The sequence below is a fragment of the Carcharhinus amblyrhynchos genome, chromosome 5 (genome assembly GCF_965287045.1).
Source record: "Carcharhinus amblyrhynchos chromosome 5, sCarAmb.v2.hapA, whole genome shotgun sequence".
Classification (NCBI taxonomy): Eukaryota; Metazoa; Chordata; class Chondrichthyes; order Carcharhiniformes; family Carcharhinidae; genus Carcharhinus; species Carcharhinus amblyrhynchos.
The window spans coordinates 111,161,687-111,233,775 of record NC_137328.1 but is presented as its reverse complement, the minus strand read 5'-3'; positions in this window follow the sequence as shown (position 1 = coordinate 111,233,775).

The window sequence follows — 72,089 nt, the reverse complement described above, 5'->3', positions numbered from 1 at the left end:
GAGCACTTGTAAAAGTTAACTTCATGTCAAGCTGAAGCTCTACCATTATTGACTTGAAGCAATGCGGGGGAAGCTCGGAATGGGGTATCTCCTATTGTACAGCTAGAAAACCCTCAGGCATCTAATCCAGACTCAGATTTGAGCTATGCTGTTACATTTAACAGTACTGTAATGTGGCACCCATAATTTTAAGCATGCAGAGGAACAAAGAAACCTTCAGGCCTTTAAGCATGTTTGCCATTCAATTAAATTAAGGTGAAACTGTATTTTAAACTACACTGACATATATTATATTTATCTATTTCCTTAATCTTCACCTACATATTAATTTCTGCTTAAAAATATAAAATCTTTTTAAAAAATTATTCATTTCCAACGTACGGGTGTTGCTGGCTAGGCCGGTATTTATTGTCCATTCCCAAGTGCCCTTGAGAAGGTGGTGGTGAGCTGCCTTCTTAAACCACTGCAGTCCGTGTGGTGAAGGTACACCCACAGGGCTGTTCGTTTAAAGTTTGTTCATTAATCACAAGTAAGGCTTACATTAACATTGCAATGATGGTACTTTGAAATTCCCCTTAATGGTGAAGGAGTTCCAGGATTTTGACCATAGTGAAGGAATGGCAATATATTTCCAAGTCAGGATGACGAGTGACTTGGAGTGGAACTTCCAGATAGTGGTGTTCCCATGTGTCTCCTGACCTTGTCCTTCTAGTTACTAGCGGTTCTGGGTTTTGCAAGATGCTGCAGAGATAATAGAGGTGGGTACAATTTTGTCTTTTAGAAAGCGTTTAGACAGTTACATGAGTAAGATGGGTGTAGCAGGATATGGGCCAAATGCGGGCAATTGGGACGAGCTTCAGTGTTTAATAAAAGAGCGGCATGGACAAGTTGGGCCAAAGGGCCTGTTTCCATGCTCTAAACCTCTGTGACTCTATGATTAAAAGCTTAGTCAAAGAGGTTGGTTTCAAGAAAAGTCTTAGAGGAAAACAACGTTGGAGAAGTATAAAGACTAAAGATGTGCGGGTTAGGTGGATTGACCATGCTGAATTGCCCTTTAGTGTTGGGGTAATTAGCTTGGGAAATGAATGGGATTATGGGGAATAAGGCCTGGGTGGGATTGTGGTTGGTGCAGACTTAATGGGCTGAATGGCCTCTTCCTGCACTGTAAAATTTTATGATTCTATGATTCTAAAAGGGAATTCTAGAGGTTGGGGCCCAAGCAACTTAAGACATGGCTAACAATAATGGAACAATGATGATTGACAATCATTGGTCATAATTAACAAGCGCAGATATCTCAGAAGGCTGAAGGAAATAACAGAGGTAGATGTGGGGAAGACCAGGGGGAGACTGAAAACAAGGATAAGAACTTTAAAATCAAAATGTTGCTTGATCTTGAGAAGTGGCGGGTGAGTGAGCATTCAAGATTCAAGATGGAATACCAGTTGGAGGATGAGATGCACTCAGGGGACTCCTGCAACACCTGCCTGGTCCTCAAATATCCGAACTCCATTAATCTACTAGGTCAGGGGTCTCCAAACTATGGCCTGGCGGTCACGTCCGGGCCGCATCCGGATCGGAGTTTGGAGACCACTGTACTAGGTGATCGCATTCAGAATTATGCTATCCACGCAGCTCTCAGTCTCACTGATACACCACAGTGATGCCAGCTGCTACTTATGCAGCAAAACCCAAAGCCCATGCTACTCCAGCTGGCACTTATTGAGTCATAGAGTTTTACAGACCCTTTGGCTCAACTTGTCCATGCTGCCCTTTTTCTTGACCACTAAGCTTGTCCCAATTGCCCACCTGTGGCCCATATCCCTCTATACCCATCCTACCCATGTGACTAACTGCTTCTTAAAAGGCAAAATTGTACCCATCTCTACTACTCTACTATACCTCTGGCAGCTTGTTCCAAACACTCACCATCCTCTGGGTGATAAAATTGCCCCTCTGGATCCTTTTGTATCTCTCCCCTCTCATCTTAAACTTAGCTGTTTAGCTTTAGACTCTCCTACCTTTGGGAAAAGATGTTGACTAGCTAGCTGATCTATACACCTCATTATTTTATAGTCTCCTATGCTCCAGGAAAAAAAGTCCCAGTCTATCCAGCCTCTCTTTATAACTCAAACCATCAAGTCCCAATAGTATCCTAGTGAATCTTTTCTACACTCTTTCTCGTTCAATAATATCCTTTCTATAATAGGGTGGCCAGAACTATACACAGAATTCCAGGTGTGGTCTTACCTATGTCTTATACAACTTCAACAAGACGTCCCAACTCCTGCATTCAATATTCTGCCCAATGAAACCAAGCATACCGAATGCCTTCTTCACCACCCTGTCCACCTGGTGACTTCACTTTCAAGAAGCTATGAACCTGTACCCCTAGATCTCTTTGTTCTATAACTCTCCCCTATGCCCTAACATTAACTGAGTAAGTCCTGCCTTGTTCAGTCTACCAAAATGCATCACCTCGCATTTGCCTGAATTAAATTCCATCTGCTGTTCATCTGTCCACTGGCACAATTGACCAAGGTCCTGTTGCAATCCTAGATAACCTTCTTCACTGTCCACTCTGCCACCAATCTTTCTCGATCTGTGTTGAGTTCAGATGTCGCCATGGCAGTTCACACATTTGAATGCAGTTTTTTAAAACAAGTTGACATTGGCAACCTTGAAGCTGTTGGATTGTTTGTAGAAAACAAACTGGCTCAATTATATTCACTGAGGAAGGATAATTTGCCTTTCTTGTCTGGTTTGACTAATGTGTGACTCCAGGCCCAGACCATCATGGTTTCCTCTGAATTCACTTCAAAAGTGGTCTCTCTGGTCAGCCACTCAGTTGCATTGCCACTGCCATGAAGGATGGCAACAATCACCTTCATCACAAACTGGAGCAGTTGAAGGAAGTGGCTGACTGCCATCTTGCCAGCGCAAACAAGCAAGCAAGCCTTGTCAGTGACGACACTGCTGAAACAACAATATTAAAAGAAAGGCAGAGAAGACAAAGTTGGTCCTCATGAATTTTAAAATCTGAATTGATAAACCAGTTAGTGATGCTGGTGCAGCCAATGGAGTGGAACCACTTTCTTCAGGGGAGGTTAACAAAAACCTGTTGGAAGTATCTATATAAAACTGCTTAAATTTGAATGGATGCATTGGCTTTGGCACATTTGTTTTAATAGCAAATGGCAGCATTTCACTGTTGTAGACGTTCGATGAAGCCAGGACTATTAACCTGTTCTTTTGGTTGTATTTTAGGTTCACATTTGCTTTGTTTTTTTATTAATCTCAGGGTAGCTCCGACCACATCGATAATTGACACTCTGTCCCAAAAGAACTGACACTCCATCCCAAAAACGGGGCGGTGTGGTGGCATAGTGGTTGGCACTGCTGCCCCACGGCACCAGGGACCTGGTTTCAATTCTGGCCACTGTCTGTGTAGAGCTTGCACATTCTCCCCGTGTCTGCATGGGTTTCTTCCGGGTGCTCCGGTTTCCTTCCACAGTCCAAAGGTGTGCAGGTTAGTTTGATTGGCCAGGCTAAATTGTCCCTTAGTGTCAGGGGGATTAGCAAGGTAAATATGTGGCGCCACACAAATAGGGCCTGGATGGGATTGTGGTCAGTGCAGGCTTGATGGACCGAATGGTCTCCTTCTGCACTGTAGGGATTCTATAAAATAATACTGATTTTAATGACTTCAACGAGGTCCATGAGTTGGACCAGCTGGAATATAAGCTCCTTCCAGTGGCACAATGATTATACTGCTGCCTCATAGTGCCAGGGACCTGGGTTCGATTCCTGGTTTGGGTGACACTCTGTGTAGAGTCTGCACATTCTTCCCGTGTCTGTATGGGTTTCTTCCAGATGCTTTGGTTTCCTCCCAGTCTGAAAGATGTGCAGGTTAGGTGCATTGGCCGAGCTAAATTCCCCCTCAGTGTACCCAAACAGGCACCGGAAGTATGGCGACTAGGGGATTTTCACAGTAACTTCATTGCAGTGTTAATGTAAGCCTACTTGTGACGCTAATAAATGAACTTTAAACTTTTAAAGGCTGATCAAGGTCTGTTAAGGCTGTCCAATCAAGGAGCTCTACAGAGACTTATGGGGATGAATTTTCCCATTTTGTCCGCCATAGGAGTCAGACAGGCGAGAGGCAGATCATGGAAAGGTCCATTGACCTTGGTCATTATTTTCCAGTTTTGGGGCCAGCACGATCGGAAAATCCCAGAGTGTCCAGGTCACAGGCACTCAGTGTGAATACTCTACGCTGGGCAGTATCTGCCTGAGTATTGAAAACCATTGGAAATTGGAAGGAAATCAGTTTTGGTGAAGGGCCACCAGCCTCCCAGAAGTTATTTCAGTGATGTTTCCTGGACTCCCAATCAGTGGTTCATCATTAAGATTTGTAAAGTTTTAAATTAAATTAGGAAGTAACACATCTCCCGAAGAATTAAGCCCATGCTGTCAGAATCAGTCTAGAGCAATCATACAAAAGTAATTCTGTTGCTTCTTACAGTACAATTTTTAATAGGAATTAAGCTGTTACACGGCACATTGTAAGAGTACGGAAATTGTACCAAACTGCAAATAAAAGGATTAAAATATGCCATTGTGATGCCTTGCTAAGTCCTCAATAATGCTCACTCTGTAAAATCAATCCTAACAATAGTTGGGTTGGCTTCACTTTATTTTAAATGGAAAATGTATGAATGTTCTTGCTTGTATCCCAGGATTAATTGAACAGTGTGCTAACAACAAAGCACTAATGTACCTGAATTAATAGTCGTTCGAAATATCAAGACTTGCCTTAAAAATTTAGCTAGCCCCCCGTGTGTTGGGTAATATTTGTTAAATTTACCCCGACAGTAAGTGTTTAAGATTGCACTGGCAGATTCAGTGTACTGTCAGGTATCATCCAATATTATTCAGTATTTAATGGGGACTGCGGCAGAATTTATGAGTGCTGTGAAAAGCAATAATGTAGTGAACGGTTATTAAATATTTGTGCAGTAAATGAAAATTAGTTCCATTTTTTTCCCGCACTGCAACTTGACTCGCTTAATATTTCTTCAGCTTATTCAGCTGGAGCTGGGAAATTCCTGAAGTTCAACTTCATATCCAGCAGAGGGAAAAATGGGGAAGATCATAAAGTCAGATAAGATTGATGCCCACTGCCAGTTATTCAGAGAGCACAGCTCAAGTTTTAAATGATGGTGATTAGAAGACAAATTCAATTGCTGGTTTATGTTTTCGATTTGTAGTGTTCGAAATCCCGCCAGCAATCTTCATCCGCAAATGCTAAACGTTCACATAGAATTGTAGAATCTCTGCAGTGCAGAAGGAAGCCTTTCAGCCCATCGAGTTTGTACCGACCATAATCCCACCCAGTCCTATGCACATACCCCGCACATTTATCCAGCTAATCTCCCTCACACTAAGGGGCAACTTAGCATGGCTAATCAACCTAACCTGCACATCTTTGGACTATGGGAGGAAACTGGACACCTGGAGGAAACCCAGGCAGATATGGGGAGACTGCGAAAACTCCATAGTGACCCAAGCCTGGAATCAAACACATGTCCCTGGCACTGTCGGGCAGCAATGCAAACCACTGTGCCACCATGCTGCCCACGTTATTCCTTATTAGTACTTTACTACTTATTGTACATTATTACTTTTCACAGCACTCTGTGAGGGGGGAAAGTTCAAAGGAGATGTGAGGGGCAAGTTTTTTACACAGAGAGTGGTAGGTGTCTGAAACATGCTGCCAGGGGTAGTGATGCAGGCAGGCTTGATGGACGTATTTGAGGAGTTTTTAGATAAGCAAATGAATCTGCAAAGGATAGATGGATATGGACCCAGGGCAGGCAGAAGGGATTAGTTTAATTTGGTGTCATGTTCAGCACAATACTGAGGGCGGAAGAGCCTGTTCCTGTGCTGAACTCTTCTATGTTTCATGCTCTAAAAGGTTGCACAACAGGAATGATGGCGCGTGAAGCACACCTCTGACCCACTGGCAGTGCGCCCCCACCGTGATGAATTTCCATTGACAGTGGTGGGGCCAGAGAATCCCGATGCTATCAAACAATGCGTCACCTTTCGCCAGTGGCAAACACACAGCTGGGAGGCTGGAGAATCTCATCCAACATGTTCAAATCTTTGTCCGAAATCCTAATACTGTCAAAATCCTTGTCCAGTGTCCGGGCAGTGTGGTGACATAATGGTCATCACTGCTGCCTCACAGTACCAGGGACCCAGGTTCATTTCCCGGCTTAGATCACTGTCTGTGTGGAGTTTGTTCTTTGTCCCTGTGTCTATGTGGGTTCCTCCGGGTGCTCTGGTTTCAACCCACAGTCTGAAAGACGTGCTGTTTAGGTGCATTCGTCATGCTAAATTCTCCCTCAGTGTACCCGAACAGGCGCTGGACTGTGGCGACTCGGGAATTTTCACAATAACTTCTTTGCAGTGTTGATGTTAACCTGCTTGAGAGAATAATAAATAAACTTGAATTAACTTTAATGAATGGCATGCCGCTTACAATTCAGCTCTCTTAGTTATGGTCAGTGTTTAATGTGTGGTGATCATGCAAAAGCAGAAAGACAAAAATTGACAGAGAACAAAATTTGAGACAGTCGAGTAGCGGATTTGCTGATAATTCCTGTGGTGAGCGGAAACCAAAAATGTATCAACTCATATTCCTCAATATTACATTCTATCTGCAATGGCTATTTCTGTCTGTATCCATGTGTTCAGACACTGGATGCTCCATATCTGTTAAACAGAAATGTTGCCATTATGGGTTTCACTTGCCTGGTTTAAACACCCCTGAGCATGGGGTCAACCATTCAAACCAGAGGTGAAGAGGGATTTCTTCACTCAAATGGTGATGAATCATTGGAATCCTGTGTTACACAGAGCTGCACTGACTATGGACATGATTCTCCAGCTCTGTCTGTCCAGGTGCAAATTGCATTATGGCCGGAGAACGCTATTTTAATATGCATTTCCGGGTATTAGCCAGATTCACCTGGCCCCTGGCATTCACCGACAAATAGAGAACAGGCATGATGGCCACACCAGGGGGCTCAGAGGCCATTAGAGCCTATAGGTGAGCAGGGACATGACTGGGCAGTGCCCCAGGGGATTGGGGTGTGGGGTGGGGTTAAGGTTGATGCTCTGATGCTGGCAAGGATGTTTGAGGTGATGGAGGGTGGGGGGGTTCACCCTAATGCCTGTGTGGTGTGGCAGGGGAAGAAAAGGTGAGGTGGGTGGGAAGAGTTTACCCCCTGGTGTCCAGAGTTGGGTGCTGTTGCCCATGTCTCCGAGGGGGTCGTGATGAATGTTGGGGGGGGAGGGGGAATGTTCAACTTTATTTTGAGATCAGCTTCAGTTCCCGAGGAGCTGGACGTGCCGCCATTTTTAGGTCCCGCACATATTCCCGCTGGTGGGAATCTCTCAACCTCCTCCTTTCCAGTGAAAATAATCCAAGTTTATCCGACCTCTCCTCGTACTTACTTATAAAATTCTAACAGGACTCAACAGGTTCGATGCAGGGAGGATGTTCCCTGTGGTGGGGGAATCCAGAACCAAGGGTCACAGTGTGAGGACTCGGGGTGGACCAATTAGGAGACATTTCTTCACCCAAAGAGTGCCGAGCCTGTGGAATTCATTTCCTCAGGAAGTAATTGATGCCAAAACATTGAATGTATTCAAGAGGAAGCCACGTATAGCTCTTGGGGCGAATGGCATCAAAGGTTATGGGGAGAAAGCAGGATTAGGTTATTGAGTTGGACGATCAGCCATGATCATGATGAATGGCGGAGCAGGCTCGAAGGGCCAAATGGCCTTCTCCTGCTCCTATCTTCTATGTTTCTACGTTAAATCCTCCAGACAAGGCAATATCCTGATAAACCTTCTTTATCCCCTCCTGAGATGTGGTTGACAATTAGCTTCCTCCTGAAATGATCTCTCTATTGTAACAGCTGCTACAGAATTCCCCTATGGATGGCTGTGGTTGTAGGCGACAGCTCACCACCAGCTTCTCAATGGCAATTAGCAATGGCAAATGTTGGCCTTGCCTGTTGTGCCCACATTCCATGAAAGAATAAAGAAAAGGAGGAGGTTGATGAGAAGCCAGAAAGCTCAAAAAAATCCCCGACTGCAACTTTGTGAAGCAAGGAGCGAGATGGTATAGCACCCTCAAGAAATGAGGGCTTAAAGTAGAATGACAAGTGAGATAATTCAAAGTCAGTGCACCTGGAACTTTCAAGTGAAACAGAAGATAAGTTCATGCATATACAACGAAGCACAACACTATATTATTGTCGATATGATTGTTGCTGTACTGCAGTATTAAATTTTGAATGAATTTTTGGAGTGCCACAATCTTTCATAACACATCAGTGGCCTCGAGGTGCATATTTCATTGGCAGTGCAGTGCTCTGTGTCTAAATTAGGTCACCAGCAGGATTTTAAATTGCCACAAAAAGCATGTATTATTAATGATTGGAACTGGGGTCGCGAGGATTAGAGTAATCCTTTCACCATTGACAGGATTTCAAAAGCTAAATCAAAAATATAACAAGAGCATTGTAATGTCGGGTTATTCCAAGAATGCCAGTTGTCATTCCAGCTGTTCATCCACATTATTATTTAGCCATTATTTTTGCAATTGAGATCTCTGGCCACTGATTAAGGTACACAGGGATTGCATTAAAATCAGCGTTGAAATTGTTTTACTAGAACAGGCAAGGATGGGTGGTTCCCTAATAATTACATTCCCCCGGCAATGAAGGCGCCACAGGAATAACTAAATGGAAGTTTTTCCGCCAAATAGCTCAATTTTCCACACAAGGCAGATGAAGTAGAAAAAGTCAGTTTGCTCACAAAAAGCAACCCAATTCTCCATTCATCAGCTTCAGACTTGCATTATGCAGCGACAGGAGATCATCTGATATTCCCAGCACATCAGTCTAATCTCACGGTAAATCTCCGAAAGTCTAAATGCAAAAGCGTCCTGCATCTCGCATGCACCTGACGTGCTTGAGACCTTGCACTTCAAAGCATCAAAATATTTATTTTTGAAAAAGGCTGTCGTTTCATGTTTTGTTCTTTTTATTTCCCTTGAACTATATGGACATTGTTTTCAATCTATCCCTATTCCCCATGAACTTTATGCACTAACAGGTCAGCTACTGTGAGTGTCTTTCGGAAGGGAGGGAACATGAGAACATAGGAGTTATGAGTAGGGGGTAGGCTACTTAGCCCATCAAGCCTGCTCTGCCATTCAACTCAATCATGGCTGACCCTCTACCTCTTGCGCTATTTTCTTCACCATCCCCATGTCCTTTGTTGTTGTTAATATCCAGAAATCTATTCATTTCTGCCTTGATCATGCCCAGTGGTTGAGCTACCCCTCTGGGATAAAGAATTCCAAAGATTCACCACTTTGGTGAGTGAAGAAATTTCTCCTTATCTCAGTCATAGAGCAATACAGCACGGAAACAGGCCCTTCGGCCTAACCGGTCCATGGTGCCCTCTCAGCTAGTCCCAAAGGCCTGCCCCTCATCCTGAGACTGTGTCCCTTTGTTCTGGAATCAGCAGCTAGAGGAAACATCCAATGCACATGATTGGAATGGTGGGAAAAGCGTGCAAAAAGCATTGTGAAAAATAATAAATTAGGTGGCACAGAGGTTAGCACTGCTGCCTCACAGTGCCAGGGACCCGGGTTCAATTCCTGGCTCGGGTCAGTGGCTGTGTGGAGTCTGCACATTGTTCCCGTGTCTGCGCGGGTTTCCTCCAGTTGTTCCGGTATCCTTCCACAGTCTGAAAGACATGCTGGTTCGGTGCATTGGCCATGCTAAATTCTCCCTCAGTGTACCCGAACAGTGTGGCAACTAGGGGATTTTCACAGTCACTTAATTGCAGAGTTAATGTAAGGCTACTTGTGACACTAATTAGTAAACTTTAAAAACTATTTAGCCTGAAATGTTGTAAAAATTTTCCTCAAGTAAAGTTGTTCCCGTATTTCAGATTCAGGTAGTTCACACGAAGAAATGTGTAACTTATGATGTGGAGATGCCGGTGTTGGACTGGGATGGGCACAGTAAGAAGTCTCTCAGCACCAGGTTAAAGTCCATCAGGTTTATTTGGAATCACGAGCTTTCAGAGCGCTGCTCCTTCATCAGGTGAGCCACTCAGGTGGGATGGGAGTGGCTCAACTGATGGAGGAGCAGCACTCCGAAATCTCGTGATTTCAAATAAACCTGTTGGACGTTAACCTAACGTTGTGAGACTTCTCCTGTAATTTATTTAAGAGATTTGGATAGAGAATCTTTCAGCTGTGTTTTGTTGACCCTTGCATTTCATCTTGGTTCTTTGCAACTGTTGTGGTATGAGTTTCAGAACTGGGTCTCAAGGACCCCAAATTCTGATAGCACACTTCCCTCTGAATCACAAGGCTCTGAATTCAAATCCCATGCCTTGCTGTAGAAGGAGTACAGTGAAGGTTTACCAGCCCTGGAATGGCAGGCCTGTCATATGAGGAGAGACTTAGTTAGATAGGATTATAGTCACTGGAATTTAGAAGAATGAGAGGGGATCTCATAGAAACTTATAACATTCTGACAGGGTTAGACAGGATAGATTCAAAAAGAATGTCCCTGATGGTGGGGGAGTCCACAACGAAGGGTCATAGTTTGGGGATAAGGGGTAAGCCTTTTACAACTGAGGTAAGGAGAAATTTCTTCACAGAGGGTGGTGAACGTGTGAAATTCACTACCACAGAAAGTAGTTGAGGCCAAAATTTTGTCTGATTTCAGGAAGAAATTAGATCAAGCTCTTGGGGCTAAAGGGATACAAAGAACAAAGAACAACCCAGAACAGGAAACAGGCCCTTCGGCCCAACGAGCCCGCGCCGCCGCATCACCCTACACCTATTCTACCCTGCGTGTCTACGAATGGAACTCCCAACTTAGCCAGATTCAGGGGAGAATAGTGTCAATTTGGTAAACCAATCAGCCTAAGAGCACATCTTTGGGGGTGTGGGAGGAAACCGGAGCGCCCGGAGGAAACCCACGCAACCACAGGGAGAATGCACAAACTCCCACAGACACAGGCCCAAATCCATGTATCTGCACAGCCAGCAGTGCTAGTCACTGAGCTGTTGCGGCGCCCGTCTACCGGTCCAGGATCAAGCACACACACCGACACAAAGTACTAGGCCACTCCCAGAACCTCCAAGAGCAGCCCACGCACGACCCACCGTGTGCATGCCCCTCGTTTGACAACGATGTGGACCTCCAACTGCAGAATAAAAAGACAAAAACGTTAACTTACAAGTCTACATTTCCGGTGTCTCCCGAGGTTCTGACCTTATTTAATAGCCCCTACTATAACCCTCCATCCTCGTTTCACTCATGTGTCTGTCTAACTGAACCTTAAACGAGTCCAACGTTCCTGCCTCCACCACCCTACTCGGTAGCGCGTTCCATACCCCCACAACTCTCTGCGTAAAGAACCTTCCTCTCACATCCAAATTATACCTCTCCCCCCTCACCCTTAAATCATGACCTCTCGTATTTGTACCCAGTCTAGGGAGCAGTCTCTCACTATCGACTCTACCTATTCCCTTCAGTATCTTATATACCTCTATCATGTCCCCTCTTAACCTCCGTCTTTCCAAGGAGAAAAGTCCCAGTTTCTCCAACCTCAGCCCCTCCATACCAGGCAACATCCTGGTAAACCTCCTCTGAACCCTCTCCAGAGCCTCCACATCCTTCCAGTCGTAAGGTGACCAGAACTGGACGCAGTACTCCAAATGCGGTCTAACCAACGTTCTATACAACTGAAGCATTAGACGGCAGCTTTTATACTCTATACCCCTTCCTATAAAGGCTAGCATTCCATAAGCCTTCCTAACAACCTTCTCCACTTGTGTCGCAACCTTCATGGATTTGTGAACCTGCACTCCCAGGTCCCTCTGTGTCTCTATACTCCTAATCAGTCTACCTTTTATCACATAGCTCCTCTCTGCATTATTCCTTCCAAAATGCATCACCTCGCATTTGTCAGGATTAAATTCCATCTGCCACCTATCTGCCCAATGCACCAACCTATCTATATCCTGTTGTATCACCTGACATTCCACCTCAGTACCCGCCAACCCTGCCATCTTGGTGTCATCAGCAAACTTGCTGATCACACCACCTACGCTCTCTTCCAAGTCGTTTATGTATACTACAAAGAGGAGACGTCCCAGTACTGAGCCCTGCGGCACACCACTGGTCACTGGCCTCCAGCCCGAAAAGGTCCCCTCCACAACTACCCTCTGTCTCCTATTACCCAGTCAGTTCTCAATCCACCTAGCTACCTGACCTCGTATCCCATGCGCCTTAACCTTTTCTACCAGCCTACCATGAGGGACTTTGTCAAACGCCTTACTGAAATCCATATAGATGACATCAACAGCTCTCCCATCGTCAACCGTTCTTGTCACCTCCTCAAAGAATTCCACCAGGATCAAGGGACATGGGAGGAGGGTGGAATCAGGATAATGAATTTGATGATCGGCATGATCATAATGAATGAAGGAGCTGGTTCGAAGAGCCGAATAACCGCCTCCTGCTTCTAGTTTCTACACTTCCATGCCAAACTTGAGCACAAAAATCAAGATTGACACTCGAGGGCTGTATTGAGGGGAGCACCAAACTATTTGAGTTGCCCACTTTGAGATTAGATGTTAAACTGAGGCCCCTTCAGTTTGCGAGTGTAGAAAATCCCTCAGTATTGTTTTAAAGAAGAGCCAGGAGGATATCCCTGGTATAGTGACGAATATTTATTCCTCAATCCACGCTGTGAGAAAAAGCAAGGATTACTTATCTGACCATTATCACATCGCTGTTTGTGGGGGTTTGCTATGTGCAAATTAGCTGCCAAACTTCCCACATTCTAAAAATGTTCACAGTTTAAAAGTGCTTAATTGACTGTAAAGCACTCTGAAGGCAAACAGTGGAGTGAAAAGCAGCATTAAATTCCAAAATTGAAACATTCGCCGGAATTCTACCATCTCACCCACCACGGAATTAAGGTAAAGTTTATTTATTAGTCATAAGTAGGCTTACATTCATACTGCAATGAAGTTAGTGTGAAAATCCCCTCATTGCCATAGTCCGGCGCCTGTTCGGGTACACTGAGGGAGAATTTATCGTGACCAATTCACCTAATCTGCACATCTTTGGACTGTGGGAGGAAACTGGAACACCCAGAAGAAACCCGTGCAGCCACGGTGAGAATGTGCAAACCCCACATATTCAGTCACCCAAGCCGAGAATCGAACCCGGGTCCCTGGCACTGTGCAGCAGCAGTGCTAACCACTGTGCCAAAATGCCGCCCCGAATTGCAGCAGGCAAGGTGTGGGACAATGGAAATGGCCATTAACCTCAGGCAGCATTTTCCATCTTGGATGAAACGAGTCCGTAAAATCCTACCCATTGAATCTAGATGTCTTCAGCATTTCTCACAAGTAAAAAAAAGGGTCTCTCCATTCTCTGATGATTTTATTTCAGGGTTGGAATATGAGGTGCATCTCGATATTTCTGATTTTTTAAAAAAATATCTAATCAGTAACATGTGCATGATGCTGAGTCCCCAGACAGAAATAGTTGAACAATAAAATCATTCCCATTCAAAGAGAAATCAATTCAGAACAACCCAATGTGAAACCGAAGGAGAAATGCTTCAAGCAGTTTGCACTTAATTCAAAGAATGCCAGCTATACTTAAGAATGCCAATTCTTTTTAATTTGCTCACATACTGTGCAGTTCTTCACAATTACATTGTTCGGCTTTATCCCTACCCCTCTCTACTCTTGGCAAAACCTTTGTCATCTCGAAAGTTGTGACATTATAATGCTTCCCTTGCTGGCCTCCCTTTGCAAGCTGCAATTAATACCTGAGCTCTGTCATCATAATCCTTTTCCACACATAGCTCAGTATTCACATCAGCTCTGCCACTGCTGGGCCCTGACAAATTAATAGCAGGATCCTCATCCATTACCTTGGCATTATTTAAGGATGTTTTTCCAATAATGCACTCTGGCCTGTGTTGTATTATCTCTTTCAAGACGAACACAAACGAAACTGAAGACAGGCGCAGAGGTTGAGCACAGATCTTCAACAGAGGCTTCTTCTAACTGCTGAAGCATAACCTCCCTACTTTTGTCTTCAATTCCCCATGCAATAACCAGTAACATGCTATTAGTGTTACAGACAGGAAGAAGATTAACTTAAGCAACCCTGATTTCTCCTTTCACTACCTGTCCATAAGCAGAAGGTGTTTTTGATTTCTAATATCTCTCTTTGTAAAACTGTGGTGTATTTTTTCCTAACCCTTTAGTTTAGAGTGTTCCAATCCTCTATTAATGATCTCACAGAAAATGAAATAAAAGGGTTGGTTTGTTTCGTACACACAAAACGCAGCCAAGCGGTTCCGCAACTTCCGCCCCTTTTGCATTCATACAAGACGGATAAGGAAAAGAAAGAGATACAAGGTACATTACAATATAAAAATAGAGTTATGGCTTTAAGTGAGTCCAGACCCCGGAATCAAAAGACCAATGGCAGATACCTTCAGAGTATGGTAGGTTGCCTGTTGCAGGCAAATCCATCTTTCCATAAACAAGGACTTCCATGGTGGGAGAAGCCACGTAGAGATGAATTAATCTTAATGGCATAAAGACAGCAAGTAAAAAGTTTTAGTAGACTACAGTATAGATGAAAGTCAGGCAATTTACCTATATGGTGTTCTTTCTACTGTTACCTGCTTAGTGGCAAAATTATAGACAAAGATAGGCTACTGGCCTGGAACCCTGCTTCTCTTCTGAGGTCAAACAGTGAGTGAAGATAAAAGTCAAAAATTGTATAATTAAAGTTCAGACAGTCTCGGTCATGTGAAGGGTGCTTTTGGGTTGAGCTATTCAGCCAGTGAGACCCCTGGTTGAAATCCAGTGAGTTTGGAGCAGATAGCGATAGCACTACATTGGAGATTACCTTTGACTACATAACCTGCTAAACCATTATGCTGAAAAGGCTGCAATGTTCATGTGATGTAAGAGGTGTATCATTTCAGAGCATCTGAAGTGTTAGTTTTTACTCTGGGGGTGTCCAGAACCAGGTCTCACAGTCTGAGAATACAGGGTAGACCACTTAGGACGGAGATGAGAAGACATTTCTTCACTCAAAGAATGGTGAGCTTGTGGAATTCAATACCACAGGAAGTCGTTGATGCCAAAACATTGAATGTATTCAAGAGGCGGCTGGATATAACACTTGGGTTAAATGGGATCAAAGGTTATGGGGAGAAAGCAGGATTAGGCTGTTAAATTGGATGATCAGCCATGGTTGTGATGAATGACAGAGCAGGCTCAAAGGACCAAATGAGCTCCTTCTGCTTTTATCTTCTATGTTTCTTTGTTTCTACTCACCTTTAAACTGCTCAGAAACTTCCAGGATGTGATCAATTGAGCTGATTTATTAGTCCAATAATTGCCCATATCGAAAAACAGGAAAAAAAATGTCATTAAGCAGCCACTCTGACTGAAATATATATATATATATATATATATTTATATAACTTTTTTTTTGTCCCCTGGCCAGGGCATTGTCCTTCCTAATTACTTGCTGTACTTGCTTACTAATCTTTTGTGATTCATGCACGAGGTCATTCAGACCCCTGTACATCACAATGCACTGCATTCTCTGACCATTTAGATAATATGCATATTTTTTAGTTCTTCCTGCCAAACTAGACAATTTTGCATTTCCCCACATTATGCTCCATTTGCCAGATCTTGACTTGGTAATATTTCAGGAAAAATATGAAATAATTTCCAGAATCCATGTTGCAGAAGAGGTAATTGTAAACCTGAGAGGTATGAGAACATGAGTGGATGCCATATTCAATATGTCCAATCACTGTAGAGCAGTAACCAATGATGCACAAAGTTAACCTCATTATATAGCCAAAATGAGCATCATGTATTCGGGTTAGGATTAACTCGCAAGGACTCATTTCAACAAATCAGGGGTACTGAACTCCAGAACTACATTGTGTCCTGAATAAGTCAGGGAATAATGAACTCATGATACAGAGAGTATCATGAAATCCAGTGAGATTTGGAGCAGATAATGATAACACTACATTGGAGTTACAAACAGCTACCTGTGCAACTCCACTAATATTTGTCCATGCTGGAAAACTCTAGATTTGAAGATCTAGAACAGCTCAGTGTCTGCCATTTACCAATGGCATACCATCTGGGGACCAGCTACCCCTACAAATTACAAACACATGAAATAGGAAAAAGGTTAGATCAATTAGCTTCTCCAGCCTATTCCACCATTCAATCAGGTCATGACTGATTTTACCATGGCCTCAAGTCCATTTCCCACCTGTCCCCTTAAATTTCTCATAGATCAATAATTTGTCTAACTCAGCTTCAAATATATTATATACCTCTCTGGGATAGAGAATTTCAAAGCGTATGTTTTCAATGTAAATATTGTGTCCTGAGACTTCTATAAAGCTTAATATTTTCTTTAACACCTACGGAACAACACGTTCTGTGAGGTCAGGGGGAAACTCTGGATTCTGCCATTTGGATTTGTGAGCGCAAAACATTTCCAAGGCTTTCATTCCTGAGCATTTATCATAGAATCCCTACAGTGCATAAGATGGCCATTCAGCCCATCAAGTCTGCATTGACCACAATCCCACCCAGGCCTTACGCCTAGAAACTCTCATATTTATGCTCCTAATCCCCATGACACTAGGGTTAATTTAGAACATAGAAAAACTACAGCACAAACAGTCCCTTCGGCTCACAAGTTGCGCCGATCATATCCCTACCTACTAGGCTTACCTATAACCCTCAATCCTATTAAGTCACATGTACTCATCCAGAAGTCTCTCAAAAAAAAATTATCAAATTTGCCTCCACCACAACCGATGGCTGCCGATTCCACTCACCCACCACCCTCTGAGTGAAAAACTTACCCCTGACATCTCCTCTGTACCTACTCCCCAGCACCTTAAACCTGTGTCCTCTTGTGGCAGCCATTTCAGCCCTGGGAAAAAGCCTCTGAGAATCCACCCTCTCAACATCTTATACACCTCTATCAGGTCGCCTCTCATCCTTCATCTCTCCAAGGAGAAAAGACCGAGCTCCATGAACTTATCCTCATAGGCCACCCAATCCAGACAACATCCTTGTAAATCTCCTCTGCACCCTTTCAATATCTTCCACATCCCTCCTGTAATGAGGCGACCAGAACTGAGCACAGTACTCCAAGTGGGGTCTGACTAGGGTCTTATGAAGCAGCAGCATTGTCTCCTGACTCCTAAACTCAATCCCTCGCATGGATGGCCATGCTAAATGGCCATCCATTTAGCATGGCCGTTCAACCTAACCCACACATCTTTGGATTGTGGGAGGAAATCCACACAGACTCGGGGAGAATGTGCAAACTCCACATAGTGGAGGCCTTGGTGCTGTGAGGCAGCAGGGCTAACCACAGTGCCACCATGCCGCCCTTATGAAGTTAAAGATGCATGTGGACGTGAATAGAGCTGTATTCAATTGCCCTAGATACCTGAGCTCACTTACCTATGCTCAATGTCCGGGCTTGCATGAGAAGAATAACCATCCCAATAAGGCATCAGAGGACTGTGAGCATCTATGAAACCGTACTTCCGCATATGGTTACCAGCAGGAGTTGAGTAAGGGGAAGATTTTGAGGAAAACAGGAATTCAGAGTGTAAGCTGACCTACTCTCCTTGAACCCTGCACCCCCTCCCTGCACCCACTCCCACAATCTCTCATATCTTTACTTTGAAGTCATGTCAGGCTGCATAGTTTTTAATTGCCCTCAGCTCACTAATGTTTTGTAGTCAAGAAATGCCATTTCATGATGAGAAAAAAAGTGTTGACTCTATAGAACACCTCACCAATTCATTTAATCATAATTCATGTTGGCGCTGTGAATGTGTACCAATGAACGAACGATGTCTCCATTGGCCATTAGCAGCCTTTGTTATTGGTATTTCATGTATTCCATTCAAGTTGATGATATGTGGTGACCCATTGTGAAGAGAAATTGTGTATTGAACATTTCAGTTCCTTATTTTTTAACCTTGAGGCTCAAATTGATTTTTTTTTCCCTTCTCGATACTTGTGTGGCCTTCTTGCGCAAAACCTTGTTCAATTCTAGTCTAACCTACTCATAAGTGAGGTCTTGCAAAGAAAGAAGTTGTCAAGTGTGATAGAGTGGGGAGGTGGGAAGGAGTAGTTCGAAACATAATGGATAACACGGCCACTGATAAAGCAATATATATCAAATCATAGAATCCCTACAATGCAGGAGATCGTCATTCAGCCCATCAGGCCTGCACTGACAACAATCCCACCCAGGCCCTATCCCATGTATTTATCCTACTAATCCTCCTGGTAATAAGGGGCAACTCAACATGGCCAATCAGCCTAACTTGTACATCTTATAACTGTGTAAGAAAACCAGAGGACCCGAAGGAAACCCATGCAGACAAGGAGAGAATGTGCAAAATTCCACACAGACAGTGACCCAAGGCTGGAATCGATCCCAGATCTCTGATGTTGTGAGGCAGCAGTGTTAACTATTGTGCCACTGTATGGATGACTTTCTTTTATAATATATTATGCTCCTGATTGCTTGAATATCTTGACTTTCTCTCAACAGGCACTCAAGTCAGTAACAGCTTGATGAACCTTGGATTGATGCCAAGCATCAACTGTGAGTCTATTCCTTTGTTCTCATTTGCTGAGCAAATTAAGTGCAAAGTTTAAGCGCTTTGTTCTCCATTACCACTTTCATTGTGTTTACAGATAAACAAGTGTTCATTCTGTTGGAAGGTTTATTAATATTCATTACATAACTAAATTGTTAATTTTATAATCCACTTTCTTGTCCTCACGAGGCAGCAGAAAAATAGATTTACACTGAAGTGAAAAACATTTTGGGATTGCTGATAAAATATTGAGCGATATATTTAATAACTAAAGATTTGAAAAATGCTTGCAGAGTTCTGCCAGTGTGCCATGTGTTGCACTGCCTAGTCCTACCAATGACGAATACAGAAGTACCTATCCCTGGTCTGGTTTAAGTCACTTCATCCAAGTGGCATTCAGATTGGTATCACAGTCTCTATGTCGTGGTACTGTAGCCTTTGATGTGCTAAATGCACAAGCTGAAAAATATGTGGGCATGGTCAATATGCAAAAGAGGGGATTAGCCATTGATTATGATGACCTAGCCAAAGAACACTCTACATCTAGACATCCACATGAAGATGGTTTACTTGCAAAAGGCTCCGCTGGGTTGTAAGTAAACACAAATCCTAGTTTCACTCGTTGTTTATTGGCAAGGTTATTTAAGGAAGTGGTGCAGTGAGAGAGGGAAGGTACTCTCGGCCAAAACTGTTCTGAGAAATGTTTTTTCTTTTGTAGAAGTGATGATGATAGAATGTAGCTGAGAAATTAAAATGATCTCTGCAGAGTGACACAAAAAAAAGTTCAGAATCATTTATATTCTCATTTTGGTGGGCTTTTACTTTCATTGAAATCAAATTATTCCACTCTGCCTACACCAGAATTTCCAAAACGAATCCCATGACACTATATTCTTTGCCAACTTTCAGTGAGAGTTAAAGGCAAAATACTGTGGTTGCTGGAATCTGAGACAAAAACAGAAAAATCTCAGCAAGTCTGACAGCACCTGTGGAGAGAGAATAGAGCCAATGTTTCAATTCAGGATGACCCTTCACTTTTTTTTTAAGAGCGTTGGAGGAATTGTGGTTATAGGTGGGAAGGGACTGGACAAGAGGAGAGAGAATGGAGTCAAGACAGGAGGAAGTGAGTTAAGTGGGGCAGGAACATAATGGGACATAAGGGGCCTACCAGGCAGTGCTGTTTGTGGATTTTGAGAAGGAAGTAGAAGCAGGCTGTCTGGTGTTGAAGCTTTGATAATGGGTCATCCAGACTCGAAACATTAGCTTTATTTTCTCTCCACAGATGCTGTCAGACCTGCTGGACCAAGTCCAGCATTTTCCATTTTTGCTTTTAATAATTGAAGATAATTGCCTTTGCCCAAGCACACTTCATGCACAAAAATATTTTGGAACAAGATGTCCACACTTGTTGATCTTTCCTCCCAGTTTAAGCCAACAAGTATAGCTGTAGAAAATATAGGTATCCTCAGTGGTAAGATTGCTATATTTACACCTCCAGATTCTGAACTCACGGTGAGAGCCAGAGAGCTGCCTAAGCTCTGAAGATAATGTATGATTGGACTGTTGATGCAAACTTCAATAGATGCAAACGTTGCATTGCAGTAGTTTCCTTTTGCTTTCCTTAATGTATGAAAGAGCTGACCAACAGGAGGTGCAGGTTCATGGGCATCAGCATCTTATATTAAAGGCAATTCTTCTGGTACGAACCACAATATCGACTGTTAGCAGTTTACTTGAGCACAAGGGACAAAGGCCATTTTGCTTTCACTCACATATGCACACACAAATAGTGAAGCCTTGAATATCATTTCAGTCAAGTGGATATTTCTTCTGTCTGTTCCCTTGTTCATTCTTCCACGGGGAGTTTAGAATCTTTCAAATGCTACCTTAGCGATAGTGATAAATATCTCTACTTTTCAGGCTGGATGTTCAATAAACAATGGTTAACTCAACTTGTAAGTTATTTAACGTACCACATGTTTAATCATGACAGATCTTATTTCTTGTCATGTATAGTAGTCTCAGAATTACATTGAAAATATCAACAGTTGAACACTCAGTGACATTTTTGTCTGATATTTTAGCAGAGGTGTTAACCAAATGCAAGTACCACCCACTTTAGGCTGATGGCCATGTTTTCCATCTATAAAAACATGCATTTCTTTAATAGCTGAAAAAAAAACTCCACTGAAAACTGCCTTGTGATATCAATAATGTAGTTGTGGCATCAGATTTTTATTCCCCTGTTGTTTTTATGTACAAATGATTTGAAATGAAAGTTCTATGCGGCAGAGCAAAGCTAATTCTTCTTGTGGGGGAGGAGGTTGAAAAATTCCTGACTGGAGATCCTTTGGATTCTAAATGAGGCAGCTGATCCTAGCGTGGCTGAGATTTTTATGGAATGTCATTCAAAGTCTAACACACCACCTTGACATTTGGAATCATGAACCAAAATGAAGGAGATGCAGGATAAGATGATTTACAAGGGGTGTACTGGGACTAGAAGATTTGAATCATTAGGAGAGACTGGATAGGCTAGGACATTTTTCCCTTGAATGAAGGAGGAACTATTAAAGTTTATAAAATCATGAGAGGCATAGATAAAGTGAATAGCCAAGGTCTTTTTCCCCATTAAAAACAGCTCTGTCTGAGGCCAGAACTCTCCATTCACCTGACGAAGAGGCAGTCCCCTCAAAAGCTTGTGAGTATATTATCAAATAAATAGGTTGGACTAAAACCTGGTGTTGTCAGACTTTTTACTGTGTTTACGCCAGTCCAATGCCGGCATACCCAATTCATGACTTTTTCCCCATGGCAGGGGAGTCCAAAACTAGAGGGATTAGGTTTAAGGCGAGCGGGGAAATATTTAAAAGGGATGTGAGGGGCAACTTTCTCACACAGAGGGTGGTGTGTATATGGAATAAGCTGCCATAGGAGGTGGTAGAAGTGGGTACAATAACAATATATTCGAACAGGTACATAGATAAGAAAGATTTAGATGGATACAGGCCAAACGCAGACAAATGGGACTACGTCAGTTTATGAAATCTGGTCGGCATGGACAAGTGGGGCCAAAGGGCCTGTTTCCATGCTGTGCATCTCTATGACTTGTCAACAGATTGCATGGGGCCCTGTTGAAGGGGTACCCGAGGTGACCAGTACTGCCTAAACTTCAGGCAATGCAAGACTCACAAAGTCAGTTCTCTGTATTAAAGATGTAACTTTATTTAACCAGCAATTATCAGGAGACCATCAAGGGTCAGGATAGCTCTGAGATAGAACTGTCAGACCTTTTCGATGAAAATCTAATGTATCCAATTCAAAACAGATTAGTTATAGGTTTTCTTATCACTTATTCCCGCCTTTCGTTAGCTTTAAATCAATCATCTTCAGTGTACATAAATCAACAATAATACCTCTCAGTTAACTCCATCTTACTCTCTGGCATAATGGCATTTTATTAGTCCATAGAATTCAGAAGCTAACTCCAGTCTTGGCTGACCCCACTTCCTGCGTTGCCTATTAACCTCAAACAACAGCCCAAAGTTCAAATGAACATTCCCATGGGTTCCCTTTCAGGTCACTGCCAAACCAAATTAACACGTGACTTCATGTCTGGGCATCCATCCATCTCATCTGAGAAGTGAATAAACTCTATTCATGAAATGTGATTGTGTCCTAGATGTTCTCTCCATCTGAAACTTTACTGATAAATCTTGTATATCCCCAATATCTAAATATTCTCTTAGAATATGACTATACCTAATGCCTTTTTACCTTGATGCTTTGAAACAAATTGCTGTTGGCTAAAATGAACAATATATCTTAAAGAATACATTAATACACTCAAAATATCAGCGAGGGGATTTTCATCGTAAATACATTTTAGTGTTAATATAAGTCCACGTGTGACTAATAAATAAACTTTAACTTTGATTCTTAAAATCGTAATCACTTCTTTAAATCTCTTATTGCATTCACATGTGTGTTAACTATTCTCTTGTTAGCTTATAAGCATGTTTTAAAATTCATTTTGCTTAATGCTGGTAGTTTTGTCAGTGCCTTAATGGCTAATGGTTTAAACATCTTACTAACCTATTCAGGATCCCACTTACAGACCCCCATATCATCAGTCATCTAAGTCAAGCCATTGATAAGGCACTGGCAAGAAAAAAAAACGGTAAGTCTGGCATGGTTCCAGAGAAAAAGAAAAGCAGCACAGTTTGAATGTGAGAATACAGCAGGAAAAGACCCTCCTGCTGTGTGACACCAGCAATTCCTGCTCTTCTGTAGAGATTTCGGATTTGATTATCTCCACTGTTACTGTGCAACTGTCAAATCCTGTTAAAGTGACTGAAGAATTTACCCAAATAAATGTGTTTGTGAAGAATATTCATTCATCAGAAATGCACAATGATAACTTTCACTGCTGCATGAACACATGCAGAGGGAAATGGATTCTGCCAGCACTATGTAAACCTATGCTGAATCCTAGGGGACAGGCAGCACTCTGGGCCAATGCCTCCACAGTTTCCCTTTTACATTTATATCATTGAGGATCTAGAAGCAGTGACACTTGAGTGTATTTTTCACCTGTGAAGTTGCTACATGCACTATTTTAACTACTTACCAACCTATTCATTTTGAACAGTTTCATGACTTTATGTAAATTAATGCACAGATGCATTTTGAGCCTGTACATTAACCGATGCAGTAAAAATAGCACACTGTGATACCTCAGCCGCTCTAAAATATACTGCTAATAATTTTCTGCCATATAGATTTTTACATGGTATTAATTGTAAGGACTGCTTGCTGATGTCATAGAATCCCTACAGTGCAGAAGAAGGCTATTTGGCCCATTTGAGTCTGCACCGACCACAATCCCACCCAGGCCTTATTCCCATCGCCCTACATATTTATCCTGCTAATCCCTCTGACACTGCGGCCAATTTAGCATGGTCAGTCAAACTCACCTGTATATCTTTGGACTGTGGGAGGAAGCTGGAGCACTCAGAGGAAACCCATGCAGACATGGGGAGAACATGCAAACTCCACACAAACAGTAACCCGAAGCGGAATTGAGATCAGGTCCCTGATGCTGTGAGGCAGCATTGCTAACCACTGTGCCACCCATTGTTCTTCAGCAGTGCAAATGGATGCTGGTCAGATATTTTTTAAATACACAGAATTCTGGATATACCTGAAGAAGCAGACCATACAAATGCTTCACTTGCACATAGATTTCTCCCTCTCTCTCCAATATTTCAATAGAGGCATCACCCTGTTTCTTTTTTGAAAAGGGTTAGCATGTTTGTTAAAATAGAGACGAATTTGACCTGTATGCGTAAAGCATGTGTAAAACAGTTCCTGCAGTAAATAACTTTTTTTTTCATGTGTTTCAAATACCAAATCAGCCAAGCATACAATGTGCATTTTACCATTTTAAATTTGAATGTGAGTTTTTGAATCTAAAAGAAAACTGCTCTTAATTACAGAACATACAACTACAGCAAATTAGGGAGGCATGTTTTATATTTGCCTTTATTGCAAGGGGGTTGGAGTGTATGAGTGAGGAAGTCTTGCTGCAATAAGGTTGGACTTCGGTGAGAACATAGTGTGTTGTGGATAGTTTTTGTGTCCACATCTAAGTAGTAATATGCTTGCCTTATAAGGGGTGGCACATAGGTTCAATAGATTGATTCCTAGGATGGATGTGTTCATCCTGTGTGGATAAGTTGAATAGAATGGCTTATGTTCCTTGGAGTATCGGAAAAAGAGAGATGATTTCGTTCAAGTACAAGCTCTAAGATGGTTTAACAGGATAGATGCAGAAAAGCTGCTTCTCCAGGCTGGAGAGTCGAGACCCACAAGAGAAAATGCTGGAAAATCTCAGCAGGCCTGGCAGCATCTTTAAGGAGAGAAAAGAGCTGATGTTTTGAGTCCAGATGACCCTCTTTCAAAGCTAACAGCCATAGAAAGTGGGAGATATTTATACTGTAGGGTGAAGGAATGAAAGATGTATATAGCCACAAAAATAAGGAGAGAGGGCTGCTAATGGCAGTGTATAGACAGAAAAGAAGGTATGAATGGCCAAATGGCAAAGAAGCTGAAATCTGAAGATAAGCTGTGACAGATGTGGAGGGACATGTGTGGGAGAGAAGTAAAATTGAGAAAAAAGGGGGAAAAGGGAAGCAAAGGGGCAGAAAAGGTAAATAAAGGAGGGGAAAGAGTTGGGGGGAAGATAAATAAGGACAATAAGGAAATAAAAGGTAGAGAACTGTTAAAAATTAAATAACATGAAAACAAAGTGGTTGAGGTGGGGTAGAGCAAATCATCTAAAGTTCCTGAATTCAGTGTTGAGACCAGAAGGCTGTGAAGTGCCTAGTTGGAAGGTGAGATGCTGTTCCTCCAGTTTGTGTTAAGCTTCACTGGAACATTGCAGCAGCCCAAGGATAGACATGTGGCCATGGGAGTGGGATTGTGTGTTAAAATGGCAATCAGCCTCAAGGTCAGGGTCCTGATTGCACACAGAATGAAGGTACCCGGCAAAGTGATCACCCAGTCTACGTTTGATGTCTCCAAGACCAAAGAGTCTAGGGCGAGGGATCGTTGTCTTTGAATAAGAACTTGACCAGTTAGGATGGAGAGGAGAAGAAATTTCCTCGCACGGAGGGTTGTGAATCCTTGGAATCCACAGCGGGAAATAGATGCTCATTTGTTAAATATATGCACAATTAAGATCAGGAAGAAGTCTCACAATGCCAGGTTAAAGTCCAACAGGTTTATTGGTAGCACGAGCTTTCGGAGCACTACCCCTTCATCAGGTTACTGTCTTTACAAACAAAAGTAAACTACTATGGATGATGGAAATCTGAAATAAAAACTGAATATTACCAAAAAATCTCAGCAGGTCTGGCAGCATCTGTGGAGGAAGAAACAGTTTACATTTTGAGACTGCATGAATCTCCTTCAGGGCTAAACTTTGGATTGATGGTTTGTCCTGTGTGGATAAATTGAATAGCATGGAGTACATTCTCTGGAATCCAGGATAATGAAAGATGAGCTTTTAAAACAAAGAGGGGGAGTTTCCCCATCCTGCCCACCACAGGAATCGTAGTAGGCAGGGGACGGGCCATGCAAAGTTCTGTTGATCTTGGGTGGGATTTTCCAATTTTGGGGTGAGTGGGGGTAGAAAATCCCCCAGCACAGTGCAGCACAGGAACAGGCCCTTCTACCCACCATGTTGTGCCAAACATGACTAAGTAAGTAATCTCACAACACCAAGTTGAAGTCCAACAGGTTTATTTGGTGGCATGAGGTTTTGGAGCGTTGCCGCTTCCTCAGGTGAGTGAGGACCTGTGTTCACAAATGGGGCATATAGAGACACAAACTCAATTACAAGATAATGGTCGGAATGCGCGTTTTAACAAGTAGTCAAGTCTTTATAGATGCAGACAATGTGAATAGATAGAGGGTTAAGCACAGGTTAAAGAGGTGTGAATTGTCTCCAGCCAGGACAGTTAGTGAGATTTTGCAAACCCAGGCAAGTGTTGGGGGTTATAGATAGTGTGACATGACAAAATTAAACTAATCTCTTCTGCCTGCCCTTGGTCCATATCCCTCTTTTCCTTGCACATTCCTGTGCTTTGCTAAAATCCCCTTCAGCACCCCTATCTTATCTGCCTGCACCGTCACCTCTGGCAAGGTGTTTCAGCCACGTATTCCTCTCTGTGTAAAAAAACATGCCCCTCACATCCCCTTTGAACTTTCCTCCTCTCCCCTTAAGTGCATGCCCCCTGTGTTAGACATTTCAACTCTGGAAAAAGAGACAAAGTTGGACAATTTGTTTAACTCTATCAGTAGAATGGAAAGGTGCATGTTGAAGGTTTAGGAATAAGTTGGCAGGTGCACACCAGTAAATAATCTTCCACTATTAGCCACCATGAATAAAATGGGACAATTTTATTCTCACTTACCAGCTGGGAAACGCCACTGGTGGTGGAACACTAATAGTATAGCCCATGTAATGAGTGCATATTAAACCTATTACAGGAAATGGACAGGATTTGATGGTAATTTTACATTCCACTGGAATCATGATTAATATTAGGCCAGGTGTAAAATTAAATTATTACTCACAAGTAAGGCTTACATTAACACTGCAGTGAAGTTACTGTGAAATTCCCCTAGTCGGGCTCCTGTTTACATAAGAACATAAGAAATAGGAGCAGGAGTAGGCCATCTAGCCCTTCGAGCCTGCCCCGCCATTCAATAAGATCATGGCTGATCTGTCGTGGCTCAGTTCCACTTTCCCGCCCTCTCCCCATAACCCTTAATCCCCTCTCTTATCAAGAACCCATCAACCCGCTTCTTAAAAATATTTAGCGAGGCAGCCTCCACCACTTCAATGGGCAGAGAATTCCAGAGATTCACCACCCTTTGAGTGAAGAAGTTCCTCCTCAACTCCGTTCTAAACCGCCTCCCCTTTATCTTGAGGCTGTGCCCCCTAGTCCTACTGTCTTTTTTGAGCGGGAAGAGTCTCTCCACCTCTATCCTATCCATCCCATTCATCATCTTATACGTCTCAATGAGATCTCCCCTCATTCTTCTAAACTCTAACGAGTACAAGCCTAGTTTATTCAGCCTCTCCTCATAGCTCAATCCCCTCAACTCCGGTATCAGCCTAGTAAACCTCCTCTGCACTCCCTCCAGGGCCAAAATATTGGATTAATACACCTAACCAGCATGTCTTTCAGAATGTGGGAGGAAACCAGAGAACCCAGAGAAAACACTGGGAGAACGTACAGATTCCGCACAGTGACCCAAGCAGGGAATTGAACCCGGATCCCTGGAGCTGTGAAGCAGCAGTGCCAACCACTGTGCCGCCCCGAAGATTAACATTCCTCATGATCCGATAGATTTTTCACTTGAAAATATTGCCCCACGAGTTAGAATCCAAGAGGGCTGAATGAAAACCTAAGGGTACAAGCAAGGTATTAGTAACATCAATTTCCTTTGCAAGGAGTAAATAGCATTAGCTTCAGTCCCTCATTAAAATAATTTTCCACAAAGTTTTCTCTGTACATGGTCAAAATTAAGTTGATGTTGAAGATTTTCTTTCGCACTTGTGGATGATATTGGCAGTTGTTGGTTTGAGGGCATTCAGCGTTAACCACATGTTGTGAGACTCAAAATATATGTAAGCCAGACCATATAAGGATAACAGGTTATCCTCTGTATATGATAGTAACACAGCACTCAGGTTGACGGTGGCATAGTGGTTAGCAGTTCTGTCTCATTGTGTCAGGGACCCGGGTTCAATTCCGGCCTCAGGTCGCAGGGTGGTGTCTACATGTTCTCCCCGTGTCTGCGTGGGTTTTCTCCAGGTGCCCTGGTTTCCTCCCACAGTCTGACTGATGTGTTGGTTAGGTGCATTGACCCGGGCAGGCGCCGGAGTGTGGCGATTAGGGGAATTTTACAATAACTGCATTGCAGTGTTAATATAAGTCTTACCTGCGACTAATGAACTTTAAAACTTTAAACTTTTGTTTTGATCAAGTGAGGATGGTTGTAAAGACTCCTCTTCTTTTCCTACTTTCTGAGTCTATTGACCCCAGTTTGATGCAAACAGGCAGAGGATAGAGAGAGAGAGAGGGAGGAACATAGTCTAAAGTTCAAGTTTATTTGTTGGTGTCACAAACAGGCTTACACTATTTTGCTGTAAAAATCCCCGAACCGTCACACTCTGATGCCTGTTTAGGTGCAGTGAAGGAGAACTTAGCATGGCGAATGCATCTAACCAGCACATCTTTCAGACTGAGAGCAAACCGGAGCACCCAGAGGAAACCCACGCAGACACAGGGAGAACGTGCAGACTCTGCGCAGACAGTGACCCAAGCCGGGAATCGAACCAGGGTTCCTGGTGTTGTGAGGCAACAGTGCTACCCATTGTGTCACTGTGTTACCCCTGGGCAGTTGCCTTGTGTTGCTTTCAGATGTCCCTTTTCCAGGTTGCTTCGAAAGAAACCAGTGTGTTGTTTTTTGTTTTATTTGGGATTTGAACATCACTGGCTTGACCACCATTTCTGTCTTTCCCTAATTGACCATGAGGCAGTGGTGGTGTGCTAACATCTTGAACTGCTGTGATCCACGCTTTGTAAGAACATCTGTGGTACTTTTAGGAAAGGAGTTGATTTTTGCAGAGCAACAGTGAAGGAATGGTGATATCGGTTCATGTCAGGTAAGTGTGTGGACTGGGAGGGGACATTGTGGATGGCATTGTCCTCGTGCATCTGCAGTCCTTGTCCTTCTTGGTGGTAGAGTTTGAAGGTTTGGAAGGTGCTGTTGAAGGGCCTTCTAACAAAAGATATCTCAAAATAGCGATACTGATGACGTGGCTTCTCTCCATAATTATTTGAGTATTCCACAGAAAATAATTGATTAACTCATGTCTGCACAAACCTTGGTTAGTGTATCATGGCTGAGGTGATTAGTTTGTTAATGTCCAGCCATCATTTCTGAATGGCACATTCTTCCCTGCAATGTGCTAAGCAGAACATGTCAACTCCCCACCCTCACCAATGTGGCCATTGTCATTATGGATTTTCTGTCTCTGCCTGATAGCATGGAATGAAGTATTATGTACGATTCTGGTCATCACTGTACCGGAAGGATGTTGATGCATTGGAAAGGGTGCAGAAGAGATTTATGAGCATGTTGCCTGGTTTGGATGATAAGAGCTATGAAGAAAGGTTGAACAAACTTGGATTATTTTCATTGAATGTCGGAGGATGAGGGAGGACCTGATAGAGGTTTTCAAGATTATGACAGGCTCAGAGAGAGAGGATAGCCAGAGCCTTTCTCGCAAGGTCAAAGGGTCTATTACTCAAGGGCATAGGTTGAAGGGAAGAGGGGGGAAGTTTGAAAGAGATGTAAAGGGCAAGTTTTTTCACACAGAGGGTAGTGAATGCCTGGAGTGCTCTGCCACAGGAGATGATGGAAGCAGATTCAATAACAATGTTCCAGAGGAACCTGGATAGATCTATGAATAGGCAGGGAATAGAGCGATCTGGACCACGTAGAGGCTAAAAAATATTAGATTGAAGAGGCATCTGTGTCAGCACAGACTTGGTGGGCCAAAGGGCCTGTTCTTATGCTGTACTGACCTTTGTTCTTTGAATATAGCTGTGTGGTAATGCAAATGGTGGCAGCCATTTTAAATTTCAACCCACCTTTGAAGTAATTCTTGACTTCAACTGGTATGAAATTCTGCCGGACGTTTACCTGGGCATGTCCTAATTGTAATGGACATTGGAACTTCATGAACTGACCAACTTACAGTTGCAGATGTGTCAGGTGACCAGTGGCAGCCACCTTCAGTCGATGTTTTTGTTTTAACAGTTGAAAATGCCTTTATTAATGGTTCTCTGTGATTCCAGCCAATGAAATTGAAATTTAGTTCCTGATATCAACAGATCTCCATAAGACTCAAAAGCAGCAGTTAAAAATCCTAGGATTGCAATTGTGACTTACAAGCCGCCCTGCTCCCTGACTCACTGACCACCCTGCTAGTGACCCCTGCTACCTTCCTCTCACTCAGAGTCTTGCTCTCTCAATGTCCATAGGCAGTGAGTAGGGCAGTTAGCAGTGAAGTTTGAGAGGTGCCAAGGGATACACTGAGTGGGATAGTGAGGTTGTGAGCAACTAGGTGGCAAGAGCACAATATTTGCACAACAATAATGCCAGCAGCACTGTACTCCACTATGAGTGGAGTGGGTGTGATGGCCTAGTAATATTATCACTAGACTATGAACCCAGAAACTCAGCTACTGTTCTGGGGACCTGGGTTCGAATCCCGCCATGGCAGATGGTGGAATTTGAATTCAATTTAGAAAAAAATCCGGAATTAAGAATTTATTGATGACCATGAAACCATTGTCAATTGTCAGGAAAACCCATCTGGTTCACTGATGTCCTTTAGAGAAGGAAATCTGCCGTCCTTACCTGGTCTGGCCTACATGTGACTCCAGAGCTACAGCAATGTGGTTGACTCTCAACTTGCGAAGGGCAATAAATGCTGGCCAGACAGTGACGCCCACGAGAGAATGAAAAAAACATCATGTTCCAAGGGCACAGTGTTGATGTCAGCGGCACCGACTTCCTTTTCCAAGGCAGGAAATACCATGTTACAGCAGCCAAGTTGCACATAATGGCCAGAGCTCTACATCTCACCTGCCATAGAATCGGAGCGGGCAAGGGTCGGATAATGGAAATCTCCCTTGACCACGGGCGGGAATTTCCAGTCTCGCTGGAGCGAGGCCATAAAATTTCACCCAATGAGTTCCTGCCAACAGCCAGACAAGTTTTACTTTGTGATGTTAATTCAAGGATTGATATTGGCCAGGATGTCGGAAGAAGTACAGAGGAACTGGGAATTCTTTTTTTAACGAGCATCTTCAAATCGTTTTCCTTTTATCTGAACAAGCAGATGGAGCTTTGGCTTTATGACTCACTTGGAGCATAAGAAGGTTCCAGCCATCAAATCATTGCCTGAGAAAGGGAAAGAAGAAGAGTGACGATCTCAACATTTTTAACTTTGAAACTGTGTGGTCTGGTGTAGTGCATTAAATTGGCATAATTTTCCCATAATTATTATAGAGCTAAAAGTCTTTACTATTTTCAACATATTCTGGGTGTATAATTAAGCTAATTAAAAAAAAAGTATTGGCAGGTTAATCAGGCAGAAACCATTTCCATAATTTTCCATTCAAATATTCCTTCCCACTTTTTAGTGCTTCCTGCAACCTGCTCAATGTCTCCCAAATGTTCTCATTTAAATATATGAATGACTAGCTAAAGAGGAGAATGGCCCCTTCAGGTGCTTTTGTAAAATATTAGATTTGTACATGAAGATTGTAAATATTTCAATTGTTGCAGGTGTCCAAACAGGATGGGTGGAGAGTGGTAGGGAGATGTTTCATGAATCCCTCTGACGGATATAATCAAAAATAGAAGACGGAGTAGGCCATTCGGCCCTTCGAGCCTGCTCCGCCATTCATTTTGATCATGGCCAATCATCAAGTGCAATATCGTGATTCTCTTTTTCCCCCATGTCCCTTGATCCTTTTAGCCCCATGAGCTAATATCTTCCTGAAATCACACAACGTTTTGGCCTCAATTATTTTTTGTGGTGGTGGGTTCCACACATTCACCACTCTCTGAGTGTAGAAACACAAGAGATGCTGGGACGGATCTTGTCGAGGCACTGGGATCTTGCCTACTAGCTGGAGAGCCAACAAAAATCTACGCTGTCCATTTTCAGGGAGATCTCCTGAACCACGTGCCCCTCAGGGAGTGATAAAACTGGTGATAGGTCTTCCCTTGGAATCAGTACCACGGAGACAGAGGTCTCGCCTATAGAGAGGTGCCAGCTAATCAGAGTCCAGCAGCCCTTGTACTCTGTGGCGTCACTGGGTAACAGCAGTTGCTATCAGAAAGACTGGAATCCCAGAATTGCACAGTGGCCCCGGTGAGTAGTGTTGCGGGCAGGTTTGTGTAGAGAGGGGTTCAAGGGAATGGGGGAGTAGGAGCAGGGACAACGCATTTAAACAAATAAAAATCAACTTGTTCATACCAGGATCAGGTGACGATCTTTCATTGCTCCTTTAGCGTGTGAATTGTGCTGAAACAGCTTTGGTAAAAGAAAAGGTCTCAGCTTGACATCAGTGCATCGATTATATAGGAATTGCTGACTTGTACCTGAGAAATGTCCTCGTCTTCATTCAGATACTGCTCCACGGTCTCACAGTAACAATATACCTGAAGAAAACATTGTATTGCCAAAAGTTTGATGTTTCGCTTTTTAAATTTATGCCTCGAGTCTAGTAAGGGTCATAAATGTAAGTGAGCATTGAGCATCAGCTCACATTTCAGCTTGAATTGTGTTTATGTCATCATTCCACTTTTTCGCTTCTTCCCTTCATTGATTTACAGTCACTATTGAGCGATTTTTAGTTGTTTTATGACTGACATGACCAATATCACTGACTGACTGTGTTTTGTGTCTGTGAGAAATGGAAAGAGATGTGGAGGTGACAGGAAGCAGCATTTAACATTGTACCGTGAACTATTGAGAGAACCCAAAGGTTCACCACCATGACCTCCCAAGTGACAGACTCCCAATCCTGGTCATTACTCCTATTAGAAAGCACTTCTCCCACAGAGGAGTTATGTTAATGCCGTCTCCACCCCGTTCTCCACTCGTCTCCTCTGTGTATTCCCTTGTGTTGGATGAAAGTGCCACTGGCTCACTCACTTTTGTTTTTTGAACAAACACGAAAGGTTTGAGTTTCCATTCAGACTTTCCCATTTATGGAATCCCTACAAGAGGCAATTCTTTGAAGATTACTTATTTAATTCTTTGAAGATGTAAGTAGTAGAGTTGACAAGGGGGAGCCAGTCGATGTCATATATTTGGACTTTCAGAAAGCTTGGCAAAGTCCCACATAAGAGATTAGCGTGTAAGAGTAAAGTGCGTGGGACTGGGGAGGTGTATTGGGATGGATAGAAAAATGGTTGGCAGAGAGGAAACGAAGAGTAGGAATTAATGGGCGCTTTTCAAATTGGCAGATAGGCGCTAGTGGGGTGCCACAGGGATCAGTGCTGGGACCCCAGCTATTCACAATGTATATTAATTATTTGGAAAAGGGAACAAGATGTAACATCTCAAAGTTTGCAGATGATACCGAACTGTGATGAGCATGCAGAGATCCTTCTGAATGACCTAGACAGGCTAGGTGAGTGGGCAAATCAATGTCTATGAATGATTCACCTGATGAAGGGGCAGTGTCCCGAAAGCTTGTGAAACCAAATAAACCTGTTGGAACTTTAACCTGGTATTGTGAGACTTCTCAATGTGCCTACCCCAGTACAAACGCTGGCATCTCCACCTTGTTGAACAAATGGCTGAAGAATTTCCATTCCTTCAGTGAGCAACAGATATAAGGAGCGCTCAGTTTTCACATACAATTTATATGGTATAAAAAAGAGATTAAAACAACCATCAGGATCCAACCAGACAGCTTCAAGGCCCAGTTTTAACACTGTTTATAAGGCAGGAATAGGAGACTGGGATTTAAATGGTGGGTGAGCATTGCTCCCAGGGCTCTCAACACTTTCAGGACATTTAACTCTGGGTTTTTCAGCAGTATTGGGTCTGTTCAGCACTTGGAAGTGGCTGTGGTCCAGTGATTCTGTAAAGAGTCCTGCAGACTAGACAGTAGATAATGTAACCCCACCATTTATAAATGGGTGGGGAGGGGAGAAAACAGAGACCACAAACCTATGAGTTTGTTGTCAGTAGGAGAGAAAGATTTAAACTGTTAGAAAGGGTGTGACTGCAGGACATCTAGAAAATAATCATATGATTGGGCAGAGTCAAATGGATTTATGAAGTGGAAGTAATGTTTGACAAACCTGCTGGAGATTTTTGAGGATGTTGTTTGTCATGTAGATAAAGGAGAACTGCTAGATGTGGTGTATTTGGATTTTCAGAAGGCATTCAATAAGATTTCCACACAGCAGGTTCGTAAACAAAATTAGAGCACATGGAATTAAAGTAAAACACTGGTAAGGAATTGAGGAATTAGACATGTCATTCTCAGGATGGCAGCCTCAATTGTTATTCATATTTTGCATCCAGAATATGATGAGCAATGAAATGGAGGTCCTAACTGGAGTCGTTTCTCACCAGGCTTTCTTATTTAGAGCCGATTATTTCTATATCTATATCACTCCGGTTCAGTCACCTTATACCTCTGCTGATGTCCACTGCAAAATTACTTTTAAATGCCTTAAAGGAAAGTAGCTGAATCTAAGCTGTCTTCTCAACCCCTCCTTTCCAGCTTTTGGGGCTGTGCCACCCTGTGACAATAAGCACTGTGACAATGTTGACGTGTACCTTGTGTACACCCTTTAGGATCTTGACAGGAGCTTGGAATTTTTTCAGTGGGTCATTAATTACAGAGAAAAGCAGGTAGGTAGAACAACCTCTTTTCCCCTGGCAAGGTCAATTTCTCCATGTCGCTGCATCAAAAGTGCCTTGAGGGAAAACTTCAATCGTTTCATAATGGATGGCACAAGACAAGATGCATTTTTTAACTGTTTGTCTTTTTTGACGCCTATCTGTCATTGTTGGGTGGCATTCCAGCTGCAGACTGCTTGGGCGCAGGATTCTGTATAAAATAGATGAAAGCTTTACAAATTGCCAACAATTTTGAGGAGTATATTTGGGCGGTGTTTTTGACGGATATCGTCTCTCCGAGACTATTTTATCAAATAGAGATGTAGTTATGTTTCAATCAGATCTAATTTTTCTCACTTACACAGCATTTCCATTCAGACAAATGATCGGCGTCAGAACTTATGCTCCACATAAGCTTCACCCAAACTGTTTTATTTAACTTGATTGACATTTAGGAGCTGGGAGCACCAGAAAGTGAGCAAGGCAGTACTGTGCAGTTGGGTTAAAAAAAAACCCAAAAAAGAATAACATTGCTGTGTGAGTTAACAAGCATTGGATACAGTTTCTTCTTCCATTAGATTCAATTGTTCAGCACAGCAATCTTTGTGTAGTGATAGAGGATCAAATAGCTTTTTAATTGTGATTTATTTATGATGTGGAGATGCTGGCATTGGACTGGGATGGCCATAGTAAGAAGTCTCACAACACCAGGTTAAAGTCCAACAGGTTTATTTGGAATCCCGAGCTATCAAAGCACTGCTCCTTCATCAGGTGAGTGTGATGAATTGACCTAATGAAGAAGCAGTGCCCCAAAAGCCCGTGATTCCAAATAAACCAAACATTAGACTTTAACCTGCTGTTATTTATTTATACAGAGCAGGTTAGTGCATCTATACAAAATGTTTTCATTCTTCATTATTCATGGACACAAAGGAGAGTCATACTCTACATCGAATTTTAATGCTTAGAATACCCATCTAAAACAGATATTAGGAAATTTGACACGTCCACTATGACTCTTATCATGTTTTACTGATGCACCATAAAAAAATCTTTTCCATAAGACATAGGAGCAGAATTAGGCCACTCGGCCCATCGAGTTTGCTCCGCCATTCAATCATGGCTGATATTTTTCTCAACCCCATTCTCCCGCCTTTTCCCCATAACCCCTGATCCCCTTAATCAAGAACCTATCCATCTCTGACTTAAAGACAATCAATGACCTGGCCTCCACAGTCTCCTGCGGCAAAGAGTTCCACAGATTCACCAATCTCTGGCTGAAGAAATTCCTCCTCATATCTGTTTTAAAGGGTCATCTTTTTAGTCTGAGGTTGTGTCCTCTGGGTCTAGTTTCTCCTGCTAATGGAAACATCCTCTCCACATCCACTGTACCCAGACCTCGCAGTATCCTGTAAGTTTCAATAAGATCCTTCCTCATCCGTCTAAACTCCAACGAGTACTGACCCAGAGTATTTAACCGTTCCTCATATGACAAGCTTTTCATTCCAGGGATCATTCTTGTGAACCTTCTCTGGACTCTTTCCAAGGCCAGCACATCCTTCCTTGGATTTGGGGTCCAAAACTCACAAGACTCCAAATGGAGCCTGACCAGAGCCGTATATAGCCTCAGAAGTACATCATCCTCTTGTATTCTAGCCCTCTCGACATGAATGTAAAAATTGCATTTGCCTTCCTAACTGCTAACTGAACCTGCATGTTAACCTTAAGAGAATTTTGAACGGTGACTTCTAAGTCCCTTTGTGTTTCTAGTTTCCTAAGCATTTTCGCATTTAGAAAATAGTCTATGCCCCCATTCCTCCTTCCAAAATGTATAACCTCACATGTTTCCACATTGTATTCATCTGTCACTTTTTTGCCCACTCTCCTAATCTGTCCAAGTCCTTCTGCAGCCCCCCTACTTCCTCAATACTACCTGTTCCTCTACATATCTTTTCCAATGTATCAAAGCTTGGATTGGCTCTTGCTCTGTCCAAGGCTGCAAAAAATTACAAAAGGTTGTGAATGTAGTCCAATCCATCATGCAAACCAACGTCCATCCATTGACTCGTCTACACTTCCCGCTACCTTGGAAAAGTAGACAGCGTAATCAAGGACACCAGGCACCCTGTATGTACTCTCTTCCACCTTCTTCCATCAGGAAAAAGATCCAAAAGCCTAACATCATATACCTTCTAACTCAAAAACAGCTTCTTCTCTGCTGCCATCTAACTTTTGAGTGGACCTACCATAAATTAAGTTGATCTTCCTCTCGGTATGACTGCAACACTATATTCTGCACCCTCACCTGTCCTCCTCCCCTATGCACTCTATGAACAGTCTGTTCTGTAAGTATAGCGTGCAAAAAACAATACTTTTCACTGCATCACATTGGGTGGCATGGTTGCACAGTGGGTAGCACTGCTGCCTCACCGCGTCGCACCAGGGACCCAGGTTCGATTCTGGCCTCAGGTCACTGTCTGTGTGGACTTTGCACATTCATCCCATGTCTGTGTGAGTTTTCTCTGGGTGCTCTGGTTGGCCATGATAAAATGCCCTTCAGTGTCAGGGGGATTAAGAGGGTAAATATGTGGGGTTGCAGGGATGGGACTTGGGTGGGACTTTTTTCGGTACAGGCTTGATGGGCCAAATCATAGAATCCCTACAGCACAGAAGGAAGCCACTCGGCCCATCGAGTCTGCACTGTCCACAACCTCACCCTCTTCCAATTCCCATAACCTCAAATATTTACCCTGCCAATCCCCTGACACTAGAGTCAATTTATCAACGCCAATCAACCTAACCCGCATGTCTTTGGATCGTGAGAGGAAACCACAGCACCCAGAAAGAACCCATGCAGACACAGGGAGAATGTCTGTGTGGAGTTTGCACAATGACCCAAGGCCAGAATTGAATCCAGGTCCCTGGCACTGTGAGGTAGCAGTGCTAACCACGGTGCCACCATGCCGCCCCTCTGCACTGTAGATGGTCTCCTTCTGCACTGCAGATTCTATGATTCTATGTGACAATCAATGTAAATTACATATCAGTCTCTCGAAGTGTGTTAATGAAAGCCTAATGCCTATTTAAGACTCCATTACACATTCAACTCAAGAAGTGCAGAGTACATGGCTCTGGCATTCCATCCAGATGTCTAGGAGGTCCTCAGTAGAATAACCATTGCAGTGTGTCAGTAGGATGCATGTGAGACCGGAAGGACCATTCCGGGTCTTCCTCGGCCTAACAAAAATTGGCAGCAGTACTTTGGAGTCACTCTAGGAATAGCCTGGGTTTCTAGGCTTGTAAGGGGCATGGGATTGAGTACACAATCAGTCATTATCCAGTTGAAAGATGAACAAGCTTAAGGGGTTGAATGGTCGACTCCTGCTCCTATGTCCCTCTGTAACTTGTAGGCCTGCACTCTGTGTACCATTACATGGTAAGAAGTCTCACAACACCAGGTTCAAGTCCAACCAGTTTAATTGATAGTAAACCCACGAGCTTTCGGAAACGCTGTTCCTTCGTCAGGTGTGTGGCAAGTACCATTACTTGGAGCAGGGATCTTGTGCTCTAACTTCCGTTACTTCAGAATTACATTCAGGCCCTAAATATGGCAGGTGGAGCTTTATTTAGCTATTTCTTTAAGGATCCAGCCTACACATGATACTACATGTATAATGATTTCCCATTTGGAAACCCTCTCAAAAACTGAGCTTGACAGGCCTCATGAGGAGTCAGACTTACAAAAAAAATAGCCTGCACATGACTCTATAGGGCTGACCAATTATTGAACAAATTCCACCTCCACAAATACAAAAGCTGACTGAAGAACAGGAAAGAAAAACTTGTCGCTAATGGGATCCAGTCGAAAGAAAACAGATTCTAAGTTGGGAGATGACACAACAGCATGTATTACAGCACTGAGAATAAGATTGCTTCACCAAAGTGTGATTTTTAAAAACGTGAAAGACTGAGGCAAAGGAAGAAACATTTGGAGGGACAACCAACAATTTTGTAAAAGAAGACAGTAAAAACAAATGTTTCAAAGAAAAAACACATTTAAATTTCTATAGCGCATTTTAACATTTGGAGAGACAGAAGTGTTTGAGGCGACAATTCCAAAGCTGGGTGGGATTGGCAGCTGAAAGATCTGCCATGAGACACAGAAGAAAAATGCATAAGTGATTGGATTTTGTGGAACTGATTTGATTTGATTTGATTTTGATTTGGTTTATTATTGTCACATCTATTAGTATAGAGTGAAAAGTATTGTTTCTCGCGCGCTACACAGATAAACTATACCATTCATAGAGAAAGAAACGAGACAGTGCAGAATGTAATGTTATAGTCATAGCTAGGGTGGAGAGAAAGATCAAATTCATTCAAGATTGGTCCGTTCAAAAGTCTGATGGCAGCAGGGAAGAAGCTGCTCTTGTGTCAGTTGGTATGTGATCCCAGACTTTTGTCCCTTTTCCCCAACAGAAGAAGGTGGAAGAGAGAATGTCCAGGGTACGTGGGGTCCTTGATTATGCTGGCTGCTTTGCCGAGGCAGTGGGAAGTGTAGACGGAGTCAATGGATGGGAGACTACTTTGCATGGTGGAATGGGCTACATTCATGACCTTTGGTAGTTTTTTGCAGTCTTGGATAGAGCAAGAGCCATACCAAGCTGTGATGCAACCAGAAAGAATGCTTCCTATGGTGCATCTTGTACAAGTTGTTAGAGGGTGAAACAGAAAGCAGAGAATTGCTCCACCTTTGGCAGTCCTGTCTTCAGATTCCCTTCCCAAACTACTACTCCCGTTAACATCACCCTCTTCAAGATGTTTCAGTTAGTCTGTTGTGTGAATATGTTTACGTGGAGGCAGAGTCAGATTGTGTTCGATCAGGTATTTGCGAAGCTAAAGTTAACGGCGCTATATAAATGTAAGGTTACATAATGCAAGGCCATATCAGAATTAGAGAATTTAAAAATCTTACTTTGGGAGACAGTAATATAGATCAGGTGGATGATTGACTTGCATCACCTGATGGATAAGATTTGGGCGATAGAATCTTTAATTGGTTTTGAAAAATGGAGAGTGGAGGCTATCCCGGAAAGTGCTGCTGCAATTAACACCATTAGTTATGAAGAGGACTTTTGCATAACTTCAGGAGGATCTGCATTCTTAGATTTGGTAGAAGAATGAAATATAAAATGGGAGATATATGAGATCATACTTTGGAAGATTAAGAAGAAAAGGAGTTGTACATTGAATTGTAAAACTTTAGATGAAGTACATTAACTGAAGGGAAGGCCTGAATGGCTCAGGACTAAAGTTTTCGGAAGTGGGAAGGCAAACTGATAAAGTTGGAGGAAGAAACAGATGGATAAATAGATGGGATCCAAGGTTTCATAAATATGGACATAAACTGGAAACGCAAAGGGGTAATGTTGAGCTGAAGAAGTCATTGGTTTGGCTATAGTTGGAATATTTTAAAGTTAAAGTTTATTTATTGTCACCAATCGGCTTACATTAACACTGCAATGAAATTACTGTGAGTCTCCACACTCTGGCACCTGTTTGGGTATACTGAGGGCGACTTCAGCATGGCTAATGCACGCCTTTCGGACTGTGGGAGAAAACTGGAGCATCCGGAGGAAACCCACACAAACACGGGGAGAGCGTGTAAACTCCGCACAGCCAGTGACCCAAGTCAGGAATCAAAATCACATCTCTGGCACTGTGACACAGCAGTGCTAACCGCTGTGCCACTGTTAGGTGTCCGTTGTCTCATGTTTTGGCCGCCCTCCTTCCTGAAAGTTACTACAGTCATGGAGAGGACGAAGAACCAATTGACTGTGAAGGTACCACAGAATGAGGTGACTTCATTCCGATAGGACAAAGAAGTTTGAGAATAAATTAATGTAGATATTCAAAATGAGAAGTAGAATATAGAGGGCTTGATAGTAATATCATTGAACTAGTGACATCATTGTCTCAGGCTAACACTCTGGGGACATGGGTTAAAATCCCAGCATGCTAGCTGGTGGAGTTTAAATTCAATAGCTTCCATTAATTAATAAACCTAGAATTGAAAGTTTTCATGGTGGCCACAAATGATTGCTGTAAAAACCCACCGGGTTCATTCTTGTCCTTAAGGGAAGGAAATCTGCCATCCTTGCCTACTCTGGCCTACATGTAAGTCCTTGCCCACAACAATGTAGTTGACTCTTAATTATCCTCTGAAATGGCTGAGTGAACCATTTGTTAGCCTTGCCAGAGTCCTCTAATCCCACAAAAAGGACAAATAAACTAACCGAGGAGATTGGGGGAATTAATTTTCACTGGTCAGTTTGGGCATATGCATTTAACGTAAAAAGAGCAAATGCTGGGAATAATCAGAATGTGTGGTGGCATGTGCAAAGACAGAAACAGAGATTACAGGCAGGATGTTCCCCCTCAATTTTTGGATCCCAATGTCAGTGTCAAGTGGGAGTGGGTGGTTGTGGGTGTGTGGCAGTCAATGGTTGGCAAAATTCTCTGCCAGCCTTCCTCTGTTCTCACTGCCAATGGGACCTGAAAATTCAGCCAAACATTTCAGGTTGATGATACTTTGTCAAAAATAAGTACTTTTCTTCACAAGTGTTGCCAAATGTGCTGAGTATTTCCAGCATTTTTTGTTTTCATTTCAGTTTTCCAGCATCTGCAGGTTTTTGCTCTGCCTTACTGTGACTTTTAAGGGGCGTCTGGACCAATACATGAATAGGATGGGAATAGAGGGATATGGTTCCCGGAAGTGTAGGGGGATTTAGTTAAGTTGGGCAGCATGGTCAGTGCAGGCTTAGAAGGCCAGAGAGTCTGTTCCTGTGCTGTAATTTTCTTTGCTCTTTGTTCTTTGTTTACACTACAAGGATAACTTGCAAGGTTTTTGAAACATTCCCACCAAGGGCGATGGTAGCAGCAGAACTCGTAGAAGATTTTAGATGTGAAGTGGATTAATGTTTGAAAAAGTTAAGAATGAACTGTCTGGGGAAAGTGAGTGGGAGTTACAGATAGCTCTTTAAAAGACTCTGGCCTTCATAGCGAGGGGGATTGAATATAAAAGCAGGGAGGTCTTGCTGCAGCTGTATAGGGCATTGGTGAGGCCACAACTGGAGTACTGTGTGCATTTTTGGGCGCCGCACCTGCGCAAAGATATTTTGGCCTTGGAGGGAGTGCAGAGGAGGTTTACTAGGCTGATACCGGAGTTGAGGGGGTTGAGCTATGAGGAGAGGCTGAATAAACTAGGCTTGTACTCGTTAGAGTTTAGAAGAATGAGGGGAGATCTCATTGAGACGTATAAGATGATGAATGGGATGGATAGGATAGAGGTGGAAAGACTCTTCCCGCTCAAAAAGGACAGTAGGACTAGGGGGCACAGCCTCAAGATAAAGGGGGGGCGGTTTAGAACGGAGTTGAGGAGGAACTTCTTCACTCAAAGGGTGGTGAATCTCTGGAATTCTCTGCCCGTTGAAGTGGTGGAGGCTGCCTCGCTAAATATTTTTAAGACGCGGGTTGATGGGTTTTTGATAGGAGAGGGGATTAAGGGTTATGGGGAGAGGGCAGGAAAGTGGAACTGAGCAGCGACAGATCAGCCATGATCTTATTGAATGGCGGGGCAGGCTCGAAGGGCTGGATGGCCTACTCCTGCTCCTATTTCTTATGTTCTTATGTTCTTATGTGTGATGGGCTGAATGGCCTTGCTGTGTCATAAAATTGGATGATTATTAAGATTTTGTAGTTGTGCTTAAAAATACACAAAGAATTTCATATTAATATGAGAACATTAAGGATACATATATGAATTAGAACTATCATCTTTTGATGGATTAATCTCATCTATTGCCTTCTTAACATTCTCATCAATCCAGTCCCTTTCAGAAATACATCGAATTGTTTCATGAGTCTTTTTATGCTGTTTCCAACTGTGGTAAGTTCCATCGGTCTGCTATGTTCTTAGGCACAAAAGATAGGACTTCCAGCATTCCTTACCCCGAACTTCCCAAATTTATCCTATTCCTTTGAGATGATTTCGGTCTCCAGAGTGTCACATTAATACAAACCCTTTGTAGTTAACGACCAAATATGATACAAAATAAAACTGGTTAATGAGTGTACAAATCAGGACAAAATTCAGAGACTAATGGATACCTGGGAGCCATTAGAAGAAAAAAATCTAATCGGAGGAGTTTAGATTCTCACATATATTACAAGAATGAATCTCAAGTAGGCTTAAAAACAGTCCACTGAACCCAAAGATTCAATTGCATTCTTTCTTTATTATTCATAATATTTATAGTTTCAATTTTAGGTGCAAATTTAATTCTCTTTTCAGTCAATATTAGGGCCAGTAGCAGCAGTCTGTGGAAATATTGATCATCATGGCACACATACATATATATGTGGATGTCCCTAACATATGAAGATATTCAAGCAAACGGATTGATGATAGTAGCATTGCTAATGCAGATTTATGAGGAAATAATGTGCAGTTAATTACCAGAAAATTCTATCACTGGCATAATGAGGAGAAAGTGACTGCCCTTGACATCAAACCAGCATTTGACAGAGTGTAGCGCGAAAGTGCCTTGTAAAATTGAAGTCAATGGGAATCTGGAAAAGAACTCTCCACTGCCTTGAGGCGTCTCCAGCACAAAGGAAGATAGTTGCAATTGTAAGAAGCTGCTCATCTCAGTCCCAGGGCTTTAGGACAAGAGTTCCACAGGGCAGTATCCTAGACCCAGCCATCCTTATCTGCTTCATCGGGGACATTCCTTCTGTTGGGATACCAGATCTGAAACCCCGAGGTATATTATTAAGCCAGGCTAGACACCAGCAATTTTCCATTTTGGAATTGGTGTGAGGATAAGATGTTTCACTCTCTTCATGATTCTACTGACACATAGGGAAGCTTTTATCAAAACAAGCTTTACTTAACAACAAAGTTTAATTATAACTGATCAATTAGTTGAACTTTTAACATTTGAACATACTTAAACATGACAAGATAGAGTTCTTGTGAATCTATCCTGACAAATGCAAGACAGAAAGCTTCAATGGCATGTCTTTTTTTCCAGCAATGAACAATATGTTATTTCATACACTCTTTGTTGAATATTTGTGCTGGAGTCCAATGTTGTACTCACAACTCTGTGGGACATGGCTGAATTTGTAGTTTGGCTGGCCCTCCCTTCTGTGCTTAGTTGTACGCTGGATTAGCAGCTTTCCTTTCTTTACTCTGGAGACCAAGGACCTTTCAAGGATGCTGGAAAGACAACATCTGTGGGAAGAGAACAGAGCCAACATTTCGAGACTAGGTGACCCTTTGTCAGAGCTGGCTCTTCATTTGAGTTCTAACTAAGGGTCATCTAGACTCAAAAGGTTTCTCCCCACAGATGTTTCCAGGCCTGCCGAGGTTTTCCAGCGTTTTCTGTTTTTATTTCAGGTTCCAGCATCCACAGTATTTTACTTTTATCACACTACTCACCAAGGCCCTGTACAACTGCAACAAGACCTTGCAAATCTTCTTGTAATAAATGCCATCATACCATTTGCTTTCCTAATTGCTTGCTGCGCCTGCACGTTAGCTATCAGTGACTTATGAACAAAGGCACCAGGTTCCTTTAGTAATCCCATTGCCATTTAAGAAAGACTCCGCATTTCCATTTTTCCTGCTAAAGTGGATAACTTCATGTTTTTCCACTTTATATTTCACCTGCCACATTCTTGTTCCCCCATCGAGTCTCTCCTATCCCCCTCTTTGCATCCTCCTCTCAATCCACTTTTCCACCTAATTTTGTGTCATCAATAAACTTGGAAACATTGCATTTGGTTCCCACGTTCAAATCATTGCTGTAGATTGTGAACAGCAGGGGCTCAAAAAATGACCTGTGTGGTACTCACCAGTCACAGCCTGCCAACCTGCAAATGACTCTTTATAACTGCTCTCTGTTTGCTCCCTGAAAACCAATTCTCAATCCATGCTAGTATATTACCCCCAAACTACAAAGTGCATAGAAATTGTTCAGAGCCCTAAGAAGGGTTGGCTTACAGTTGTACCACATATGAGATCATATGGACTCACCATACAAACACAATGGCTATTAGAGCAGGTCAGAGGCAAGGAACACTGCAGCGAGTAACTCACCCTCTGACTCCCCAAAGCTGGTCCACCATCTACAAGGCACAAGTCAGGATTGTGATGGAAGACTCCCCACTTGCCTGGATAGGTGCAGCTCCAACAACACTCAAGAAACTTGACACCACCCAGATAAAAGCAGCTCTTTGGTTGGTATCGAATCCATAAACTTCCAATACCTTCACCTCCAATGCTCAGTCGCAGCAGTGTGTGCTATCTATAAGATGCACTGCAGCAATTCACCAAAGATCCTTAAACAGCACCTTCCAAATCCATGACCACCTCCATCTAGAAGGACAAGGGCAAAAGACACATGGGAACATCACCTGCAAGTTCCTCTCCAAGCCACTCACCACCCTGACTTGAAAATGTATCACCGTTCCTTCGCAGTTGCTGGGTCAAAATCCTGGCATTTCCTCCCTACTGGCATTGTGGGTCAATCCACAGCATGTGGCATGCAGCGATTCAAGAAGGAAGCTCGCCATCACCTTCTCAAGGGCAGCTAGGAATAGAAAATAAATGCTGGCCAGCCAGCGATGCCCATGTCCCATGAATGTATTAAAAAAAATGAGATTTTTGATTCCTTTTTAAATGTTGGCTGTACTTTGCAACTCTATTTTCCATTTAAAGAGAAGTTATTAACTGAACATTAATTGTGCTTACTTGTATGCTGGGATGGGCATTAACTGGCGATACACCTGAGCCTCTACAAAATGGATACAGATGAAAACTGCGCTTGTTCAGTGAGGAAGTGCATTCTTGTAAATAAATATAAAAATGTGTTTCATCCTTCACCAACCAGCTTTCTGGAATATAACACTTGCACAGATAATGTTAATCTATTCTGTCTCGGTCCTGTAGAACCATTTCTGGCTACACAGGGCCCGAAATCCTATAAATGGATTACCCTTACATTTAGTACACAAGTTTGTCCTTACACGTGAGCCATATATCTCATCCAACTTAGGAAATTAAATTCTATAGTTTTTTGTTCAGGATTCACAATCTGAACCACATAGGTTGTATTGTGGCTGCTTGGAGGCTGTAACTTAATCCTGGTTACAGTACTTATGTACAAATATAACATAAGCTGCTTATTGCCTGTTCCTCAAAAAATTCCATTAGAAATCATTAATTCTTTCTCCGTGGGCCTTGAAGCAATGTACATAATCTTTCTTAGAAACCTCAGTGTTTTTATGTCATATTCCCGAGTTGGATTTTATTCCAGTCTAAAAATTAAATTATTTTGCCATCCACTTCTGTACCAAATGTGTACAGACAGATAGCTTCACTCTATCTATATGTTTGGATCTAAGATACATTATAAATAAGGTGCAAAGGGGCAAAACACTTGCAATAATGATGAAAAATCTGCAATTTTCCCCCCCCCCCACAACCCTGTGAAATGCACAAGAGTGTTGATAGACTGCAAGAGGATGCATGTTGAAGCAGTGATAGTTATGTGAGGTTTAAGGTTTATTTGTCAGTGTCACAAGTAGGCTTACATTAACACGGCAATGAAGTTACTGTGAAAATCCCCTAGTCGCCACGCTCTGGCGCTTGTTCGGGTACACCGTGGGAGAATTCAGCATGGCCAGTGCACCGAACCAGTATGACGAGACCATTCACAGTCTTGTGGAAGTTGTGAAAAAGGCACCCCAGAGAGTGTTGAATGGGTAGCCAACTCCGAAGTAAAGAGTCCAGTGAGCAATCATGCAGGGAGTCAGTCAACGTGCTGTCATCAATTGCATTGCACTTGGGATGGTATGTCGTAAAAGATGTTAAGATGTAAAAAGTGTCAAAGGAAGCAACAAGAATCACTGTCAATGAAGCCACCTTACGATATACTGTCAATTATTTTACATTGCTACATATGGGTATGGCTGAATCATTTCACAGTGCCAGAAATAGGTATGAGTGTCAATGATCTTACATCTATAAAAACGTCCGTGCGACAGGGTTACAGGCACCAGCCACGTTTAGTCTGAATAATTTTGTGTAAGGTTGTTATTTTCCTAAATGTAGCTAAGTGCCTTGCTGGAATTGAAACATAGAAGAGATTAAGTTAGTATCTTTCTGAATATTTGTGATGGTCCAGACAAAAATTGACCTGTTTCTGAACAGTTGCAAAATCTTGTCCACTTTAAAAACATCAGTCAGACTGAACTGATGATACAGACTATCCTGACCGATTTTCAGATGATGAGGAATTTTGCTTTTTGCTGCACTATGTGAGCAGATTTGTGCACCTTATGATCCCAGTCATAGTTCAATAAAAGGTAAAAAGCGTCTTCTTCCATCGACAAAATTACATTTCAGATGATGCTGTCCTTTGTCTTAGTAAATAGCATTAAAACAGGTCTACCTTGCCAGTAATATAACTTTTAATGCACACTTACTGTTTAAAGATGGCATTGGTCAATAAAACTGGGTGTGAGGTGCAGTGGGTGATAATAGATACTTTTACAACATAAGAAATAGCCAAGCAATTTTAGTCATTTTTAATTCACTGTCAAAATGTGGGCATTCATGGGAGGCAGTAGTGGTATTATTACTGGGATAGTGCTTCAGAGACCCAGGACAAAGCTCTGGGAGCCCAGGTTTGAATCCCACAATGGCAGATGGTGAGATTTGAATCTGGAATTTTTAATGTCTAATGATGACCATGAAACCATTGTCAAATGTGGTTGACTCTGAAATGCCCTCTGAAATAGTCTGACAAACCACTCAGTTGAAGGACAATTTGTGATGGGCAATATATGTTGGCCCAGCCACATCCCATGAATGAATAAAATGGTAAGGGCAGAATTAAATACCTGTTCTGAATTGTCCCTGAGAAGATGCTGCTGGATACAACTCAATATTTACTCAACTCTTTCAGCAGGCAGTTAAAAGCCACACACTAGCTTGAAATTGGATGTGGAGATGCCGGCATTGGACTGGGGTAAGCACAGTAAGAACTCTTACAACACCAGGTTAAAGTCCAACAAGTTTATTTGGTCGCACGGGAACCTGTTGGACTTTAACCTAGTGTTGTGAGACTTTTTATTGAAATTGGAGCCATGCATATAAGACAAACTAGGGGTAAGCAGGGTTCTACAGTAAACTACTAGTGATTTTCTGATGCCGCTGAACAGTCACCTTTAGTGTAACCCAGTTTTAAGTTGCAGATTTTTTAAAAACTGATTTCAAATTCTCAGATTGCCATGGTGGGATTAAGAAGAATCTTACCAAAAAATGGACATGTGTTGGATCCAGCACAAAAATGGATTGTTTCCTGCCAATGGTGCTGGCATGTTTTTGGGTTGAGTCTTATGCCCCATTAGAAACAATTTGATGTCTCTACCACTGCTCTATGCCAATAAGTATGATAGCCAACTCAACAGGCTCCATGATCCTCCAATCTATGCACTGCAAAGAAGAGAAAACCACAATGGGTTATAGGAGCTTGTGAGACAGTTCCGACACTCTTCTCTCAATTCCTCTGGGACTACCACCTAATGGCAACACACTCAGTAGGTGCTGCAGTGCCATCCCTCACACCCTCCCCATTCAGACACCATAGTCACATCTTCACATTGTTCCCCGTCAACTCCAGCAGGATGCAGTGCAGGGATCCACCAGGGGTTCTGAGTACCAAATGCCTGTACTTCCCCAGCTCCCAATACCTGCACCCCACCCCCGCCCCCCCAAAGACACCTAGCATCACGTCAGGGGGACGTCGAGTGGCTGCATGGTGTGATCAGTGTTTACATCCTGTCGGGGGACCTCGCTGATGCACCCCATCATGACGTTGAGTGACAGTAGACATCACCATCATGCCTTGCATAGGGAGCACATCAGTGTTACCTGTGTGATCTCTCATGTTCTGGGAATGTCAGCTCAACGCTTGGGGTGTATGCTTTACAAAGGGGTCAAAGGTGGCCTTCACGAAATGGTTGTACTGTTTGCCTGCACACCATTTAATTGTATAATCAGAGTGAGGGGAGGCCAGGGTGGCTGCCAGCCAGTGTCTGCCTCTTGTGGCAGACGAGGTACAGCTGAATCATGTGAGGCCAGCAATTCGCATGTCCAACACATTCCCAGAGGGCATCCTGTTTCTCCCAGGTCACAAGAGGTACAGAGCTGAGCAACCTTCCATGACCCATTGAGATCCAATGTTACACGCGAGCACCCTTGACAATTGGCTTTGGACTTACGAGAAGCCTCTGCCCTTTGTCCTCACGCTGATGCCTGAGTGTGGGTTCCAATACAGTAAGAAGTCTCACAACACCAGATTAAAGTCCAATAGGTTTATTCGGTAGAAAAAGCCACTAGCTTTCGGGCCTCTGACCCTTCGTCAGATGAGTGGAGAGTTAACTCTCCACTAACTCTCCACTCACCTGACAAAGGGTCAGAGGCCCGAAAGCAAGTGGCTTTTGCTACCAAATAAACCTGTTGGACTTCAATCTGGTGTTGTGAGACTTCTTACTGTGTTTGCCCCAGTCCAACACTGGCATCTCCACATTATGTGGGTTCCAATGACAGTGCAGACGTCTTGCTGCAAGTGTGACTCCCGTCCAGCTGCACGAGGGGAAACGCAGCCTATTCTTGAATATCCCACTCTTCCCTGACAGCCTGGCCTGTCATTGAACTCCACCTGGGTAACTCATAGTCACCCTCAGTGCTGAACCTCTTACTTTCAAGCTTTCCCGTCCTCATGCGAGCTCCAACTAAGGGCACTCCCTCAGCTGTGATATAGACAGGAACCCAAGATGAAGGACACAGGAAGTGCTGCCTGCATACCAGTCTTCACAACCCATTTGAAGGCAGCATGAAGGGAAGATAAGATCTGCAAGTAAGCCTTCTCAATGCCTCTTTCCTAAATGGGATCCCTGGCCTCAAGTTGAACTAATCTGTGCCCCTGAGTAGTGCAGCTGTTTGAGGGCTTACCTCCAAAATCCCCCTCAGAGATATATGTGCCAGGTTCACACTAACATAAAGCTATTGTGAATGACACCGATATGATGCCATACTGGCATCTGTTGACTATCCAGTGAGGGAGGATATCGTGGAGAGACTGCTCGCTAATGACATGCTAATGTATTGAAATGGGCTTTCTCACCACTCTGCTGGTGCGAGACTGGGAAGATCGCAACTTGGAAAATCATCGGCGCAAATCGTGCTTTCTGGATTTGAGTGCATGTGCAGTTCCCGTAGGCAGAGTGTGCACATTCACGATCACCCCCACATTCTCTGGGTTATTAATTAAAGGGGGAAAAAAGAGTATGCGTGATAATCTTGGGCATATGCACAACTTGTCTTATAGACCTTAAAATGGAATTCCAGTATCAATAATGCCAACATTACTGACTTTATTGGGATTTTGGGTATCATTTTGAACTGGTTTTTACTTCCTTAATCTGGTAGCATAGCCAGTATGCTGCCTTCAACAGCATTCTATTGATTACCTCCAATACAGCTCTGTTGCTCAAAGCACTGGGCATGTCGCTGCACTCTCCCGAGAGCAGACATTTACCTCAGTTTTGTCAGCAAGCAGCTTGTCAGCAAATTTGATCAGTGATAAAACTGTGCAGCACGTTATATATTGCAAGTGTCATGATCTCAGTGATATACCACATACTGGCCAATTCAAGCAATGTTCCGTGCTGTTATCTAGAAGCATCCACTGACATCGACTTGCGTTCGGTGGTCACTTTCTCTTCTGTGATGTTATTTCATGGCTGCAGGACCTGTTTTTATGAGCTTGCATTATCCATTACACACTTGAAATCTGAAAGTGGCAGCTCTTTCACTTCCAAGGATGATGCTTCGTTTCCTTGTTTTGCTTGGTTGCCTTGATATCCTTAAAATGTTTATGAATCATGTTCTCAGTTCTTCAGTTTTATTATATTGTGTTTGACTGTCAAAGAATGACCTTCCAGGATTCATACTGTTGCATTATTTGTCTGACCTCTGTGGGAACTATTGATCCTCCTGGGAACAGTCTCGCTCATTTTGAGGTTGCCCTTCTGCTCTGGGCTTCTTCATTTCCTTCGGTAGAATTGGCCAATTTCTTTTTAAAAACTACTTTGTAAGCCTCCAAATTCTTTCTCTAGACATCTCCACCTCTATACATTTGGGAGAGATGATGGTCTGGTGTTATTAGACTATTAATCCAGAAACTCAGCTAATGTTCAGGGGACTCAGGTTCGGATCCCACCACACCAGATGGCGGAATTTGAATTCAGTAAAAATATCTGGAATTGAAAACCTACTGGTGACCAGGAAATCATTGTCACTGTTGGAAAAACCTCATCTGGTTCACTAACGTCCTTTAGGGAAGGAAATCTGCCATCCTTACATGTGAATCCAGAGTCACAGCAATATGGTTGTCTCTTAACTGCCCTCTGAAATGGCCGAATAAGCCATTAAGTTGAAGGGCAATTAAGGATGGGCAATAAATGCTGACCATCCAGTGATACTCTTGTCCCTTTTAAAATATTCCTTAAAAGCTATTTTTTGTTGCCCCAGCTTTTGGTCTCCTGTCCCTATCTGTTCTTATTTGTCACTCAGTGTTTGGTTTGATAATCAGACTTGCCTTAGGAAGCACCTTGAGACGTGTTACTTTGTTAAAGGTATTAGCACTTCCTTATGTAGTTAAATTCTCAAACACAGGCAGGGCATAGTGTTGATTATTGATTTGCAATGATTACATGATTTAATTTACTGGCAGCAGTGAGGTTATATTGATGGAATTAACACCGAAAAACTCTTTGACGCAAGCCCGAAGAGTATATCTCTTAATCCAGTGTTACAATAAGAAATCCTTGGGGACTCTGTAAAGAGCTAACCAATTCAATTGGTCGCATGCAAGAGAGGTGAGCTCAACCACATGAGGTGAGACTTACCTGGATAGTCACATGAGCAGACTGGGAATGGAGGGATATAAATGAATGGTCTAGTTGGACCAATGAGCAGCATAGGCTTGGAGGGCCGAAGGGCCTGTTTCCTGTGCTGTACTGTTCTTTGTTCTTTGTGAGCACAATATTTTGCAAGATGTTGTTCATAAGAAATGTAAATATTTAATGTGAATATCATTACTTGATAAGTATCTTCTTGGCTAATGTAATTTATGCATGGGGAGGCAGTGCTGTAGTGGTATTGTCACTGGACTGGTAATCTAGAGACCCTCATAATACTCTGGAGACCCAGGGTTCAAATCCCACTATGGCAAATGAAGAAATTTGAAATCAAAATAATCTGGGATTTGAAAAATGTCTAATATTGACCATGAATTAATTGTCACAAAAACCCAGCTGGTTCCCTAATGTCATTTAGGCATTCTCTTTAAGAAAGAAAATTATCCTTAGCCAGCCTGGCCTAGATGTGACTCCAACTCTATAACAATATGATTGACTTTTAAATACCCTCAGGGATGGCCAATAAATGCTGGTCCATTCAGCAACACCTGCATCCCATGAACGAATAAAACAAAAAATTATAACTCTACCACCTAAATATTAAGTGTGTGTGATTCCTGTGACACCCTGGGGGCACAGTAGTTAATACTACTGCCTCACAGCACCAGGGATCTGGGTTTGATTCTCCGGCTTGGGAAACTGTCTGTGTGGAGTCTGCATATTATCCCAGTGTCTGCGCAGGTTTCCTCCTAGTGCTCCGGTTTTCTCCCACAGTTCAGAAGATGTGCTGGTTAGGTGCATTGCCGTGCTAAATCTCCCTCAGTGTATCCGAACAGGCACTGGAGTGTGGTGACAAGAGGATTTTCACAGGAACTTCATTGCAATGACTAAAGAATAAACTTTGTCCTTTTATCCCTCAACTAACACCATTATCTGGCCATTTAATGCATTGCTGTTCATGGCAACTTGTTGTGTGCAAATTGGTTGTTGTACTTGCCCACATTACAGCACTTATTACACTTTAAAAATACTTAATTAGTTGTGAACCGTTTCTGTAAATCATGAATGCTGCAATAATAATTCAAAGTCTTTCTTCTGCTTCTAACTGATATGATTGTGCTTCGGATGGAGGAAGCAAATTTTACACATTTGGTTTAACACAATTTTCAGCATGGTTGTGCTCGACAAAGTTAATAGATTTCTGAAGAAGGGACTGAATAAATAGATAAAGGGAATGTTTTCAATAGTGTACATCAATTTTTGGAAGGCAAATGATCAGTTGTCTCACAAAAGACTTATTGAAAAGCTCAGAAATATGATAAGAAATGTGATAACATGAATATAAAGTTGGTTGAGGGACAAGGAGCCAAATGTTCAATTAAAATGCTGAAGGAAACCAGAAGTAGTAAATCTGGGATCACTGCTTGATCCACTTTTATTCCAGGTGGTTTTGGTACAGGAAAAACTGGGTGAATATTTTGTGTGTTGATTTTGAGTGTGCCTGAAAGATGACCCACCGATTGCAACTCTTTTTGAAGGATATGCCTCATTAACATTTAACTTTGATTTGAATTGATTCAATTTATTATTGTCACATGTATTGAGATACAGTGAAAAGTATTGTTTCTTGTGCGCTTATACAGACAAAGTGTACTGTTCATAGAGTACTCTGTTCATAGAGTCGGAGGTGTGGTAGATAGTGAAGAAGGGTGTCTTAGTTTACAGGGGGACTTGGACAAGTTGCAGAGCTGGGCCGAGAGGTGGCGGATGGAGTTTAATGTGGAAAAGTGTGAGGTAATTCACTTTGGCAGGAATAACAGATGTGTAGAGTATAGGGCTAACGGTAGGACTCTGAATAGTGTGGATGAACAGAGGGATCTAGATGTATGTGTACATAGATCCCTGAAAGTTGGGAATCAAGTAGATAAGGTTGTTAGGAAGGCATACGGTGTCTTGGCGTTTATTGGTAGGGGGATTGAATTTAGGAGCTGCAGCGTCATGTTGCAACTGTACAAGACTCTGGTGTGGCCGCACTTGGAGTACTGTGTGCAGTTCTGGTCCCCACATTATAGGAAGGATATGGAGGCTTTGGAGAGGGTGCAGAGGAGGTTTACCAGGATGTTGCCTGGTATGGAGGGGAGGTCCTATGAGGAGAGACTGAGGGATTTGAGGTTGTTTTCGTTAGAAAGAAGGCGGCTAAGAGGGGACCTTATTGAAACATATAAGATGATTAGAGGTTTAGATAGGGTGGACAGTGATAGCCATTTTCCTCGGATGGAGAAAGCTAGCACGAGGGGGCATAGCTTTAAATTTAGGGGTGGTAGTTATAGGACGGATGTCAGGGGCAGGTTCTTTACCCAGAGGGTGGTGAGGGATTGGAATGCCCTGCCTGCTGCAGTTGTAAATGCACCTAGTTTGGGGGCGTTTAGGAGATCCATGGATAGGTTTATGGATGGAAAGGGTTTGGTTTAGGTTAGAGGGTCATTGCTTTTTAACTGGTCGGTGCAACATCGTGGGCCGAAGGGCCTGTTCTGCGCTGTTATGTTCTATGTTCTACACAGGGGAGAAGGAAAGGAGAAGGTGCAAAATTGCAGTTACAGATGGTGTGTAGGGAAAGATCAGCTTAATATATGGTCGGTCCATTCAAAAGTATGGTGACAACAGGGGAGAAGCTGTTCTTAAGTCGGTTGGTATAAGTTCTCAGACTTCTGTATTTTTTTTTCCGATAGAAGAGAGAGTGTCTGGGGTGCATGGGGTCCTTGATTATGCTGGTTGCTTTGCTGAGGCAGCAGAAGCGCAGACAGAGTCAATAAGTGGGAGACTGATTTATATGATGGATTGGGCTTCGTTCACGACCCTTTGCAGTTCCTTGCAGTGTTGGGACAGAGCAGGAGCCACGCCATAGTGCATCTGTAAAAATTGGTGAAAGTTGGAGTGGACATGTTGGATTAATAGCAAGCTTTGGACAATAAATAATTGCCTGGGGCAGCCCGAGATACATACCCACGTCTGATTTTTCTTTCCATTGAAGTGAATGAAATGAAAAGTTAACAGCTTATGTAAAGGGTGGTCGATAACCATCCTCTAAAATAGGAACAGCACTCCAGAAATCCCTAATTTTCTGCGAAACACTTCAGGATATTCTGATAGGCACTATACGAATGAAAGTTTTATTTGCTTCTACACAAATTGATCATACTTATCCTTGTGGTTCGAGCTATTACCCAGGTATTAGCTGCTATTGTTACTGTTGCTTATTCTGGGAAATTGTTCATGTGCGAAATTGCAGAAGGTATTTGATGGAAATCTTAATCCTGATTCACTGCTCACCAATCTCATCACAATTTTGAAACATTTGGATCATTTTCATTCAGTTTTCCTCTCGGTTGATTTCCGATGCCTTTGTCCACATTGTTCTCGTGAGAGCTTTCATTCCATTCAAGGGGTCATGCAGTATTGCAGTTTTACACTGCCTGAGATCGCAGTTACGCCACAATGAACAGCTAATAGAGCAGTGGCGGGCAACGTAGGCTAGCGAGTGGGTGAGTGCGTGGTCCTTAATCATCTCATTGGGCCTCAAGATTGAAATCGTACCATGACCCCACAAGTAACGGTGACTATACAGGTTGAACATTTCACAACAAGCTGTAGAAAATGCACCATCACATATCTGAATAGAACTGTTGTCAACTTCAAATGGTAAAAACAAGATAAATATTGATGCTCTGACTAGGCATGGCTTTCAGACAATGTTGTGGGGAATTGGCAAGAAACTCACATCACGTGCCCTTGCGTCATCACTTCAGTTGCACCATAAGTTGGGCCGAAGGGTCTGTTTCCATGCTGTAAACCTCTATGACTGCGACTCTATAAGACTTAGGAGCAGAATTCAGCCACTCGGCCCATTGAGTCTGAAATACCAGTTAGAACGAGCTATGTGGATGGAAACCAATGGAATGTGGCAACTGTGCACATGGGTCAAAGAAATGTCTTGTAGGCCACAGTAAGAATACCAATGCATGTGACTCCAGGGAGCAGGTTGTCAACCACTGTATGATGGACAGCTGGATACCTGAATTTAAATTGCCTGTCACATTTGGACAAAGAAGCTGATTTAATTTTAAAGTGTAGACACGGGTGCCTACTTCCTCCAAATAATCAAAATGCTGAGAAAATACATTTATAAACCCTCCAGAATGGAACCTTGATCTTTGTGAGTTAGTAAATATGATTGTGCACTGGGCTTTCTTTGAAGTGCAGGCAGTGGGAGAGGAGCAGTTTGTGATGTTCTCGTAACATTTTACTTTTAGTGCATTTGGGAGTTGGATTTTGATTTTATTCCCAGGATGTGGACATCGCCGAGAAGACTGGCATTTATTGCACAGTCCTAGCCACCTCTGAGGAGGTAGTTCTAGCACTACTGAAGCCCATGTACTGATTCAGCCCCTACAATGCTGTTAAGTTGGGAGTTATAATGCATTGACCTTTACAGTGATGCATGACTGAAATTTCGATTTGTGAGTCTGACTAAGAACATAAGAAATAGGAGCAGGAGTAGGCCATCTAGCCCTTCGAGCCTGCCCCGCCATTCAATAAGATCATGGCTGATCTGTCGTGTCTCAGTTCCACATTCCCGCCCTCTCCCCATAACCCTTAATCCCCTTGCCTATCAAAAACCTATCAACCCGCGTCTTAAATATATTTAGCGAGGCAGCCTCCACCACTTCAACGGGTAGAGAATTCCAGAGATTCACCACCCTTTGAGTGAAGAAGTTCCTCCTCAACTCCGTTCCAAACCGCCCCCCCTTTATCTTGAGGCTGTGCCCCCTAGTCCTACTGTCCTTTCTGAGCGGGAAGAGCCTCTCCACCTCTATCCTATCCAACTGTGACTTGAGTTTTATTTTTGACTATTTAGAGCATGTGCTGGACCTGCTGGTTAACACGCAGTTGGAAATTAAACAGAAGATGGTAACTTACAATTATTGAATTCACATTACATCTGGACAAATGTGAGGTAATGCATTTTGGAAGGTCTAATAAAGATAGGAAATATACAGTAAATGGCAGAACCCTTCAGAGTATTGATTGGCAGAGGGATCTGCATGTACAGGTACATAGGCCACTGAAAATGGCAATGCAGGTGGAGAAGGTAGTCAAGAAGGCATATGGCGTGCTTGTCTTCATCGGCTGGGGCATTGAGTTTAAAAATTAGTAAGTCATGTTGCAGCTTTATAGAACCTTAGTTAGGCCACACTTGGAATATAGTGTTCAATTCTAGTCGCCACACTAACAGAAGGATGCGGAAGCTTTGGAGAGGGTACAGAAAAGATTTACCAGGATGTTGCCTGGTGTGCAGGGCATTAGCTACGAGGAAACTTTGGAGAAACTTGATTTGTTCTCACTGGAATGGCAGAGGTTGAGGAGGTGACCTGGTAGAAGTCTACAAGATTATAAGGGACATTTACAGAATGGATAGTCAGAAGCTTTTTCCCAGGGTGGAAGAGTCAATTACTAGGGGGCCAAGTTTAAGGTGCGAGGGGCAAAGTTTAAAGGAAATGTATGAGGCAGGTTTTTACACAGAGGGTGGTGGGTGCCTGGAATTCACTGCCAGGTTGGGTAGTGGAAGCAGATATGATAGTGACTTTGAAGTGGCGTTTGGAGAAATACATGAACAGGATGGGACTAAAGGGATACGGTCTCTGGAAGTGTCGGGAGTTTTAGTTCAGTCGGGCAATATGGTCGGTCAGGCTTGGAGGCCGAAGGGCCTGTTCCTATGCTGTTATTTTCTTTGTTCTTTGTTCTACACCATCTGCCAAGGTGGGATCCAAAGCTTGGGCCTCTAAAGTACCAGCCCAGTGATGATACCACTATTCCACTGCCTCCCCGAAAACACAGAAACTAGAATCAGGTGTAGGCCATTTGGACCTTCGAGCCTGCTCCGTCAATCATTTTGATCATGGCTGATCATCAAAGTCAATTTCCTGATTCTCCCCTTCACCCCATATTCCTTGATCGCTTTAACCCCAAGAGCGAGATCTAATTTCTTATTGAAATAAGCCTTTCATGAAATTCATAGAATTCAATTGGACTGAATGACATGTCATTCATCTCTTGGGCTGCTGCTATGCTATACCTATGGACATCCCAAGTTCAAAACCATGTTCAGACTCTCAGTGATGCTCTCAGTGTGCAAGCCCAGTTAACATAGGTTCACCCCATCAAACTGTCCCTGTAATAATCTGACTTTAACAAACTGAAAAGAGCTGGAAGTTTTCTGAACGTTGGCTGTTGTCGTGTTAGCTTTTGAGCCGAAATGTCCAGGCGAAAAAAAACTGCAGGATAACTTCCAAAACACATTTCCACGAAAAGTCAAGTCGCAAAGCTGTTTTATTCTCTCGGTTTCTCGATCCCCACTGACATGGACGTGTACCAATCAATCATTGTGACATCCCTTGCCACCAAGGAGCCTCTGTGAGAGAGGCTTCCCACTGTGGTAGGCTGCAGATCAGAGATAATCGAGGGAAAGATGTACTTCGCGCGAAGCAGATTATACAAAAAAAAAATCACAACCTGACACAAAATGGTCAGTCAGAGAAAAGCTATTAAGCATATTTGGCAGAGTTCAACCAATTGCAACTTGCAAATGGACAAACCTATCTCTTGTGTTGCTACCTCAGGAGACTGTCTGCAGTGTAGGTAGACTGGTGATGGACAGGCTCATTAACCCGGATATACCGCTCTGTTTCTCAAGCCTAAAATGAAAACGTAACATTTTGATTTATAATACAATTACAAACACCATCGGACTTTTCCTGTAGAATTTAAAATTGACAGAATGAGCCAGTTTTATCTTTAATTACCACAGCAAGAGAGCAGAACTGGAGTACTTGTGAGGGTACAGTGAGTTGAAAAAATGATTGAGTCTCTGCCTTCATCATACAAATGCACTTCCACAGAATGAAATATTATTTTGTGGTCAGAAAGATAATGCTTTCTAGTTACCAAAAATAATTGAAGCCTTGAAGGTTCCCTGATGGTTTCTTGACTGCGTCTTGTTTCTCAGTCTTTTTCTCCTCTGTGAAGCTGGAGTGAATTATCTCACTTTAGTGCTCTCCTAGTTTCTGTTGTTTCGTGGGAACATCATGCAAATAAGCACCTGGTAAATGATTTGATTTGATGTATTATTGTCACACGTACTGGGATACGGTGATAAGTCTTGTTGATTATGAGCTATGCAGACAAACCATACCGTTCATAGAGTATGTAGGGGAGAAGGAAAGGCGAGGATGCAGAATGTAGTGTTACAGTCACAACAAAGGTGCAGCGAAAGATCAGTCTAATATAAGGTAAATCCATTCATAAGTCTGATGGCAGCAGAGAAGGAGCTGTCCTTGATGCGTTTGGTATGAGATCTCAGACTTCTGTATCTTTTCCCCGACGGAAGAAGGTGGAAGAGAGAATATCCAGGGTGTGTAGAGTCCTTGATTATGCTGGCTGCTTTTCCGTGGCAGGAGAAGTGTAGACAGAGTCAATGAATGGGAGGCTGGTTTGAGTCATGACCTGGGCTACGTTCACAACCCTTTGTAGTGCCTTGCGTTCTTGGTCAGAGCAGGAGCCGTACCAAAGTGTCATACAACCAGAAAGGATGTTTTCAATGGTGCATGGTAAAAGTTGGGGAAAGTCGTCGTGGCTGCACCGAATTTCCTTAATCTCCTGAAAAAGTAGAGGCGCGCTCTTCTTTAGAAGTAAACATCATTTAAAAGAAAAGAAGGAATTGGGAATTGCAAGTTGCTGTTTGATTGTCTACAAGGTTTGTCAGTGGGATGGACCTTCCAGGATATGAATGCAGTTTTACCAAGTGCATTTACACCAATGATCCAAATTATTTCCTGTTGACAGATGATTTGACAGAATTCATTAAATATGGTTAAATAAAGATGACTCAAAGTACTCGTACCGGATTATTCACTGAAACAAACTGAGGCATACAAGGGAGGGAACTCGAAGTGGGTTGATCGAGCTGCAATTCTTGGGACTGAGTCTTGTACTCGTCAGGGACACGTGATGGGTAGGCCCAAAAGTGGCCGGGAAATGAGCTTCCATCTCAATTGATCTCCGAATGTGATTTCATGCTGGCTGCCCAATTTATAGGACAGTGGGCAGAGGGTGGGCACCAAGAAACATGAGGGTGTAAATGGACATTTCTAACAACCTCTCTGAAGCCAGGCAGCAGCCTTAGAGAGCTGCAGACCTGCAGAAATTAAACAAAGAGAGGAAAATGCAGCACCCTGTGTTTATGCAGCATACTGAAGCACCTGACAACAGAACACAAAAATCCTCAGCCCCAGACATCTACTTTTGTGAAATCCTGGACATTTTGTCCCACCTTGGACCGAGAGTGCAGTGAAAACGTGGAGGCCATTTTGTCGATCGGTCCTTCCACCAACCATAAAACCAGCCTCCCGTGCATTGTACACTTCCCGCTACCTCGGCGAAGCAGCCAGCATAATTAAGGACCCCATGCACCCCGGACATTCTCTCTTCCACCTTCTTCCTTTGGGAAAAAGATACAAAAGTCTGAGATCATGTACCAACCGACTCAAGAACAGCTTCTTCCCGGCTGCTGTCAGATTTTTGAATGGACCTACCTTGCATTAAGTTAATCTTTCTCTACCGCCTAGCTATGATTGTAACACTACATTCCGCACTCTCTCGTTTCCTTCTCTATGAACGGTATGCTTTGTCTGTACAGCGCGCAAGAAACAATACTTTTCACTATATGCTAATGCATGTGACAATAATAATCAAATCAAAATAAAAATGGACATAAACTCACTTTCAATTAACTCCTCATTGAGCTTAATTGTAGGCGGGCACACTTCCCACTGCCACCCGTGCCTGCTGAGCAAAATATTACACAAGTGCACAACGACTTTGGGATGTGTTTTCCCATATGATTTCATGTGCTCTCAGGTTTGGTGCGTGCCTGCGCAGACAATGTTAAATTCTGGCGTTGATGCCAATGCAGGAAAACCAAAAAGATGCAAAGAGCTCTCCCAAAATGAGTGTTCGTGTGGAGATTGCTGTTTAAAGCCCAGGGTTGAAGCTTTACCATCCTGCCCACCACAGGAATTGGAGCAGGCAAGAGGCAGAACGTGGAAAGGTCCGTTGACCTCGGGCAGGATTTTATGGTCTCAGGACAAGCAAGGCCGCAGCATCCCACCCCAAGGGTGCTATTCTAAACCAGAAGAAAGTTTCCTCCAAAATGAGATATTGGTTGTGTGTGATAATTTTTGCTCATTTTGACTAATAGTGTTTAAAATCTATGGAATGTTCTTTTTGGGGGAGGTAACTTCAGGGGGTTTCTTAGCAATCTCCTACTGAACTTTCTCCCCTCCCTGCCTGCTATTATACTCACAACACCAGGTTAAAGTCCAACAGGTTTTGCTTTGGTTTTGCTACCAAATAAACCTGTAGGACTTTAAACTGGTGTTGTGAGACTGCTTACTGTGTTTACCCCCAGTCCAATGCCAGCATCTACACATCATGCCATTATACTCACCAACAAAGGCATGGGAGAATTCCACTTTATTGCTCCAAGACTATTGTTCACAGATTATTAGAGAGATTCACTTCTCAAAAAGGTGTAAGTGTATGGCAGCAGTAGAGTCCAATGAAGCCAGGCATAGTTACATTGTGGTCATATCAATAGATTAATGAGTCCTAAAACTGGACTAGTGATCCAAAGAATACAAGTTCAAATCTCAATAGGGCTGTTTGCAGGCTTTAAACTCAGATGAAAAATATCAGTGACAGGAAAGCATTTGTAAAATTGGAACTGGTTCACAGTTTATGGAAGGAATCCCACCATTGTTATCTGATCTGGTCCTGAATTTACACTCTTTCCACAACATTGTGGTTGACACATACTAAGCTCTGATGTGCCTCAGCAAGTTTTCTTCACCCCTTTCTCAGGATAATTACAGATGGACAAGAAGGCTGGTCTTATCATGAGGCTAATGTCCTGAGAATGAAAAGAATTATAGAATACCCCTACGGTACAGGAGAAGGCAACTCAGCCCATCGAATCCATTCCAACTCTCCAATAGAGCATCTTTCCCAGGCCATATTCCCGTCACCTCATGTATTTACCCCTTAACTAATCCCACTAATCTACAAATTTTGAGACACCCACAGGCAATTTAGCATGGCCAATCCACTTAATCTGCATATCTTTGAACTGTGGAAGGAGACCGGAGTACCCAGAGAAAACCCATGCAGACACAGGAAGGACGTGCAAATTCCACACGCTTAGTCACCTGAGGCCAGAATTGATGATAGGTCTGGCCCAAAAGTTAAAATTCTAAATTGGGGCAAGGGCAATTTTGATGGTATCAGGCAGGAGCTTTCAACAGTTAATTGGGGGAGTCTATGGGAAGGCAAAGGGACACCTGGTAAGTGGGAGGCTTTCAAAATTATTTTTGTTCAGGGTTCAGGGTAAGCACATTCCTTTGAGAGTGAAGGGCAAGGCTGGTAGAAGTCGGGACCCCTGGATGACTCGGGATATTGAGGCCCTGGTGAAGAAGAAGGAGGAGGCACATGACATGCATAGGCAGCTGGGAACAAGTGGATTCCTTGAAGAGTTTAGAGGGTATTGGAGTAGACTTCAGAGCGAAATTAGGAGGGCAAAAAGGGGACACGAGATTGTTTTGGCAGATAAGGCAAATGAGAATCCAAAGAGCTTCTACAAATATATAAAGGGCAAAAAAGTAACTAGGAAGAGTTACTTTTTAAGTTAAGGATCAACAAGATCATCTATGTGCGGATCCACAAGATATGGGTGAGATCCTAAATTAATATTTCTCATCAGTATTCACTGTTGAGAAAAGTATGAATGTTTGGGAACTTGGGGAGTGCACGTATAACAGAGAAGGAGGTGCTGGATGTCTTAAAGTGCATCAAGATCGACAAATCCCCACGACTTGATGAAGTGTATCCCAGGACACTGTGGGATGCCAGGGAGCAAATTACGGGTCCTCTAGCAGAGATACTTGAATCATCGATAGTCACAGATGAGGTGCCTGATGGTTGGAGGGTGGCAAACGTTGTGTCTTTGTTTAAAAAGGACTGCAGGCAAAAGCCTGGGAACTACAGGCCAGTGAGCCTCATATCGGTGGTGGGTAAGTTGTTAGAAGGTATTTTGAGAGATAGGCTCTACAAGCATTCAGAAACTCAAGGACTGATTAGTGACAGTCAGCATTGTTTTATGAATGGAAAATCATGTCTAACAAATTTGATTGTGTTTTTTGAAGGGCTAACCAAGAAGGAAGATGAGGGCAGTGCAGTTCATGTTGTCTACATGGACTTTAGCAAGGCCTTTGACAAGGTACCATATGGTAGGTTGTTGATCAGGTTAAATCTTACGGGATCCAGGGTGAGGTAGCTAAATGGATACAAAATTGGCTTGATGACAAAAGCCAGAGGATGGTTGTAGAGGGTTGTTTTTCAAGCTGGAGGCCTGTGACCAAGCGGTGTGCTTCAGAGATCAGTGCTGGGTCCACTATTATTTGTCATTTATACTAATGATCTGGATGAGAATATCGGAGGCACAGTTGGTAAGTTTGCAGATAACACCAAGATTGGTGGCGTAGTGAAGAGTGAAGAAGGTTATCTAGGATTGCAACAGGATCTTGATCAATTGGGCCAGTGGGCTGACAAATGGCTGATGGAGTTTAATTTAGATAAATGCAAGGTGGTGTATTTTGATAGATTGAACCAGAGCAGGACTTACTCAGTTAATGGTAGGGTGTTGAGAAAAGTTATAGATCAAAGAGATTGAAGGGTACAGGTTCATAGCTCCTTGAAAGTGGAGTCACAGGTGGACAGAGTGGTGAAGAAGGCATTCAGCATGCTTGGTTTCATTGATCAAACCATTGAATGCAGGAGTGGGGATGTCTTGTTGAAGTTGTACAAGACATTGATAAGGCTATACTTGGAATACTGTGTAGAGTTCTGGTCACCCTATGATAGAAAGGATATTATTAAATTAGAAATAGTGTAGAAAAGATTTACTGGGATGCTACTTGGAACTTGATGATTTGAGTTATAAGGAGAGGCTGGATTGACTGGGACTTTTTTCTCTGGAGCGTGGGAGGCTGAGGGGTCATCTTATAGAGATCTATAAAATAATGAGGAGTACAAATCAGTTAAATAGTCAGTATCTTTTCCCAAAGGTAGGGCAGTCTAACAATTGAAGACAGAGGTTTAAGGTAAGAGGGGAGAGGTACAAAAAGATCCACAGCGGCAATTTTTTCACACAAAATGGTGAGTGTCTGAAACAAGCTGCCAGAGGTAGTAGTAGAGGCGGATACAATATTGTCTTTTAAAAAAACATTAGGCAGTTACATGGATAAGATGGGTATAGAGGGATATGGGCCAAACATGGGCAAAAGGGACGAACTTAAGTGTTTAAAAAAAGGAGTGGCATGGAGAAGTTGGGCCGATGGACCTGTTTCCCTGCTGTAAACCTCTGTGACCCTGGTGTTATGAAGCAGCAGTGCTAACCACTGTGTCACCTTGCCATCCCAACAATGCCATGAATTTTTCTCAAGTGACTTCGATTGAATTCTTTCATTGGGCTACTATCTCATGATTCACTTAGTTCGTTGCCAATGCACCAGACTCTCACTTTTGATAAAGCTGGAATATGCCATCTAGAACCATATTAACTAAAGGCTGGAGAGTTGTCGAAGTGGTACTCAATCAGCCACCGAGCTCAGGGATGTCAAAGGTCAGATATGAGATGACAAGGAAGTCATTCCAGCACCTCAGCACTTTCTTACATCAGTATCAATTCTTTATGATCTTTGACAGCCAGCATTGCAGCCTAATATTGCATTATTGGCAGCTTTGTATTTTGCTCATATATTGAGTTGTCTGTCCAAACTCATTCTTGTAAATGACAAAGCGGCTTTGTTCCATCAGTCTAGCTTGTCTTTAAATTCAAAGGATCGTTTGAGGGAGCTGAATGAAAATGTCAAATAGCAATTAGAGGTTCTTGTGCCTTACTATACTAATCAGGTATCAGCTCGGTGGCGCTGTTGTTAGGCGGTTGTGGTTGGCAGATTTAGCAAACAATTATCAGCAACATCAAGACCTGTTATGCTCGATTGTTCAAAAAAATTGCTTGAAACGTATAAATTTGCAAAACATAGAGAAAAAAGCCACGCACTATGTTTAAAGAAAATGTTGTTTTCTTCAAATAAACGCAATGGCCTTATTCTCAGGATACATCAGGAAACCCTTAAAAATGATGGCCTGGTCCTTATTTCAGGAATCCCAACCTCATTCCTGAATTTTATGATTTTAGGAAGTGCCCTGAAAGAGTGCATGTGTATTCCCTGTCAAAGGCCCACATCTGACATCCCTGATCTAGCTGGCTGCATTGCGGAAATTGTCATCTCCTACTATTCCTCAATTTGCATTGAGGTGAGCCAGGTAGTGGTTCACAGTTCTTCAGAGGAGACAATATCCTTTGAAAAGGTAAGTTCAAAAGGTCCCCCTCATGCCCCCAAAACCAAATTATGCCCCCATCCACCCGTAAGGCCATCATGCCCTGATACCAAGCTCTACCTCATTACGTATGATTGACTGAGAGATTGGAATGATATTAGAATAATGGAATAGCACTTGTCCAGATGAAGCATTCTTTGATTGAGGGCTAAAACTCTCTGATCTTTGCATGAATTTACAATGTTTATTTACACAAGTTAATTGTGTTTAAGTGGCTTCTGCTTTTTGAAAGTTGAAGGGGGCTGGATAATTTAGACTTTTATAAGCTTGTGTTCAGATGTGTTTTTCAAGAGGAGATCCTTCTCAAAGAATAACTCTTTTTCAAGGCATTTTTTTGATATATCCACTTTGCACTGTCGGTTTAATTTATAAATTGGTAAATGGGAATGGAACTCCTGTAACTTGATGTCGGGGGTAGTGCATAATTAGAGCCATTGAATCCATGCAGTGTACAAAGACGCCTTCCAGCCCATTGAGTCTGCATAGATTCTCCAAAAGACCACCCCACCCAGGCCCTTCCCACTGCTTCATCCCTGCAACTGTATGCATCCACCATGGATAATCTACCTAGCCCACTCATCCTTGATACTAAGGGGTAATTTTAGCAAGGCCAACCCAGCTAATGTAGGTAGATGTAGGGAGGATATTCTTGATGGTCAGGGAGTCCAGAACCTAGGGTTACAGTCTGAAGATCCAGGGTAGACCATTTAGGACAGAGATGAGAACACATTTCTTCACCCAAAGAATGGTGAGCCTGTGGAATTCATTATCACACGAAGTAGTTGATGTCAAAACATTGAATGTATCCAAGAAATGGCTGGATATAGCACTTGAGGGATCAAAGGTTATGGGGAAAAAGCAGGATTAGGCTGTTGAGTTGGATGGTCAGCCATGATGGTAATGAATGGCAGAGCAGGCTCGAAGGGCCAAGTGGCCTCCTCCTACTCCTGTCTACAATGTTTCTATATTTCTAAGCTTCACACCTTTGCAAACATGCAAACTCCACATGGACAGTCACCCAAGGCCAGAGTCAAACCCTGGACCCTGGCAGTGTGAGACAGCAATGGCAACTGCTGTGCTACCAGGTTGCCCTAGTTATACAAATGAATTATAAAGAACAAGAAATTGCTGAAAATGCCCAATTCCTCTCTTGATAAACTAGAGAGCCATCTGTAAGTATGCTTTGTGAACCTAATTAGAATAGTAGGGTGACTCTAGTCTCGGTGACAGTATCGCTTTGTGGCAACAATCTCACCTCTGAAGGTTTTAGTTCGAACATCTGTTCTGAGGTTTAGCCAGATAATTTTAATGACACTGTCTTTGAGTTGAGTAATTTGGCTGAGAGTATAACAGCCTGCTAAGGTGGACATTAAAGACGCCATGGCCCTCTTTGAAGAACAGAGCACTTTTTTCATGGCAGAGGCCAATACAGATATCTTCTATCACATCAACAGAAGTAAAGTTGATTGTCCATACATTTTATCACTGTCTGAGACATTCCCATGACAAGTTGGTGAAAAGGAAACAGTTAATCCACATAAACATTAATTTATTGGCTGTGAAGTGCTTTGTGTACGCTTATTCTGTCAAATAGCTAATAGCTCTGATCCTATCCAAAGCATTTGCAAGTCAAGGCAAATGTGGTGGATCTGTTGGAGTTTTGATCTCTTTAGTAACATTTTTAAGAATGCTAAAGTTTATTTATTCATGTTACAAGTAGGCTTATGTTAACACTGCAATGAAGTTGCTGTGAAAATCCTCTAGTCGCCACACTCCAGCAACTGTTCAGGTGTAGTGAAGGAGAATTTAGCATGGCCAATGCACTAAACCAGCACATGTTTTGGACTGTTGGAGGAAACCAGAGCAGCCGGAGGAAATCCATGCGGACACAGGGAGAACGTGCAGGCTCCGCACAGACAGTGACCCAAACCAGGAATCGAAGCCGGGACCCTGGTGCTGCGAGGCAGCAGTGCTAACCACTGTGCCATCGTGTTTAAATTAGCATCAGATATATTATAATGTATTTATTAAATGTATATGCAACCCCTCAAAATTCTATACCTGACAGACTACGACAGTGCACAAGAAATCTGATCACGTAAACAAAGAAGGCCAGGGATTGAAGAGGCTGTGAAATACATTGGGACTCATCCCATTATGCACATGCATCCAAATACATCATTCATATTATTGAAGTATTTTATTGCTTTAAATATTACTCGGACCTTCATTTTCCAATATTTTCCACTGGCAGGCAAGCCACTTGCTCAAGAAGAAAATTACCTCATAAAATTGACATTGTTTTACTTTACTGCTTATGGATTTGAAAATAAATAATTATCCGGGGACGAAGCTTGTAACCAAGGGCATCATTTTATCTATTCCCAGACACTGAGCTCATCTTTAACATCTGGGATGAGTTGATTGTGAGGAGAACAGTTTCTGTGGGATTTGGGGGGTGGAGGGCCGGAAGGGTGCGTGGGTGGGGAGGCGATGGGGGGAATCTTTGTTCAGGAGTAAATGACAGCCTTGTTTCAGTGGCAACACTCTCACTGCAGAAGACTCTGGAAACTTGAACATGTCGTTTAGCTCGGTACTGATGATTCCTTTCCGATAATAAGTGAAAAGAACGCTGCATCCGTCCTCCAGGTGGATGTAAAAGAACCCATGATACTATCCATAAAAGAGAAGGGGAGTCCTCCAATGTTCTGGTTTATCCTTCAGTCTTCACATTGAAATATATATTATTTGTCCATTATCCTGTTACTATTTGTGAGATTTTGCAAACTGACTGTTGTGTTTCCCCAAAATACAAAAATCAGAGAATTCCTACAGTACGGAAGGAGGCAGTTCGGCCCATCGAGCCTGCACCAACAACAATCCCACTCAGACTCCGTTACCCTACGTATTTACTCTGCTAGTCCCCCTGACAGGAAGGAACAATTTAGCACGGCCAATCAACCTAACCTGCGCATCTTTGGACTGTGGGAGGAAACCGGAGCACCCGGAGGAAACCCATTCAGATACGGGGAGAATGTGCATACTCCACACACAAAGTCACCCAAGGCTGGAGTTGAAACTGGGTCCCTGGTGCTGTGTCACCGTGCCACCCCATGTAGCACCCATGTCTCTACATTCCAAAAGTGGCTATAAACTGCTTTGGTGAATGCTGACATCATCAAAGGCTCTACATACATCCACATTCTTCCAATAATCAGGTGCAAATGGGTTATTGAAACCAGAAAATACGTGCCCATTGAATTAAGCCCTCCCATGTTTTAATAGGGATTTAATTCAATGGAGGCATGCATAGTTCTGTACACTTGTAATTAATTATTTGCAACAAGGATCCTTACATTGTCAATATTGTACAGAAATGCCACGCACCTCGTTCCTTTACTTGCTTGAAAGTAAGTTTCTGCTTGAATGACCAATCCATAATTAAACTGACAAATACAATTACGTAAAACAAATTTGCTTATGTGTGACACCTCACCAGCTGGGACCTGAAAATAACCAACAGCATGGAAGTCAAGTAGACCTGACAAATCCCTTATCCCCGATAAAATTGCACTAACTGTAAATCAGCATGCAATTCATCGCATGAATGAGGTTATTGAGCCAAATCACACTGCCCGCTGAACTGGTCCAATAAAATATATTAGGACCACATCCCACAATATCTCTTGTGTTTCTGACAACCTTGTTGTGAAGTTCTCAGTTTCTTCACAATTAGATTTAGTGTTGCCCACTCCTTTTTGCGTTTCATGTGTTGATCCAATACAGTGAGCAGAATGGTGTTGACCGGGCTAGAATATTGTGCCAGTGCAGTAAGGATAGAGTAGAATACTGCGAGGCCTCCACGACAAGTCCATGCATGGAAAATGCTGCATTACCTGGATGCAGACAGCATGAAAAGAGTTTTTTCACGTGTGCAGTTGTCTCCATGAACCATGGATGTGCAAGTCAGAATCCACCTCTGTTGCGCTCCCTCTCGGCAAAAATAGTTGGTGCTGGGGTCTGGGGTAGGACCTGCGGGATTGGGTCTCTGGCGCCATTTTGACTAAGGTTCACTCATGTCCTTTAGGGAAGGAACTCTGCTGTCCTTGCCTGATCTGGCCTACAAGTGACTCCAAACCTACAGCAATGTGGTTGACTCTCAACTACCCTCAGGCAACTAGGGATGGACAATCAATGCTGGCCAGCCAGTGACGTCCGTGGCCCATGAATGAATAAAAAAAAGATGGAAACATCTGTGTCTTAACGGACATTCAGGCTGGAGTGGTATATAAGGGAACTGAGTCACAGAGGTTTACAGCATGGAAACAGGCCCTTCAGCCCAACTTGTCCATGCCACCCTTTTTTTTTTAAGCCACGAAACGAGTCCCAATTTCTCATGTTTGATCCCTATCCCTCTTTACCCATCTTATTCATGTAACTGTCCAAATGCTTTTTAAAAGGCAAAATTGTGTCTGCCTGTACTACCGCTCCTGGCAGTTTGTTCCAGACACACAGCACCCTCTGTGTGAAAAAAACTGCCCTCTGGACCCTTTCATATCTCTCCCCCCTCTCTTTAAACCTCTGCCTTCATTGGGATGCAATGGGGGAAGCATTGACCCTCCAACTTAACTGTCTTCTGACATCCCCTTTGTGCCAGTTGTGACTACTTGAAATCTGTTCTCTACATTTTTGCAGCGCACTGGCTTTTCGTATGTGTTCTGACTCTCTGGAAAAAGCTGTTCATTTGGATCCATTTGCCTGACCTTTCTCCACAACTCTGTTCAGTTATTATTATCTTAATTCACTTACCTTTTAAATGATATTATAGATTTTACTTCCACCACTATTTCCATTTGTGCTCATAACCCTTGGTGTACAATAAAAAAAATCAAGAGGTCTTGTTCTTTTGCTAATAATCTTAAATTTATGTCCCCTACTCATCAATACACTGGTAATAGCTTTTCCTGATTTACTTTCTCTCAAAATTCTCTCATAACTTTAAAAACATCCATTAGATTTTCTTTGCTCTAATGAAAAGAGCCTCTTTCTCTCAGAACTAATAGCCTGCTATCTAATAGATCCTTCGGCTTTATCTTTTCATCTCTGGCTCTTTTGAAAATAATAAGTTCTCGAATACCAAATGCTAGGCAAGACTCTCCAGCCTCCCAGTTGGGTGCCTCCCACTGGTGGGAGGTGGTGCATTGTTTGCTAGCGGCCGGGTTCTCTGGTCCCGCTGCTATCAATGGGAATTCCCATTGCCATCAGTCCATGCCAGCGGGAAACCCACAGGCATGGTGTGGGGCCGAAGGGCATGTTTCCATGCTGGATATCTCTATGAATCTATCGGATAAGGTTTGAGTAGTAACACCAGCTGGGATCATAACATTAGAGTTCATTCTTTACCCTACATCTGCCCCCTCCCCAGTTAAAAGCGCATTCTCCTGAGCCGATCTCTGCTTTTGGACGGATAGATCCTTTGGTTGTTTCACCAGTCTTTCTGAATGAATGCAGAGCTCCTCCTGAGTAGTTGGGGATCAGTTTTCTCCAAGGTCACTTCCTGAGATCTGTATTGCAGTCTTCAGTCTGTCTAAGCCTTTGAAGAGTTTGGAGAATTTCCTTCTAAATTCATTACCTTATGTTTGTCTAATGACTTCACCAACTGTTGTGGGCAGGTTAAGACCTGTGCAGACTTTTTTACTCAGCAAAGACTTATTCCCAATTCTGAATAACATAGAACATTTCAGAAATGCTACAGTCTTTTGTATTTTATTGTTGCATTGAGCTGATCTTTCACATTTAACTTGATTCCACCTGAGCCCTAGGGTTGAGTAGGTGACCATTACAGAGTTATTTTATTTAGCTATGAAACTCCCCATCCGGTAAAACTAAGGGCAGGATTTTCTGGGCTTTTGGGTTGAGCACACCCCAAAACCCCAGAAAATCCTGCCCGAGGTCAACGGAACTTTGCATGGTCTGCCCTCCACCCATTACGATTCCCATGGTGGGCAGAAGGGGAAAATTGCCCCCGAAGATGCCAGCTCCCATATCCACTTTGGAAGAATGTCCATTTACTTTGCTGCCAGCACTCCCACACTGGCTTTTATTTTCCCTGACATCTCCCAGGAAGGGATTTCCTGGTTGCCAAAGACTTGAATTTCTTGAATAAAGTTCCTTTATCAGATTTTTCCTTCTGTCTCGTGTAGACATTTTTCCTGGTTTAGAATGGTCTTTCTTTCTACACCCACAGCACTGCACAATTCAAGCAAGGCTTTCTTCCCGCCTGTGGACTTTCTTTCTGCTGTGGAAGAGACATTAGAAAATGGTGGTCGGCGCCTTTTCAAGGCATTTACTTGCCTTGCTGTACTTTCAGTTATACAACCCATAAGCTGAACAATCTCATCAGGCTATCCCCTCACATTTTATACTGAGACCTTCTTCTGCCTCCACTCTCCTGATTGCTTGGCCAGTTATATATCTTTACGTAAAGTCAATCTTCCCAAGATTATAAAAAGCCAGAGAGTTTTTCATCTAAAATTCCAAAACTATTCTTGTACATCATCTTACTAATGTTCCATACTCACAACTGTTGCCTTGGCAGTACAACACA